General features: G+C 42.9%; 2 protein-coding genes across 11 annotated transcripts; one reads left to right on the forward strand and one right to left on the reverse strand.

Annotated features, from left to right (window-relative positions):
- Positions 1-3,284: 3,284 nt before the first annotated feature.
- METTL21A (methyltransferase 21A, HSPA lysine) lies at positions 3,285-12,930 on the reverse strand. 7 transcript variants are annotated; one of them, XM_081578160.1, is made up of 4 exons: positions 12,882-12,930; positions 11,856-12,035; positions 10,291-10,402; positions 3,285-4,988 (listed from the first exon to the last, which is right to left on the reverse strand). In XM_081578160.1, exons 2-4 carry the CDS (start codon positions 12,000-12,002, stop codon positions 4,591-4,593), a joined length of 657 nt encoding a protein of 218 aa, XP_081434286.1. In that variant the 5' UTR covers positions 12,003-12,035; positions 12,882-12,930; the 3' UTR covers positions 3,285-4,590. The 7 variants fall into 7 exon arrangements, with proteins under 7 accessions (XP_081434286.1, XP_081434285.1, XP_081434288.1 ...); XM_081578159.1 differs by having other exon boundaries at positions 12,872-12,930; XM_081578162.1 differs by having other exon boundaries at positions 12,867-12,893.
- LOC145541502 (protein bicaudal D homolog 1-like) lies at positions 12,925-56,199 on the forward strand. 4 transcript variants are annotated; one of them, XR_014079071.1, is made up of 3 exons: positions 26,796-26,940; positions 51,681-51,962; positions 55,900-56,199. XR_014079071.1 is itself a non-coding variant. In XM_081578167.1 (2 exons), the coding sequence occupies exons 1-2, from the start codon at positions 13,327-13,329 to the stop codon at positions 55,960-55,962; spliced, it is 405 nt and encodes a 134-aa protein (XP_081434293.1). In that variant the 5' UTR covers positions 12,925-13,326; the 3' UTR covers positions 55,963-56,199. The 4 variants fall into 4 exon arrangements, 2 of the variants coding, with proteins under 2 accessions (XP_081434293.1, XP_081434291.1); XM_081578167.1 differs by lacking the exons at positions 26,796-26,940; positions 51,681-51,962 and adding an exon at positions 12,925-13,668; XM_081578165.1 differs by lacking the exons at positions 26,796-26,940; positions 51,681-51,962; positions 55,900-56,199 and adding exons at positions 13,044-13,668; positions 14,529-14,651.
- Positions 56,200-56,551: the final 352 nt, after the last annotated feature.

Raw genomic sequence — 56,551 nt, forward strand, 5'->3', positions numbered from 1 at the left:
TAATGTCCTCATTCTAATTTTTTAACTTAGTTTTTTAAAGTAATATGTATATTTGGAAAAAAACAGTACAAATGGGTGAGTTTGTATATCCTTTTAGTGACAGTCACTAAATGTACACACAAATGTAAATGTCTTTTCTCTCCTTGTCCCTTTTGTATATAAATGGTGCTCTATTCCTCTGAATGTGTCTTGGCAATAGTTGTATTTAACTATATGTCTATCTACCTCAGTCTTAACAGGTGTGAAGTATCCCATTGTATAGATACAGCACAGTTTATTTAACTAGTACTCTCTTTTTGGACCATGTAGTTTGTTTGAAACTGCTGACTGTTAAGATATACACAAGTTAGTATAGATGTATGTACAAGTTAGTGTATCTCCAGGATAGATACCAAAAAGTGGAAACTTATTAAGTATAGTTTTCTTCATATTTGGAGTTTGTTTGCTAAGCAGTATTAAGAAACTGCTAAGTTTTTAAAATGTCATATTCATTAGAATTTTTTATGTCAAACTGCAGTCTCTCTTTTCATAAATATTCAAAGAAAAATTTGAAGTAGCAGACTAGCCTAAGGTTAGTAGTCCTTCCTCTTCTCATTTCTGTTATACTGTTTTCCCTTCTAATCTTCCTGAGCAACAGTTGTCCTCAGCTAGGAAGCATTCAGCGATGCCATCTTTTTTAGTGTTAAATTTTAACCCTTCTCTGGTTGTAGGAAGAAAAGCATAATGTGATTTTAAAGCAGAAACTTCTGAGCTAACAAGTCCTCGATTTTTGAAGTGACAAAAAGAGCCCTGAGGACTGCCCTACTTTTCCTGGCAGCTCACGTCAGTGGTGAGAGAACCCAAGTCTCCAGTTTCCAACGACACAGAAATATACTCACTATAGCGTCTCACCTCATTCTTGTAAAGCACTTGAAAATGCTGCTTCTGTCTCAGCAGAGGTTGTGGGAGCCGAAACATGACTTTTTCTCACACTAAATCACATGTCTATTTCACCAACTATATCTAGGACCTCGTACCAGTTCAGTTAAGTCAGTCATGTCTGACTCTCTGCGACCCAATGGACTGCAGCACGCCAGGCTTCCCTGTCCATCACCAACTCCTGGAGCTTGCTCAAACTCATGTCCATCGAGTTGGTGATGCCATCCAACCATCTCATCCTCTGTCATCCCCTTCTCCTCCTGCCTTCAATCTTTCCCAGCATCAGAGTCTTTTCAGATGAGTCAGTTCTTCGCGTCAGGTGGCCAAACTATTGGGAGTTTCAGCTTCAGCATCAGTCCTTCCAATGAATATTCAGGACTGATTTCCTTTAGGATAGACTGGTTGGATCTCCTTGAAGTCCAAGGGACTCTTACAAATAGTAGTGCATTAAAAGTGATTTTTAAAAGAATCTTAATAAATTGTTTCAATTCCCTGGCAAGTCCAGTGGTTAAGATTCTGCCCATTCATTGTCAAAGGTGTGGGTTCAATACCTGGTCAGGGAACTAAGATCCCACAAGCTACATAGTGCAGTCAAACAAATAAGAAATTTAAAAAATTAAAGTGCTTGAATTTTAAGAACAGTATCTTAAATTGATATTTTTGTTTCTTGATTTTAAAAATGACTGAAAATGCTTCCATCAACCACCATAAACTAAAAGCATAGATTAAACAGAAATGATGCTGGAACTGAATCTTTTATGTAAGTTCATAACAATTTTGTTACTGAGAATATGCTTTACATTTTGGTATCCCTGAGAACAGGCAATTTAATAAGGTAACTGATATGTAAAGGAATATGTATTTTTCATGAGTATATATTTATTGAACAACTTTTATGAAGAGGACACTTAACACTTGAAATATAAAATGAGGTACAGTCCTTGCCTTGCTGGAGCATAAACTGTACTTGGAAAGATGATGAAACGTTTCAGACAATGTTACTCTGCCCTCAGTTTTCAATCTAGTGTTCAGTTCATTTACATAAAGTTTTTTGATCAATTATAATTCTGACCCTTGAGTACGAAGAATAAATGTACTGTTAGAAACTGTTGGAAACCATGGCTTCAGATGGTTCTGTCATGAACTAAAGCAAGATACCCTTAAGAGGGATCTTAGAAACAAGTGTACTTTAGAGTTTTAGTTCTAAAAATCTCATGTATATTTTAACTCAGCATCTTGGCATTTGATTTTAACTGGGAAAAAAAAGTTACTGATACCCACTGGCTGTTAACCACAGAACAGTTAAGAAACTGAGCAATGTGAGAATCAAGGCTTAGTACAGTAGGTCTAGAGGAAACTAGATTTCCATCTTTGAAGACAAAATAAGCACACTTAAAATGCATATTTATGGGATAAATTAATCCTTTTCTCAGAAATAAAAAAAAGTCACAACTTTGTTGACATTTATAGTGGACCAGATATATTCTTACACCCCCTCCCTCTGTACACACCCCTGAAGCACTCATTTCCCAGCTTCTGGTAACATCAGTGGCTGATGGCGCTCAGCTGAGTCTCTCAGGAATTGTCTCTACCCCACGGTTAAGCCCCTTGGATCCAATGACTGACTACACAAGGATTATGTCCCACCCCCTTGCCTCAACACCCATTTTCTGGCCACCCCAGCTCTGAATTCTGCTGAGGGCTTTCCCACCTGCATCCCAACCCAATTTCTCCCTCTTCCCCAATCCTGCTAATTTTACTCCCCAGAGGTGTTGGTCTTAAAAGCATTCTCATTTAAACTTTCTGAACCTTAACCTTCAACCCTGAGTCTATTTCCCTGGGGAACTGGACCTGTGACATTTTGAACCCAAAGCCAAAAAAAAAAAAAAAAAATCACTTGATTTTCACTTAGACAGCTGAGCTATTCCTGGTGAATTTTTCTCACCTTTTCTTCTATTTGTAGGACAAGGGGAAAAAATTACCTTCCACCATTTCTGATTCTTAGTGTTTTACAGAAATGTAAAAGAACCCAATCAGCTTACTTCACTTGGCAGTGCATGCAAGCACTCTACTGCCCCCCCCCCCACCCCATCCACACCCACAGACACTCTCATAGCTCTCTCCAAAGTCAGGGATGTTCAAGCAAAGGAGCTGAACTCCAATTAATATATTCATTTCTAGTAACATACCTAGATGGGATTGGCCTTTCATTATAGTGTTGTTAATATTACAGGGCTTTTATTTTACTTGTTCTTAAAGATGTTCCAGGTACAGTACTGGCATTTTATGGATTCGGTTATCTGTGGATATTTCCATTTCATGTGCATTTATCAGAATTGTGTTGAACTGGTACATCACAATGCTCAGAACTTTAAATTCACCTTTATTAAAGTAAAACCTCTATCTAACCCTCTGTTTAAAATATGACACATCCAAAATAGTCATTAAAAGGTTAAGAGGGAGGAGGTCTTGTTTCTAATGTTTTACAAAGAAATCTATCTCTAGTATGAAACATCATACTGAGATTATAATATTCTTGTGGTCTAAATGTTTCAGCTGTTGTTTAAGCTTTTACATTGTGGGGGAAAAAAACAAAAGGGCAGGGTATGTGTGTGACTTCATAAAGTCTATCCAAGGTAATCATAAAACAATGTTGCATCAATCAATCCAAAAATCAATACCCTCTAACTGTAATGTGTCTTTTCCATTCAACAAATATTTGGTTATGATATACTAGATACTGGGGAGACCATAATGAAAGAGGCAGAAGCATTCCTGGCCCAAGAACTGTACAATCTTCTGGGGCACACAAACATTGAATAAACAATTACAAGTACAATGTGGAAGGAGCTGAGACTTAGGGAGTTAACCTCCCATGGAGGGATAAGGTCTAAAACTTTTTCTTTTACTGTTATCCTGTGCATCATGAGGAGGCAGGGAAAGCCTACAAAACAACATTTGAGAAATACAAAAACATTCGAGCAAGGGTAAAGCTGAAGGGAGATACTACAGCTTTTGATTTGAAGAAGATAACCTGTTCCCAGCACACAGAGGTCCAAGATTTTAGGAGCTTACCAAAAAGTAACTAAAATTTTATTTTTATTTACTCTTTTGTTTATATTCCTAAATCTGAAATTACACCAAAAAAGCATATGAGACCTCAGAAAACTCAACATCCTAATCTGTAGTAACCAAAAGTACTTGAGGCCTAAATATATCAGACAAAAGATTTCAATAGTATTAACAGCTCAGGTAATGTACATTAAACTTGTCTTATACTCAGAAAATTAGAAAACTGGGATAAACACATGTCTTACAATGCGTTTTTAATTGCTGCATGACCTAGCCTCACCACAACAAGTTCTTTATACCAACCCTTCATCACAGCATCGGTGGAAATTATTTATTGAGAGGGAGCATACAGGATACAGAAACAACACAAACCATAATCTCACATTTTCCTTTAATGTTAATTGAATTTCCGAGTTAGTAAAATATAACTAAAGAATGGGACAAAGTGCTGCTTTGTTTTAAAACTGCACATTTGCTTTGTCTTTTGAGAACCTTGGGTTAAACTTGTACAGCGGGCTACTTTATTACATATGATTATATTCCCCACGTAAGACCTTAATTGATACACTCAGTGACAACATGCTTATAAATCAGAACCAATTATAAGTCCTCTCTCAGGCATCTCCTCTGTGCTTTGTAAATATGTACGTCTTTTTCAGAATCATAGTGAACCTTACTCACAGTAAATTGCCTCTCCAGCATTGCTAAGAAGTTGTAATCCCGTTCATAGCGAATTCGGCAAGCTAAAAGAACCACAGAGTGGTTGCTACAGAGATGCTCCAATGTTTGAAGAAGATCTGTGAATGTTTCTTCTAAATATACGATATCAGCTCCAAGTATCAGGTCAAATTCTCCAGGTGAAAAACTCCCCAAATTTTGTCCCCAAGTCAGCTCCTTAACAACAGCTTTGGGCTGGATATGGGGTGGTAAATTGGCTTGAACGTTTGATTTAAGAAACTCTAATGCTATTTTTCGATCCGTGATAGTCACGTGAGCACCTAGAATGTGGGACAGAAAGTAATGCGCACATCAGTACAATTAATAAGTAGAGGGGTCAAGTTAAACATCAGGGTGAGCGTCTCTACACATTTCACCTGATACATCAGAACAATGGCCAGAAGCTCCTCCTCTATTGCCTGCGGGTAAACATGAACCTTCGGTCTGCCTCTGTGACTTCTTACTGTTTGCAGAAGTTATGCCTATTAAATACAAAGTCCCCAAGTGATAAGCTAGCTGATGCTTCTGAATTCTGCAGGCAGAAGTGGCCCACCCTCCATAGATGTCTACCATTATACTTCATTCATTAGGTTACCATCTTCAAGTCAGTAGGCTTCAGGGCAAAATGGAAGCCAAAGATGCATAATCTGGGCGCAAACGATTATGAAGACAGCAAGATACTATAAACACAGAGAGGCTCCTTTCTGGGGCTAAAGCTTTAAAAAGAAGCATGGAAAAAATTAACTGGCTACTAAGAAATTTCAATCTACCTCTACTTATGCTGTCAGGAAGCAGCCAATCTATATGTAATCATGCAATTTATATATAATTATGGAAAAATGGTAAAGTTAAAAATCACAAGATTGTATTACAGTCCTGTAGGTGAAATAATGTTCTCTATGTGCTAAGTTTCTACAAGCAGTGTGTAAAATTAAGGAGGCAGTATTGTATTAATCTGTTTCTTGTGGGTTGTTTACAATGAACTAAGAGATTCAACTTTTTGAACCACTATGGCAGAGAGAAGTCTGAACTGGTAGTTACCCTTCAGGTGAAGCAACTACGTAACGTCAGCCCTGAAACACCTCATCTACTTTGCATTAACACTATCATACACATAATCCCGCTTGGTTTTAACCCTGTAAATTCTAAAACATAAACACTACATTTCCCTCTTTCATAAATTATTTCTCATCTGCATCCTTCAGTCTGCAATCTTCATGCGTAATCCCCCAGAGGATCCCAGAACAGCTGTTGGCAGCACCATTTCAGTACAACTTATACTGAAGGTTTCTTATCTTGACATAACATATTAGCATATATAATTCAGTTGGACATGTGACTCAATCCTGAGTGTGATACTGTGAAAATGTGCAAGTTGACAAGATGCATGCACCTATCACTGTTGCTAGACAGAATGCTGCCTGGTGAGTAGAATTCAGTGATATTTTCCATCTCTCCCAGTAACAAGCCTTTTCCTGCTTTGACCTAGAACTTTACCTCTGGACTTCCTAACGGTCTACAGAGCACTCTGCTGTCAGCACTGGAGTGATGTGGTTTTCCATATGTCACCTCAGTGTTCACGTTAATAGCTCTTAGATGTAGACCTCCTCGAATGCCTGCCTCAGAGGTTTCTGAGGCTACTTCTGACCTGCCAAGTGTGCCACAAGTTTCAGTAGACTCTTATTGTCAGTTGACCATTCCCCAAAACGTCCACCAATTCCATAAATATCCAAGTGGCTGCCATCAGCCATGAGACAAAGACCCCTGCCGTCACAGAATCTACATTTAAGTGAGGGGAGAGGCAGCAAGGGGCATTTTTAAAAGTCGGATATCCAGTGTGTTAGTTGGAGGTACACACTAAGGAAAAAAAAAAAGCAGGAAAGAGAGATATAAGACATCAGGAAGTAAGACAGTTGGTTTGAAAGGGAAGGCCTCACTGAGAAGGTAACTTAAGTGGGGGAATAACCAAATGCATAGGCACATGTATGCAATCACAATTATAACTATGATTAAAATATGGATGGAGATTCCTTTAAAAAACTAATAATAAAACTACTATGTGACCCAGCAATTCCACTACTGGGCATATACCCTGAGGCAACCACAACTGAAAAAGACACATGTGCCCCAATGTTCATAGTAGCACTGTTTACAATAGCTAGGACATAGAAGCAACCTAGATATCCGTCCACAGACAAATGGGTAAAGAAGCTGTGGTACAAAAATACAATGGGATATTACTCAGCCACAAAAAGGAGTGAATCTGAGTCAGTTCTAGTAAGGCAGATGAATCTAGAGCCTGTTACAAGAGGGAAGTAAGTCAGAGGAAAAAAAAATATCGTATATTAACAAATAAATGGAATCTAGAAAAATGGTACTGATGAACCTATTTGCAGGGCAGGAATAGAGACACAGACATACAGAACAGACTTGTGGTCATAGATGGGGAAGGACAGGGTGGGATAAGTAGGAGAGTAGTCCTGAAACATATACGTTACCATATGTAAAACAGATAGCCAGTGGGAAGCTGCTGTAAAACATAGGGAGCTCAACCCAGTGCTGTATTTCAACCTAGAAGGGTGGGATGGAGTGGGCAGTGGGAGAGAGGTTCAAGAAGGAGGGGACACATCTATATTTATGGCTGATTCACATTGCTGTACGCCAGAAACCAACACATTATAAAGTAATTACTCTTCAATTAAAAATAAATTTAAAAAAATATGGGTGGAGAAAAGGAAAAGAAGGAAACACACCAAAATGCTAATGGTAATTATGTTGTCAAGTCATGAACAACCAGAATCTTTGGTGGGCTTTTCTTTTTTTTTTTAGACTGCTTCTAGGGCTATTTTTGTAATAGTTATATCATTTTTATAACAGTAATTTTCCTGATTTTCTAGTTCATCTTTCATTCCAAAGCTATTTGGGCATCTACTGTGTGCCAGCTGCTGTATTAGCGCCAAGGACACAGAATGAGACACTGTCCCCTTCCTCAGGAGCCTCAGCCTGCCAGGAGAGACAGAGACATGGAACAACTGCCTAGAGTCAGACGTGACAGAGCTGGGGGGCAGAGGGGACTCCGAGCACCGGGGCAGCAGAGAAACGAGGCAGCAGTCACTTCCAGGGCAACCACAGGCACACCGTCTGCCATTCTGTATTCTCGTCCCTCCCAGAGGCCCCATCTTTTGTGGCAACAACTAACCAGTCCCTCGCTCCAGGATGGTCTTTGAAGAACCTTATCCTGGCTTTCCCAAGCCCACAAATTCAGATTTCCAGATCGGAAACAAACATGCAGAGGGGCTATGAACACTTGCTGAGCATTTACTTTGTGCCAGTCAATGACCTACAGATGTCTACGCATGATCTCATTTGATCCTCGCTGGGCAGTGAATACGGTCATTATCACCATTTTATTGGGAAACTGAGGTTTAGAGACTCAGCAACTTGCCCAAGGTAACACAGCTAGTAAGAGTTAAAAGAAGTCAGAGGCAGTGGAGTGCTTACTTGTGGCTGGGGGGTGGTGAGGGAGTGGGCAGGAGGGAGTATTGGGAGTTTAGGATCAGCAGGTGCAAACTATTATATGTGGGATGGATGGCAGCAAAGTCCTACTGTGTAGCACAGGGAACTGTATTCGGTATGCTGTGACGGAGCATAATGGAAAATGTGTATATATGTCTGGGTCGCTTTGGTGTGCAGCAGAAGTTGTCATGACATTGGGAATCAATTATGCTTCAATAAAATTAAATTGAAAAAAAAAGAGGTCAGCTCCTAGTGGGCCTCTAACCCTGTGCACATCACCACACTCTGTCTTGACAGCAGTGAGGAGGCCCTCGTTCTCAGGAAGAGACAGAAGAAACCTCATCTCTCCATCCAGTTAACTCCTCTCAAGTCACCAAGACAAGGGTTAGTGTTGCAGAAAGAACTCAGGCTGCTGTATCCGACAAGCCTGGTTTGAGTCTCAGCTCGACACTGATCGGGACTTCAGAAAGCTGGTTAATTTCCCGGAACTTCCAGCTTCACTGGCAAAATGAAAATTTTAAAACATACCTAACATATAAAGGGATGATATAAGGTTAATGTGAGGAGAACAAAAGGGGGTAAAAGTGAGGGCCTCCCCGATGACTGAAAGTGCTGTGACATCAGACACACTTGTGTGCCAAGTCGCTTCAGTTGTGTCCAGCTCTTTGCCATCCCATGGAACTGTAGCCCACAAGGCTTCTCTGTCCATGGGATTCTCCAGGCAAGAATACTGGAGTGGGTTGCCATTCCCTTCTCCAAGGGATCTTCCCAACCAAGGGATGAAACCCACCTCTCTTATGTCTCCTGCATTGGCAGGTGGGTTCTTTACCACTAGTGCCACCTGGGATGTCAGACAGATGGACCTAAATCAGCTTTTAGGTACATACTTCCACCCACCACCCCTGCCTATGCTCCCCATCGGAAGGCAAAATCTAAACAGAGAAAGGAATACTGAAAAAGATATGTTACCAGAAAAAGAACAGGACAAAAGTGGGGCTTTAGTGAGTCCTCAAGTACTTGTACGCACATGATGGAATTCTAGATCCTGACCACCCCAGTGTGGTCTGAGGACCAGCAGTTTGGGCATCACTGTCATCACTTGGGAGCTCATGAGAAATGCAGGCTCTTGGGCCCCACTCCAGACCCAGGGAAGCAGAAACAAGAGCCCCAGTTGACAATACTGAAGTGAGGAATAGTATATATTGTATCTTAGAGGCAGGTCTACCCAATTATCGAATAGCTTGAACTGCACAAGCCAGAAGTTGTAGAAAAGAATCAAAAACTTTGTCAACAGTCAACTCTTGGTCAACAAAGAGTCAATGAATTATGAAATGGAAATGAAGCTTAAAAATGCTCTAGGCCTAAATTAACGTCTGTATGCAAAAAAACAACAACCCACAAACCTTGACATCAAGTCAGAACTACGTACTGTTTAATAGAAGATGTCAGTTCAAACTGCAGGGGGCCCAGCCCTTCCTAAAAGGAACAAACCACCAAAGATTCCTCAGCAACAAAGGTAAAAGATTTTCTGCTTTCCTTAGTTCCTTGGGGTAAATCTGAACATAGAGACAGGGATAGTGGTTTAGTTGCTAAGTCATGTCTAGCTCTTGAGACCCCATGGACTGTAGCCCGCCAGGCGCTCCTCTGTCTATGGGATTTCCCAAGCAAGAATACTGGAGTGGGTTGCCATTTCCTTCTCCAGGGGAACTTCCCAACCCAGAGATCAAACCTGCGTCCCCTGCACTGCAGGAAGTCAGTACCTAAAACTGTAAAAAAAAAAAAACTACATACATGAATAACAATTCTCTTTGAACACAGTCTCCTTAAGATCATCACAGAATTGAACAGGGCAAAGCAGTCTCCAGTGAGAATATAAATAACGGGATGAGAAAGAGAGAGAAGGAATAAGCCGTCCTGGAGTTGTGAGCATAGCCGTTGTGGCCCGTGACGCATAATAAGTACAAGGAGAAGGACAGTAACCCAGTAAGAGGGAAACTAACAACAGGTTTGTGTCATGAAAAGGCGACCCCTCCACTCACACAGGAGGGAGCCCTGCGTCACACTCACCCAGCAGGGCAGCCACTATGCCCACCAGCCCTGTGCCAGCACCCAGCTCCACAGCAGAGCAGCCCCTGAGCTCCACAGTGCCCATCTCCAGATACGTGGCAAGAACGACAGCCTGAGTCAAAACACAGTATGACAGTTAAGGTCAACGAGTGCTTTAGGATTTCCAGCAGGCTCCGTGCTCCAGGAAGTTACCACACACACCCCCCTCCCCCCCACCGCAAGGCTCAACTCCCAGCTTAACAGCACCCACGGGAACCCAGCTGCTGCTGGCAGGGTCACCTAGAGCAAGCATGGATACTGAGTCCCACAGCTCAGCTTCCCCTCAGCCCCACCGGAGGCCCTTAGGGGGACAGCAGCAGTCAGTGATTCTGTCCACCCAAGACCGGGTCCTGCTGAATCTGGGAAGGTTAACTTCTGTGTCACAGCACTCTGACATTCGAGATTTACAAACCCATTCTGGCAGAGCTGACATGAACAGTCTCTGTGATTTGGCTTAAGGAATGTCCAGTTCCTAAACCGAGTTCAACTCAGCAAGGCCACAACCAAAGGGGACAAGCAGAGCCCTACTAAGGCTCTCGGAGCTGCATCCCTCTCTCCCGCTTTCCTGAGCCCCTAACACTCATCACCCCACAGCGACCGGACATCAAGGGGTAAGTTTAAGATGAAAGGTTGGACTTGATAAGTGAGTTAGCATTTGCAAACAACTCTAAAAATCAATGTATGCTCTTAACATCATTTTAATTTTTCATGGCCACATACTATTAGTATACCGAGCAATTCCTCTTCTTGGTGAGACTGAAGGAGATTCACTCATTCTTCACTATTCTGTATATTTATTACAATTTCTGAGAAAACTTTTCTTGTAGTTACCTTGGACTAGATTCCTAGAAGTAGTACTACTGGGTTACAGATATATCAATATTTTGAATCCCTGAATGTTTCTGACACCCCTAATACAATGTTAAGATTGTAAAACTGTTTCTATGCCAATCATTTATCCAGCATTCACTGAATCCTGAGTTCCCACTGAATCCCAGGTGTGGCTAGAGGCTGAGGGCAAGAGTCTGCCACAAGCAGCTGAAAGAACAGGGCTGGGGAGAGGAAAAAGCAATTACAGTGTCGTTTTTTGATCATGACAACTATGGAAAACTTAAAGAAAACACATGATCCTCCTTTGGGGCTTTGTCAGTTACATTTTCTTTGTGCAATGTTAAACTTAACTGAAAAACTAAGTGTCCAAAGCAGCTAAGGGCTCCGGTGGCAAGTCATTTAATTTCTCTCAGCTTTCTTTACTCACCCTTAAAATGCAATCTATTTTGTGGGGCAGGGGTCAGGAAAATGATTCTAATGGGTAGAGGTTTTCTGGGGATGGGGTGTGGTGATGCAGTGTTTTAAAACTGAGCATAGTGGTACTTGCAGCACTCTGTGAATTTACTTTAAAAAAGAAAACTGAGTGAAAAGTACAGTATATGAATTACAAGCCAACAAAGCTGTTACTTTTCAAAAATAAGAGCAGTCTTATCATCAATTGCTGATGTTTTCAGAGGCCTCCGGGGCTCACTTACCGCGTCCCAAACCACCGCTGCGACTCCCAGTTGCTTCCAGTCCTGCCGGATCTTGATCGTGTGGTTTGCAAAGAAGAAGGTGGCCAGAGGCTTGTGGAATCTCTGCAGCCCCATCTCCGCGGTCTCCGCATAGGGCACCAGGGCCATCTCGCTCCCGCCCAGTTCTCCGCTCCCTCCAAGCTATGGGGCAAAAGAATCCTGAGTGAGGCTCTAGCCAGAAAATGCATAAGCTCTTTAGTAGCTCCAAATGCTCAAAGCCAGTTGTTACAAGTTCAAAAGAAGAAAGAGTTGGGGGCAAGTCTCTAATTCCTTTTGCACGGCCCTCCTGGGAAGTGAGATTTCGTTCTGAATTCATGCCAAAGGTGCTGGCTGCCCTATACACTCAGCTGTAACCACTCAGTGAATTCGCAGCGCGTTAAGAGTGAGCGAAGTGGAGGTGACAGCTCAGGGCGCAGAGAAAGTAGCGCTTTCTAAACCGCCTGGGCCCGCGTGGACTGCGGCTCGCAACCCGCCGCGGTCGGCGGGGCATCTATTGTTTTGTATTGGTCTCTCCTCGCTCCCTCTCCCTCGGTGCGTTCAATGGCGACCACCACTTCAACCTGGGGTTAACGTTGTGATTATCCTGCTTTATGATACCAGCTGGATATACACGGTCTACGCAGATGCATTTCCTGGAGACTGAAAGTGAAAGACACTGGGGGATTCTGAATCACTCGCGGGGAGCGGGACCCTGGGTCCGGCATGGAGTCGCCCCCCCCACCCCGCGGCTGGGAGCCGTCCCCGGAGTCGCCCGACCCCCCAACCCCAAACAGGGGCGGTGGACAGGGACGCACATCTTTCCCCCGGGCCCCGGGGCTACGGGAAGCGTTGGGGTAGAGGCGGGAGCCTGGACAGGGGCCACCCGCTCGGCCCGGCCTCACCCCGCCCCGGGAGCGCCGGAACCTCCCCGCCGAGGGCGCGGCCAGCACCCCGGGGGCCCGGCGGGCCACACACTGGGGCCGGCGGCACGACCTTGCCTCTACTTACGGCTCCGGAGACGGCCTCGCGTGGCGCGCGCGTCGCTTTCCCCGCCCCCAAGGTCGGCGGCGGAAATGACCGGCTTTAAAGGGCCAGAAAGCGGGTAGACCGACCGGCCTGGCGGGGGCGGGCGGCCGGCGCCGGGCCACCCGTTTCCGGTCCCCTGCCTTCCCAGAACGAGCAATCCCTGAGCGCCGGCGACGCGGAGCGGCTGGTGCCGTGTGGGGACCCAGAGCGGGGATGGCTGGGCGGAGGCGGGGGCGGGGCGGGGTTCCCGCTGCGTGAGTGCACAAGGTATCCGCGCCCCCAAGTCAGTTTCTCTGGCTGCAGAGGGTAGAGCTCGTGGGGGACCCACGCTGTCTAAATCGGTGCATTCTATAGCGACCACCGCAGACACGATCCTGAACTTAACCTGGGCGGACTCGATACTGAACTTAAACTGAGCATTAACGGTATGATTATCCCGCTTTACGATACCCTCTGGATATTCACTATACCCTCTGTTATTACTGCCCCACCGTCATCGCCAGTATTAGATACAAGTGACATTCGCAAAGAGCCAGTGAATATCTACAACCTTAATGCCATAATCCGGGACCAAATCAAACAGTTGCAGAAAGCCGTGGACCGGTCCTTGCAACTGTCTCGTCAAAGAGCTGCAGCACGGGAGCTGGCCCCCGTGATCGCTAAAGACAAGGAAGCCCTAATGGAAGAGATCTTCAAGCTCAAGTCCCTACTGAGCACCAAACGGGAGCGGATCGCCACACTGAGGGCGGTGCTGAAAGCCAACACACAGGTGATCTCATTCTACTGGTGAGCTAGGCTAGCCAACACCAGTTTATGCCTAAGTGTTTTCAGTGTCCACTACCATCAGGATGGGGGGAGGAAATGGCAACCCACTCCAGTATTCTTGCCTGGAGAATTCCATGGACAGAGGAGCCTGGCGGGCTACAGTCCATGGGGTCACAAAGAGTCGCACACGACTAAGTGACTAACACTACTACACTACTGGATATACACCGCTGGAGATGCGGGGGCGCGGACGGCGTGGGTGCCACCGCGGCCGGGGATGGCGAAGCCACCCTCCTGGCGCTGGACAGGCGGTGAGTCCACCTGCCAGTCTATGTGCGAGTTCTCGCGCTCGCTTTTGTGTGTGTACGGTTTTAAAATTTGTGCGCTTGCTGGTTTTTAGTTTCAAGGGTGGTCAGTTAGCGGGTGTAGGAGAAAATTAGCCCCTAAGAATACGTGGTCACCCATCCGTCCTCGTCTCACCAACGTGAAGTCCGAACTGGTGAATTCGCGCGCTCGGTGGCTGCCGAGTGGGAAACGCGAGAAAGCCCTTCGCGGAGCCCGCACGTGGCTCCCCGGCCGGGGCTGTTGCTAGTGGCGGGACGCGCGGTCAGCCGGCATCCGGTTTCCTTCCTCCCGTGGCCAGAAGGTCAGCGCACCCGCATTGGGGGGTACCCGTTCTTGAGGCGAAAGTTGCTCAGAGTGTGGCATCTGGCCGCAGGCCCCTGGGAGGGGCGCGGTTGGAGTGAGCATCCAGGAATGTGACTGCGCTGGGGGTTGGAGGGAGGGGGGCGAAAATGGCCAGATGAGGGCTACCCTCCTTCTCCCTGGAAGGTTTCTTTTTTCCTCTTGGATCTTGACCCCCAGACCCCGCAACCCACCCGCCGCCGCTCTCTCGCAGCGAGTCTCAGCTCGACCTGCACATTGGAATAAACTGGAGCGCTTTTCAACCCTGCAGTGCTGGATGCTGCCACTGCAAAGTCTTAGCTGGTAAGCGGTGGGGCCAGAGCAATCCTTTTTTTCAGAGTTTCCCGGGTGATTCGGGCCCGCAGCCTGGACCACCATCCCTCACCCCGCACCCCCACCCCCTGCCCCGCTTCCTATTCCTCTCGCATCCGGCAGGGGGCGTGCTCTGCTCTCTGTCCAGACTTCCTTAGAAAGCTGGGACCCTGGGCTGCAAAAGTGACTTGAAGAACTTTCAAGGTCCCCAGTGAAAATCTTTTCCTTTTTTCTTTCCTTTCTTTGCTTTGCTCAGTTATTCCTCACTAACTTTTTTATATTAGTAGCATAAAACTGGCTGCCAAAACTGGCAAGAAAGTGCAAGGATTCCCCAAACACTCCCTGCCCCCAAACACTCCCTGCCCTGTGCCTAGCCTCCCCCGTTATATCATCTCCCACCAGAATGGTACATTTATTACAACTGATGAACCTACTAACACATCATTATCACCCCAAGACCAGAGTTTACACATTAGACTTAACTGTTGTTGTTGTCAGTTCAGTTCAGTTCTGTTGCTCAGTCATATCTGACTCTTTGCGACCCCATGGACTGCAACACGCCAGGCCTCCCGGTTCATCACCAACTCCTGGAGTTTACTCAAACTCATGTCCATCCAGTCAGTGATGTCATCCAACCATCTCATCCTCTGTCATCCCCTTCTCTTCCTGCCTTCAATCTTTCCCAGCATAAGGGTCTTTTCAAATGAGTCAGCTCTTCTCATTAGGTGGCCAAAGTATTGGAGTTTCAGCTTCAGCATCAGTCCTTCCAATGAATATTAAGGATTGATTTCCTTTAGGATGGACTGGTGGGATCTTCTTGTAGTTCAAGGGACTCGCAAGAGTCTTCTCCAACACCACAGTTCAAAAGCATCAATTCCTCGGCGCTCAGCTTTCTTCACCGTCCAACTCTCACATCCATACATGACTACTGGGAAAACCATAGCCTTGACTAAATGGACCTCTGTTGGCAAAGTAATGTCTCTGCTTTTTAATATGCTGTCTAGGTTGGTCATAAATTTCCACCAAGGAGCAAACGTCTTCTAATTTCATGGCTGCAATCACCATCTGCAGTGATTTTGGAGCCCAGAAAAACAAAGTCAGCCACTACTTCCACTGTTTCCCCATCTATTTGCCATGAAGTGATGGGACCAGATGCCACAATCTTAGTTTTCTGAATGTTGAGCTTTAAGCCAACCTTTTCACTCTCCTCTTTCACTTTCATCAAGAGGCTCTTTAGTTCTTCTTCACTTTCTGCCATAAGGTTGGTGTCATCTGCATATCTGAGGTTACTGATATTTCTCCCAGCCATCTTGATTCCAGCTTGTGCTTCCTCCAGCCCAGCATTTCTCATGATGTACTCTGTATATAAGTTAAATAAGCAGGGTGACAATGTACAGCCTTGACGTACTCCTTTTCCTATTTGGAACCAGTCTGTTGTTCCATGTAGAGTTCTAACTGTTGCTTCCTGACCTGCATACAGGATTCTCAAGAGGCAGGTCAGGTGGTCTGGTATTCCCATCTCTTGAAGAATTTTCCACAGTTCATTGTGATCCACACAGTCAAGGCTTTGGCAGAGTCAATAAAGCAGAAATAGATGTTTTTTCTGGAACTCTCTTGCTTTTTCAATGATCCAGCGGATGTTGGCAATTTGATCTCTGGTTCCTCTGCCTTTTCTAAAACCAGCTTGAACATTTGGTAGTTTAAGGTTCACGTATTGTTGAAGCCCAGCTTGGAGAATTTTGAGCATTGCTTTACTAGCGTGTGAGATGAGTGCAATTGTGCGGTAGTTTGAGCATTCTTTGGCGTTGCCTTTCTCTGGGGTTGGAATGAAAACCAACCTTTTCCAGTCCTGTGGCCACTGCTTAGTTTTCCAGTTTTGCTGGCATATTGTGTGCAGCACTTTCACAGCATATCTTTTAGGATTTGAAATAGCTCAACTGGAATTCCAGCACCTCCACTAGCTTTGTTTGTAGTGATGCTTCCTAAGGCCCACTTGACTTCACATTCCAGGATATCTGGCTCTAGGTGAGTGATCACACCATTGTGATTATCTGGGTCGTGAAGATCTTTTTTGTATAGTTCTTCTGTGTATTCTTGTCAGCTCTTCTTAATATCTTCTGTTTCTGTTAAGTCCATACTATTTCTGTCCTTTATTGAGCTCATCTTTGCATGATATGTTACCTTGGTATCTCTAATTTTCTTGAAGAGATCTCTAGTCTTTCCCATTCTATTGTTTTCCTCTTTTTCTTTGCACTGATCACTGAGGAAGGCTTTCTTATCTCTCCTTGCTATTCTTTAGAACTCTGCATTCAAATGGATATATCTTTCCTTTTCTCCTTTGCTTTCTGCTTCTCTTCATTTCACAGCTATTTGTAAGGCCTCCTCAGACAGCCATTTTGCTTTTTTGCATTTGTTTTTCTTAGGGATGGTCTTGCTCCCTGTCTCCTGTACAATGTCATGAACCTCCATCCATAGTTCATCAGGCACTCTATCAGATCTAGTCCCTTAAATCTATTTCTCACTTCCACTGTATAATCGTAAGGGATTTGATTTAGGTCATACTTGAGTGGTCTAGTGGTTTTCCCTACTTTCTTCAACTTAAGTCTGAATTTGGCAATAAGGAGTTCATGATCTGAGCCACAGTCAGCTCCTGGTCTTATTTTTGCTGACTGTATAGAGCTTCTTCATCTTTGGCTGCAAAGAATATAATCAGTCTGATTTTGGTGTTGACCATCTGGTGATGTCCATGTGTAGAGTCTTCTCTTGTATTGTTGGAAGAGGGTGTTTGCTATGACCAGTGCGTTCTCTTGGCAAAACTCTATTAGCCTTTGCCCTGCTTCATTCTGTACTCCAAGGCCAAACTTGCCTGTTACGCCAGGTGTTCTTTGACTTCCTACTTTTGCATTCCAGTCCCCTATAATGAAAAGGACATCTTTTTTGGGTGTTAGTTCTAAAAGGTCTTATAGGTCTTCATAGAACCTTTCAACTTCAGCTTCTTCAACATTACTGATCAGGGCATAGACTTGGATTACCGTGATATTGAATGGTTTGCCTTGGAAACGAACAGAGATCATTCTGTCGTTTTTGAGATTGCATCCAAGTACTGCATTTCGGACTCTTTTGCTGACCATGATGGCTACTCCATTTCTTCTAAGGGATTCTTGCCCACAGTAGTAGATATAATGGTCATCTGAGTTAAATTCACCCATTCCAGTCCATTTTAGTTCGCTGATTCCTAAAATGTCAACGTTCACTCTTACCATCTCGTTTGACCACTTTCAATTTGCCTTGATTCATGGACTTAGCATTCCAGATTCATGTGCAGTATTGCTCTTTACAGCATCAGACTTTGTTTCCATCACCAGTCACATCCACAACTGGGTGTTGTTTTTGCTTTGGCTCCATCTCTTCATTCTTTTCGGAGTTATTTCTCCACTGATCTCCATAGCATGTTGGTGTTGTACGTTTTATGAACTTGGATAAATGAAGATACTTACCCACCATTATAGTATCACACAGAGTAGTTGCACTTCCTAAAAATCCTCTGTCTTCTACATATCCATCCATAATCTTTGGCAGCCGCTGATTTTTTTTTTTTAACTCTCCTTTTTTTTTTAAACTCCAAAAAGTTTTGCATTTTCCAGGACATCATATAGTTAGAATCGTACAGTATGTAGCCTTTTGCTTAGTGTGCATTTAAGGTTCCTTCATGTCTTTTCATTGTTTGGTAGTTTATTTCTTTTAAGTGCTGAATGACACACATTCCATTGTATGGATGTAGTACAGTTTGTCCATTTACCCACTAAAGGACAGCCTGGTTGCTTCCAGGTTTTGGCAGTTATGAATAAAGCTGCTATAAACATTCCTGTACAGGCTTCTCTATGGTCATAAGTTTCCACTTCCTTTGGGTAGGGAACAAGGAGCATCACTGCTGAGTCACATGGTAAGAGTATGTTTTGTTTTATAAGAAACTGTCAAAGTGTTTTCCAAAGTGACTGTACGATTTTGCAATCCCACCAGAAATGAATGAGCGTTCCTCTTGCTTCACATCCTTACCAGCATTTGGTGTTGTCAGTGTTTGGATGTTGGCCATTCCAATGGGCTTATAGTGGCTTCTCATTGCTGTTTTAATTTGCAATTCCCTAATGACATGTGACATGGAGCATCTTTTTTCCCCCAGTTTTATTGAGATATAATTGACATATAACTTTGTATTAGTTTACAGTATACAACATAATGACATATATTTACATATTTAATATTGCAAAATGATTATCACAGTAAGTAATCTCACATGTTACAATTTTTTTCCTTGTGATGAGAACTTAAGATCTGCTATCTTAAGTTGCTTCAGTCATGTCCGATTCTTTGTGACCCCATGGACTGTAGCCCTCCAGGCTCCTCTGTCCATGGAATTTCTCAGGCAAGAATACTGGAGTGGGTTGCTGTGCCCTCCTCCAGGGGATGTTCCCGACCCAGGGATCGAACCCTCGTCTCTTATGTGTCCTGCATTGGCAGGCAGGTTCTTTACCACTAGCACCACCTGGGAACCCTCTAGGTGGATTTTATGGTAATTCTGTTCTATTTTTAATTTTTTGAGGAACCTCTATACTGTTTCCCATAGTGAGTGTAGCAATTTACATTCCTACCCACAGTGCACAAGAATTTTCTTCTCTCCACATTCTCACCGACACTTGTTATCTCTTACCTTTTTGATAATAGATATTCAACCAATAGCTCATTGTGGCTTTGATTTGCATTTCTGTGGTGATTAGTGATGCTGAGCACCTTTTCACATACCTATTTGGACCTTTTTAAAATCTGATTGTTTTCTTATAGTTAGATTTTAAGAGTTCTTTGTATATTTTGGATAATACTCCTTTATTAGGTGTGTCTTTTGGAAGTATTCTTCCAGTCTGTGGCTTGTCTTTTTATTTTCTTGAGTGTCGTTTGCAGAACAGAAATGTTTAATTTTAATGCCAGTTAGGCTTATCAGTTATTTCTTCATGGATCATGCCTTTGGTATTATACCTAAAACATCATCACTATGCTCAAGGTCTTCTAGGCTTTCTCTTATTTTATCTTCTAGGAGTTTTATAGTTTTGTATTTTAATTTAAGTCTGTGATCCATATCAAGTTAATTCTTGTGAAAGGTGTAAGTCTGTATCTAGAATTATTTTTTCCATGTGGATGGCTAGTTGTTCCAGCACCATTTGTTGAAAAGACAGTTTTATTTCTCCCTTGTATTGCCTTTGCTCCACCACCTGGGGATGGGGTTAGGGACCGCCTCTATCTGGAGCCCTGTCACTGCTCCTTTTCCCTTTGCTAAAGACCTGCAGACCCCAGATGAGGGTGCTTCCTAACCCCATTCCCCGGTGGAGCAGAGCCCCAGCCAACCTGTGTAATACGTGAACCACAAGTGAGAAATAAACCTTTATTGAGCTCACCATTGAGACTGGGGGTTGTTATTACAGTATAATGCAGCATAATGTTATATTACAGTAATGTAGCAGAAGATGCCAGAACACAAGTGTGAAACAGATGGAAATTTCAAAACAGGGAGAAGTTTATAGTGTGGGTGGGTCAATTTCAGTAAAGGTGATCCTTTTTGGGAGCTCTGCATGGGGCTTCCCAGGTGGCACAATAGTAAAGAACCCACCTGCCCATTCAGGAGACCTGGGTTCAATCTCCTGGAGGAGGAAATGGCAACCCACACCAGTGTTCTTGCCTGGGAAATTCCATGGACAGAGAAGCCTGGTGGGCTACAGTCCATGGGGTCACAAAGAGTCGGACACGACTGAGCACTCACACACCTCCCACTCTCCCTTATTAGCATCAGCATCAACTGAGACTACTGACTGCCTTTATCCAACTGTGATTCTAATGCTTGAAGACCATTTTCCTACTTGGGACAGTATTGTGGGAGATGTGCAAAAAGGTAGATTCCCTTTCTGGATCATTTATAATTCCAAAGTGCAGCTCATTCATAATATAACAGTCTCTAGATCTGTGTGATTTTGCTTATAGCAAGGTGGCTGGGCTTCATTCCCTGGTCATCTCCTGGACCCAAACAAATAAAAGGGACCATGCTTGGTCATCTCCTCCAGGTCCATGGTTCCCCATGTACCTTTAGTCTATTGGACCCTCATACCCACTCACCCCTTGTAGAGAGCAGAATTTAGGGTAAGGTAGAATATAAATAAGTATACCCAGGGCCTTTTAATTTATAGCTTTTTATTTTTATTCCTGTGACTAAAACTGCCTTTCCCCAATCTTATGACTCCTCACTAGAGAATAATGGTAGAAGGGAGCTTATTCTTTTATCCCTCCTGTTTTCTGGAACTGGTCCATATACAAGGTCACAGCAGATGCAGCCACCCTGGTACAGTGTGATCCTGCCCTGGACCAAGGTGCATACCCAGCTTGGGTTGGGCAGATAATTCCCTCTGCAGATCGAGAATTCAGGGTGGCTACTGATCATCTCTTGTTATTATCCTTATTAGTTCAATATTTATTTCTTGTTTTGTTGGTAGCAGTCCCCTTTTGCTAATGGTCAAGAGCCCACCTTCTGGGGCCCGAGAATCTGGGTCATATCCCAGCTCTGCAACTTAGTTTCAATTAGTTGTGAGACCTTAGCTAAGATGTGTTCACCTGTGGCTCAATTTCCCCAGCTATAAAGAGGGGATAACGTGCTGATTCAATTAGTAAACAAGGGCTTCCCAGGTGGTGCGAGTGGTAAAGAACCTGCCTGTCAATGCAGGAGACATAAAAGACGCAGGTTCAATCCCTGCGAAGGCAAGATCCCCTGGAGGAGGGCACGGCAACCCACTCAGTACTTTTGCCTGGAAAATCCCCATGGACAGAGGAGCCTGGCGAGCTACAGTGCACAGGGTCACAAAGAGTTGGACTTGACTGAAACTATTTAGGACGCAAGGTAAGGTTAAAATGAGTTGTCTAAAGTACTTAAAACCGTGCCCAGCAAACAGTGAACTTCATGTAGCATTTGCTCTTACTCTTCTATGTTTGGGGTGGGACTGATGTCAGCCTTGACTCCAGGACCAGGCGCGTGGCCCCAGCCTGACCAAAGAGTATTTCCTTCCATCTGGTGGGTCAGAAGTAGGCATGTGACCAAAGCTGGGCTTTCCTGTGGCCAATCCTGATACTTGCTGGGACTCTCGGAGAACCAGAGGAGGACAAGAAATCCGAGTCCTGTGAGTCGTCTGGTCCCAAGAGGGCTGAACCAGGCGGGACTGGAGCTCTCGCAGGGGCCAGTGGAAGAAGAAGCACCTCTTGTGGTGCCGAGTGACCACCTGGATCCAGTGGGCCAGAAATGTTTGGTTATTTGAGCCGTTAAATTCCCTAATTAGCTTAAACGAGTTTGAGCTGCTTTTTCCCTTTCGTGTCCCCTGCAGAACGAAAACTGGAGAAGGCAATGGCTCCCCACTCCAGTGTTCTTGCCTGGAGAATCCCAGGGATGGGGGAGCCTGGTGGGTTGCCGTCTATGGGGTCGCACAGAGTTGGACATGACTGAAGCGACTTAGCAGCAGCAGCAGCAGCAGAACTAAAACAATCCTGATACATTCAGTCTGGGCTGGTTCCTTGAACAAAGGAGAAAAAGCCATGCCCGTCAGGGCCATCCAGGGTGCTGGGTATGGAGAAGCCAGGCCTCCAGATGGTCCTCCAGGTCCTGCTGCACCTGGGCTCCCAGGGTCTACAGGACGCCAGTGTAACCTAATAGTAAAGCTCCCTTTTTCGCTTTAGTTATTGTATTTTCTGATGTGTTTTTTTAGGAAGTAAAGTAAACAGAAAATAAACATTCTATAAGGTCCTCGTATATATAATAGGGCTTCCCTTGTGGCTCAGCTGGTAAAGAACCCACCTGCAATGCAGGAGACCTGGGTTCGATCCCTGGGTTGGGAAGATCCCCTGGAGAAGGGAACAGCTACCCACTCAGGTATTCTGGCCTAGAGAATTCCATAGACTGTATAGTCCATGGGGTCACAACGAGTCAGACACTACTGAGCAACTTTCACATGTATAATAACTTGCTATCGTATTTCCAAACAACAAATATGATCCTAATAGATGGACTTGTGTTTGAAAGACAAAAAGTCTCCTCTCTACGCTCACTGTCGGCAGATGACTGGAGTCCACACATGTGTGCTAAGTCGCTTCAGTCATGTCCAATTCTTTGTGACCTGGACTGTAGTCCACCAGGCTCTATCCATGGGATTCTCCAGGCAGGAATACTGGAGTGGGTTGCCATGCCCTTCTCCAGGGGTTTTCCCAACCCAGGGGTCGAACCTATGTCTCTTACATCTCCTACACTGGCATGCAGGTTCTTTACCACTAGCACCACCCAGGAAGCCTCCCCTCCCACCTTGATAAATATGTTGGCGAAACGGAAGTGTGATCTCTGGTTGCATCTTTCTTGTCCACTCTAGGATGAAAAGCCCACCCAGCCCTAGGACTTCTGTCTCCTCTCCAGAACTGGGGAGGATTGCTCTCCAACTTTTTCCACCAATGGCTGCTCCTTTTTGCCTTCAAACAAGTCCAAGAATCCCCTGTTATCTAAAAATTCAGGATTTTAAGAGTGCTGCAGGCTTGCCTCTGCCTGTAACCTGCCTACTGTTCTCGGCGCCCAGCTGACATGTTCTGTTCTCTCAGAGTGCCTCTGGCCAGCGCCAGGTCTTGGCTCTGTCCTGGCACCAGCCTTCTCTGGACATTGGACTTAAAGACGTCCTTTCCTCTAGGACATCAGGGCACCAGTCTCTGGTGTCGCCCTTCTGCCACCAGGGTCTTCCAGGCTGCTGCAGCTTCTCAGAATGCTGGCCTTTCTTCCTACGCTCTTGCCTACTTAGCCTCTCTACTGCAATTTCAGGGTTCAGTGTATTCAAAATCACCACTTCCGCACAAGCAGTGCTCTGCTTAGCAGCTCGGCTGGGCAGTGGAAGAGTGGGGGGCTGGGACTGCAGGATGTGGACTCCCGCTTCCACTGGTCCTGAATCTCACGACCTTGGGCAAGTTACTACCATGCCTTGAGCTGCAGTTTCCTCATCTGTAGATGGGGTTGATGATAATACCCACCTCACAGGATTGCTGCAGGCACCAAGAGGGATGCTGTATGGAAGATCTCACTGAACACTTTAATGCATGGTATTGAGTATCTAGGGTGAAAAATTAAGAAAACAGGCTTAGAGTCAAAGGCCTGGACTTTACTGCTGGCCATGTCCTTTCCTAACTGTAGGACCTTGACTTGTGAATTAGCATTTTGTGAATTTTCCTCATCTGCAAAAGGGACGTCTTATCATGACCCTGCCAGCTTAATGGGAAGAGGAAGGTGGTAACCAGACGCTCAGTGCTTTGACCAGTACCTTGCACACAGGAAGTGTTTACTAAACATCTGCTGTTACTTGTTTCATCACCCTTATCTGCTACCCCAGCCTTTTCCTAGTTCACAGGATCTGTAACCTTCCTTCCTTTCAGTGCCCATGTCCTGCAGTCTGTTTCATCGGTGCTCATGTGATCTCAGGTGGCTTCGGAGACCAAGGTGTGTTCAAGGCACTGGCTTGGTGGTGCACATCCAGGAAAGAAGCCTGTGGTTTCTGTCTCCCCCGTCTCATCCTGACATCCTCTTCCGCCTAGGCTGCTTGCGTGGCGTCTGCCTCTGACCTGAGGACACTGTGAAGTCTTTACATGATTTGTCTGAACTTGATGTGTAACTGGCTCTTATTGTTTCTTCCTAAACACTTTCCTTCTTAAGACAAACCCCTTTGTCTGTAGACTGGCCTCCTGGTCTCCTGTCTGCCACCAACATCAGAACACACTGGGCAGCCCTGCTGGTGATTGAAACATTCCAGTACTGGCTGCAAGTATGTATGTGTCAACCCCAATCTCCCAGTTCATCCCGTTTTGCCCTTGTTTCCTTTGTATCCATGTCTATTCTGTACCTCTGTGTCTCTAGTTCTGCTTTGTAAAATAAGATTGTCTATACCACATTTCAGTTTTTTATAAGCCACCCAGTTGGTGTACTTTGTTATGGCAGCTCTAGGAAATGGTTACACTGACTTCATGGGCTGGAGCCTTGGCTGAACCTAAGCTGCTGAGAGTGAGCTGCCTGAGCTGGCTTCTTGAGAGTGGTCTCCTGGCTGGCTGACCTGCTGCCGTGCCCATGGGTCAGTGTCCTGCCAGGTTGTCACCCTACCACCCTCCCATTCTCAAGGTGAAGTGTTAGTCGCTCAGTCATATTCAACTCTTTGTGACCCCATGGACTGTAGCCTGCCAGTGTCCTCTGTCCACAAGATTCTCCAGGCAAGAATACTGAAGTGGATTGTTATTCCCTTACTCAAGGGAATCTTCACAACCTAGGGATCGAACCCAGGTCTCCTGCATTGCAGCCACCAGGGAAGCCCCAGTATTCTTGCCTGGGAATTTCCATGGACAGAGGAGTCTGGTGGACTACAGTCTGTGGAGTCACAAAGAGTTGGACACAACTGAGCAACTAATACTTTCACTTTTCTGGTCCCCTTCTCAAAGCCCACTTCTAAAGAGACCACTCTGCCTGCACACGATCTTTCTAGCCATGCATTTCAGTAGCTCCCTATTGCCTATCAATTCATTGCATCAAATTCAAGAACCTAAGTTTTTTTTTATCCTCCTTGGTTCCAAAAGATATTTAGGATAGTATCTTATTTACTTTTTTGAGATTCTTAGTGATCTCACTACACAACTAGACCTTCAGAACAGTCTCAGAATCCAAACCGAATTATTAGCTTAATTTGTTCAGATCATCCATTCACTTGCTGACGTTGTCTCCGGAGGCATCTACTCTGTGCCTGGCACAGCAGTGCATCAGTAGTCAAGGCCTCGCTGTCAGGAGCGTGAGTTCATCTGGGGCTGCAGCCCATGGAGTCAGTGTATTCATTTCCTGGAGCAGCCATAATAAAGCACAAAAACGGGTAGCTTATAAAAACAGAAATGTATTGATGCTTCCTGACAGAGCTGGAGGCTGGGAGTCCGAAATCAAGGTGTAGGCAGGCAGGGCTCTACTCCCTCCAAAGGTTCCAGGGAAGTCTCCTTCCCTGCTTCTTGCGGTTTCTGGTGGCCCTCAGCGTTCCCTGGTCTGTGACAATGCAACCCCAATTTCTGCCTCCATCTTCACATGGCAGTCTTCTCCCCGTATGTCCAGATCTCCTGCTCTTTATAAGGACACCAGTCATTGGACTTAGGGCCCATTCTAACCTAGCATGTCTTCTTAATGACATCTTAGCAAAGACCCGCTTTCCAAATAAGGTCACATTCTCAGGTGCCAGGTGTTCGAGCTTAACATCTCTTTTATGGGGACACAACTCAATCCACAACAAAGCAGCAAGGACAACAAATGAGAACAAAATTTTAATGAAAAATAGATTTTTTAAAAACTCCAAATTTGCTTAAAATTCCCAATTTTATAGTAGACACCAGTATGGACAGTGGTTGAGAGCATGGCCCACTGAATCATAGCATCTGAATTTAAATCCTAAAAAGATAAACTTCTTCCCTTTTTCAGAAATAGATTAATAATAGTGAGATGGTTGGATGGCATCACAGACTCAATGGACATGAACTTGAGCAAACTCCAGGAGATAGTGAGGGACAGGGAGGCCTGGGGTGCTGCAGTCCATGGGATCACAAAGAGTTGGACATGACTTAGCGACTGAATAACAACAAAAATAGTAATGCCTATGTCATTGAACTGTTGGGAGGTGGTGAGCATGTCAATTTAACACGCTAAACATGACATGATAAACATGTCAATTATCACGTATAACATCTGACTCAATAGTAGTATTTAACCACTTGTTCTGATTTACTGCTTTTTAATTTATCATTTAGAATCTTAAGTTTTCAAAAAGCTAGGACATCTTAAAGGATTTGTTATTGCACCTTAAATCAAGCATTATTTGCACTTGTGCCATTCTTAGCTGTCGTTTTGTAAATGGGCTACTCTATGCTCATACAGTTCACCTTCTATTAAGTAACAGAGATTATAAATATCAAGTTATTCAGACACTGTACTACATTGCAGTGAACATTCCGCTCACATGGCCCACTCTCTATGGGAAGGTAAATCAGATTATAAAATTGAGCCATTGTGACATCATATAGCAACTACAGTGAACTGGAAGACAGTGCCTACTTGATTTTATTTAAACTGAAATTTCCCATAATGACAGCAGCATGGAACAACATAACAACCCATCAGCCAAGTTCAAGAGCTATCTGTTTACACAGCACATAGGTAAAATGGGTTTTGCTACTATGAATTTTACCTGTGGTGACTTTTCATTAATATGGGCCAAGGTAAATTGATTAGACTATCAGTCTCTGGAAAGTAGAAGCCTCACTGATTGAATATTTTGGTCAGAGCAAATTGGCCACATTTCCCCACTATTCTTGAAAGGAATGGACGTGAGAGAAAAAGATACAGAAAATATGGGAAGTTTCTTTGAATTTATTATTAAATAGTAATATTCCTCTCTTAGTTTTTTAGAATGCTCAATTCTAATCCAAGCTACTGTGGTTAATGTTTTAAATTACTCTTTTATTCAGTGTTGTAATACAGATTATTAGTACTGAATTATGGTTGTAATATATTATGTGCTATGCTTAGTCACTCAGTCGTGCCTGACTCTTTGCAACCCCATAGACTATACAGTCCGTGGAATTCTCCAGGCAAAAACACTGAAGTGGGTTGCCATGCTCTCCTCCAGGGGATCTTCCCAACTCAGGGATCACACCCAGGTCTCCCACATTTCAGGCGAATTCTTAACCATCTGAGCCACCAGGGAAGCCTGTAATATATTATAGTTGTACCATAACCTCTTTTTAAAGATATAGAAATTGAGATGTGTGGGCATCTTTTCCCCCTTTTGGCCATGCCTTGCAGCATGCAGGCTCTTAGTTCCCCCACCAGGGATTGAACCCAAGACTCCTGCAGTGGAAGCACAGAGTCTTAGCCACTGGACCACCAGGGAACACCCAAGATGTGGGCATTTTTAAAAGGTGTTTTTTAAACTGAGACTCTTAATTGCTGTACACTAGCGTTTAAACTGTGACTAGAAAACACATTGCCCTGAACTTCTAACCCAGCAGCAGTTCTCAAACTTTTTGGTCTCAAGATCCTTTACACTTTCTGAAATTACTGAAGATGCCCCCAAAGAATTTTTGTGTGGGTTGAAAGTGAAAATGTTAGTTGTTCAGTCATGTCCGACTCTATGCAACCGCATGGATTATAGCCCACCAGGCTCCTCTATCCATGGGATTCTCCAGGCAGGAATACTGGAGTGGGTAGCCATTGCCTTCTCCAGGGGATCTTCCTGACCCAGAGATCAAACCTGGGTTTCCTGCCTTGCAGGCATGGCATATTCTTTACCGTCTGAGCCACTGGGGAAGCCTTTTGTATGGGTTAGATCTATTAATATTATATTAGAAAGGATACGTTTTAAGAAAGTAAACTATTTGTTAACTCATTTTAAAGTTACAGCCACATCGCCATTATATGTCACTGTTACAGCAATGATATTATCATATGTAGAAAAAGAAAGAAAGTGAAGTGGCTCAGTCGTGTCTGACTCTTTGCCATGCCATGCACTGTTGCCTATCATGCTCCTCCGTCTGTGGGATTTTCCAGGCAAGAGTTCTGGAGTGGGTTGCCATTTCTTCTCCAGAAGATCTTCATGACCCAGGGATCGAACCTGGATCTCCCGCATTGTAGGCAGACGCTTTACTGTCTGAGCCACCAGGGAAGTACAATCATATGTAGAGAGCCTCTGGAAAGCCCCATAATCTATTCACGAGAGAATGAGAGTGAAAAAGGTGAATAACATCTCAGTATTACTGTGAAAATAGTTTTGATGTTGTGGGTCCCCTTGAAAGGTCTCCAGGTTTCCCAGACCCTGCAGGTCTCACTTTGAGAACCATTTATCCAAACTGTTCCTTGTCCCTCGTGGTAAAACCATCTTTATTATCTAAACTACTGTTTATTCAGGGAAGGAGTAGCAAGAATTCTTATAAAACTCTGGGTTTCTAACATCAAATACAAATATATAATTTATAGGTTATCAATTTTCTTGTTATCTTTAACAGTGAAGCAACATAGGCAATACAGAGTTTGGGTTTTGAGCAGACTCAGGAGGTTGATGCCCTGGGTTCGAATCCTGACTCCACCACTTAGCTGCATGGCCTTGGGTCAGGGGTGAGGGGTCACTTAGCCTCTCTCAGCCTCAGTGTCCTACCTGGAAAATGAGCAAGCTATTCCCATTTACCTCAGAGGCTTGCTGTGGGGTTTAACTGAAATAATGCCTATAAAGGAAGACTGCTTTCCCAGCCAACTTTCAGGTAAGGTGGGGCCGAGTGCTGGGTCTGGCCATGAGGGTGAGGGCCGTAGCATCCCTGCCTGAAAACTTTTTCTCCCCTATCCTCACGCCCTCAAAGGCAGACAGACTGGAGGAGCTGGAGCCCTGAGCTGCTGGATTGTGACAGGAACACGAAATAAATCTTCATCTTATTAAGCCACAGAGATTTGGAGCTTATTCACAAATGCAGAATAACCTGGCCCATCTTCACTAATATGTAAGGGAACTCACTGGAAGGAAAGGACTCTAAGGGGGTGATACTTAAATGGAAATTTTTAAAGATTAAAAAGAAACCACTACTTAAAGAGGCTGGGAGGCTTTCCAAGCAAGGGAGTAGAAAATGCAAAAGCCCGCAGAGGGAAGCAAGACCAGCTGTGAGCCAGAGAGGGGCAGCAGGAGATGAGCCTCTGGGGGGCGGCAGGAGATGAGCCTGAGGGGGCAGTAGGAGATGAGCCTGAGGGGGGCGGCAGCAGATGAGCCTGAAGAGCAGTCAGACCTGGCACTGAACCACTGAAGGACCCGACTCCCTGGCTTTCACCCCACAGGAGAGGTGGTTCTGGGGCACCGCCACCCAGCTCCTCTGGGTGAGTCACAGAGCTCTGGGTGGCTCCGGGGTGAGGCTGAATGCCCTGGATGACGTGAACACAGCCAGAGAGAGAGAGTCTCGAGGATATTCGAGAAGCCTAAGGAACAAAGCTCACATTGGTGCCACAGAAAGTTAACCACGTTCAGAGCCCTGGCATGACCATGTTCATTACCATCTTCCTGAAGTTATCCTGTAGCTTCTGAATGTCAAAGTTTCCATCGGACCTCACCGAGAGAGAAAAGAAGGACTACCAGGAGCTCTACCCCAACGGGATGGGCAGCATCAGTAGCCGCATTCAGACGTTTCATGTTGCCGGTGAGGTCGCCCTGGTTCATAGCTGCATAGCAGCTGCAGCTGAGCCTGACGTTCCTGTTCAACAGCACAAGAGGCAGCTTCAGGAGAAGTTTCCAGGTTTGTGTTCTGGTGCCATCACAGCTGTGGTTTTTAGAGAACTGCTGAGTAAACACAGCTTCCCAGGTGGTGCAGTGGTAATGAATCCAACCTGCTGAGGCAGGAGATGCAAGAGACTCAGGTTCAATCCCTGGGTCAGGAAGGTCACCTGGAGAAGGAAATGGCAACCCACTCCAATATTCTTGCCTAGGAAATCCCATGGACAGAGGAGCCCAGTGGGCTACAGTCCTTGGGTTCACGAAGAGTCAGACACAACTGAGCACGCACACGCATGCATACACCAAGTAAATATTTCCTGAATCAATGTTATGATTCAGAACCATCACACAAAATTATTGCCCACTTCACTGCAAGAGTTTTTAAATTCAAATTCCACTTATTAGGCAACTTCGAGTCAATGATGCTGAAGAGTTAGCAGTGTTTTATCAACCTGATTCCAAGAAAAGGGATGGAGCCATTTGCTTTTCATACTGGGCATGTTAATTGATATACAACTAGTATAAAAGTGGACACATTTTAAGTAAGTCAGATCAAAAGGAGAACCAAATGTTATCAAATGAAAACTATTAGCTTGCAGTTCCAAAAGAACTCATTCACTTACAGCAATGCCCCTCTTCAGGTGTCACATGACATTTGGAGTTCAAGTTTTGCTGATGGGCTGTAAGGAAGTTTTCCAGATGGAATGATGGAAGTGGAATTACATGCAAATGTGAGCAGGGAGGATGTGGTGCTGAGGGTCCAGGACAGGATTTGGGCAGCTGTCCCTGACTTACAGATAGGTTTTGTTCATTCCACCCCAACTTGGCTCTCATGGTTTTAGTTTTAGTTTTGTTGTCAACATTTTGAAGTGGGGAGATAGAGACATCCCTGGCAGTCCAGTGGTTAAGTCTCTGGGCTTCCAATGCAGGAGACATGGGTTTGATCCCTGGTCAGGGCGCTAAGAGTCAGGCACGACTGAGCGACTTCACTTTCACTTATCCCTTTCATGCACTGGAGAAGGAAATGGCAACCCACTCCAGTATTCTTGCCTGGAGAATCCCAGGGACGGCGGAGCCTGGTGGGCCGCCGTCTATGGGGTCGCACAGAGTCGGTCACGACTGAAGCAACTTAGCAGCAGCAGCAGGGAACTAAAATCCCACATGTGGCCAAAAAAACGTTTTTGATTTAAAAATTAAATTATAAAAAAAAAATGAGGAAATGTCAGGTAAAAATCAAGGTCTCTGGCTTTCTTTGAAATTTTTTAAAGTATCTGGCTAAAATGAGCCTAAAAGCCCAGAAGACAGCAATGAGTTAGAGCTGGTTTGGCACTCTCCTCTCTGGACGGTACACTCTCTCTCCAGTTTGCCACAGTCCCCTCCATTCCTTAGTGCCTTCTCCTTAGCCAGTTTCATGCATTGCCAACACCATGGGAGTCTTTGAGGGGACCTCAATAAATAGCATCTCTCTTTTTCTTCTTTGGGTTCTAAAGAAGCTGGAGAAAGGAAACAGTGGATAAGGCTGAAAACAAAAATATCCTTTTTACTTACAGAGAGAGAAGAGGCTGGAGGGCGTGGATTATATTTGCAGGCCAAACCAAGCTGATTTACATGGCCAGGTCACAGGTGACACTGGTTGAGGGCAGGACATACAGGTGACTCTCACAGCACAGGGAGCATGGGCTCTGTGCACAGACCTGCTTCCAGGAGGAAAAAGGGTGGAACTGAGCCATGTCTTAGAAGTTTATGCTTCCCTAAATGTGTCAAAAGGCAGACAGGCCTGGAGTGATGGTCTTGAAGATCCCAGGAAGGAGAAGGAGCCCTGCTTGCTGGCCTGGCCCCAAGGAGCACTGGGCTGAGGACGGCTGGGGAAAGGATTCCAGAATGTGCCAGGCTGGTAAAAACCATCTCCTTCCATGGTGGTGGTGAGTTCTTCAAGTGGCTTTTAGCTCAAGGTAAATAAATATGGTAACATTCAGCAACAGTGAAAACGAAGAGTCTAGAAGGAAAGAAGCCGAACACACTGACCACTGGGATCAACTGGAATGAATCAACAGGATCAAGCTGGCATCCATTTGAGTAGAATGAAAAGCACGGAAAATGAAGGCCAAAGAATAAAGATGAAGAGCTGAAAGGGAGTCCAAGATGTGCTGAGGACATGGGGGCTAATTTCAGGAAAATAAGGGCGAGAGAGACAGAGAGGGAAGAACAGACCAGCAACCAGCAGAGATGGAGGGGGAGCAGCTGAGGGAGTATCATCATATTTATTGAGGGCAGCAGGTGCCGAGCACATTCACGACCCTACAAAGCCCAGGCGTGCCTCGCCCTACTGCTCCCCACTTTACTGCACTTCACGGATAATTGTGTTTTTTACAGATTGATGGTTTGTGGCAGTCCTGCTTCGAGCAAGTCTATAGGCACCATTTTTCTGACAGCATTTGCTCACTTTGTGTTTCTGTGTCACTTTTTGGTAATTCTTTCAATATTTCATGGTTTTCCATTATTATTGTATTTGTTAGGGTGATCTGTGATGTTACTATCATAACTGTTCTGGGGCACCATGAACCTTGATCAAACAAGACAGTGAACTTAATTCATGAGTATTGTGTCACTGCTCTTCTGACCAGTTGTTCCCCCGTCTCTCTGCCTTTCCTGGGGCCTCCTTATTCCCTGAGACACAACAATATTGAAATTAAGCCAGTTAAAAATCCTACAATGGCCTCTAAGTGTTCAAATGAAAGAAGAGTCACCATCTGTCACCTTAAATCAAAAGCTAGAAGCCATCAAGCTTGGTGAGAAAAGCATGTCGAAGGCCGAGAGAGGCCAGAAAGCTAGGCACCTCGCACCAGTTAGCCAAGTTACAAAGGGAAAGTTCTTGAAGGAAATGGAAAGGGCTACTTCAGTGAGCGTGTGGGTGGTAAGAAAGGGAAACAGCCTCATTGCTGATGCAGAGAGAGTTTGAGTGATCTGGATAGAGGATCAAACCAGCCACAGCGTTCCCTTAAGCCAAAGCCTGATCCAGAGCAAGACCCTAACTGGCCTTCAATTCTATGAAGGCTGAGAGAAGTGAGGAAGCTGCAGAAGAGAAGTATGAAGCTAGCAGAGGCTGGCTCATGAGGTTTAAGAAAGAATCCATCGCCGGAACATGAAAGTGGAAGGTGAAGCAGCAGGTGCCGGTGTCAAAGTTATCCAGAAAGACCTAGCTTAGATAATTAATGAAAGTGGCTATGCTACACAACATTTTCGGTGTATATGAAACAGCCTTATATTGGGAGAAGACACCATCTAGATGTTTCATTTCTAGAGAGAAGTCAATATTTGGCTTCAGAGCTTTGAACGATAGGCTAACACTCATTTATTTTTTGGGCTCCAAAATCACTGCGGATGGTGACTATAGCCACAAAATTAAAGGATGCTTGCTCCTTGGAAGAAAAGCTATGATAAACCTAGTTCAGTTCAGTTCAGTCGCTCAATCGTGTCCGACTCTTTGCAACCCCATGAACTGCAGCACACCAGGCCTCCCTGTCCATCACCAACTCCTAGAGTCCACCCAAACCCATGTCCATTGTGTCGGTATGCCATCCAACCATCATCCTCTGTGGTCCCCTTCTCCTCCTGCCTTCAATCTTTCCCAGCATTAGGGTCTTTTCAAATGAGTCAGCTCTCCGCATCAGGTGGCCAAAGTATTGGAGTTTCAGCTTCAACATCAGTCCCTCCAATGAACACCCAGGACTGATCTCCTTTAGGATGGACTAGTTGGATCTCCTTGCAGTCCAAGGGACTCTCAAGAGTCTTCTCCAACACCACAGTTCAAAAGCATCAATTCTTCTGCACTCAGCTTTCTTTATAGTCCAACTCTCACATGACTACTGGAAAACCATAGCCTTGACTAGATGGACCTTTGTTGGCAAAGTAATGTCTCTGCTTTTTAATATGCTGTCTAGGTTGGTCATAACTTTCCTTCCAAGGAGCAAGCGTCTTTTAATTTCATGGCTGCAGTCACCATCTGCAGTGATTTTGGAGCCTAGAAAAATAAAGTCAGCCACTGTTTCCGCTGTTTCCCCATCTATCTGCCGTGAAGTGATGAGACCAGATGCCATGATCTTAGTTTTCTGAATGTTGAGCTTTAAGCCAACTTTTTCACTCTCCTCTTTGACTTTCAGCAAGAGGCTCTTTAGTTCTTCACTTTCTGCCATAAGGGTGGTGTCATCTGCATATCTGAGGTTACTGATATTTCTCCCGGCAATCTTGATTCCAGCTTGTGCTTCCTCCAGCCCAGCGTTTCTCGTGATGTACTCTGCATATAAGTTAAATAAGCAGGGTGACAATATACAGCCTTGATGTACTCTGTTTCCTATTTGGAACCAGTCTGTTGTTCCGTGTCCAGTTCTGTTGCTTCCTGACCTGCATACAGATTTCTCAAGAGGCAGGTCAGGTGGTCTGGTATTCCCATCTCTTGAAGAATTTTCCACAGTTTATTGTGATCCACACAGTCAAAGGCTTTAGCATAGTTAATAAAGCAGAAATAGATGTTTTTCTGGAACTCCCTTGCTTTTTCAATGATCCAGCGGATGTTGGCAGTTTGATCTCTGGTTCCTCTGCCTTTTCTAAAACCAGCTTGAACATCTGGAAGTTCACGGTTCATGTATTGCTGAAGCCTGGCTTGGAGAATTTTGAGCATTAGTTTATGAGCATGTGAGATGACTAGACAGCATATAGAGACAACACTTTGCTGACAGATGTTGGTAGAGTCAAAGCTAGGGTTTTTCCAGTGGTCACCTACAGATATGAGAGTTGGACCATAAAGAAGGCTGAGCACTGAAGAACTGATGCTTTTGAACTGTGGTACTGGAGAAGACTCTTGAGAGTCCCTTGGACAGCAAGGATATCAACAAGTCAATCCTAAAGGAAATCAACTCTGAATATTCAGTGAAAGGACTGATGCTGAAGCTAAAGCTCCAATACTTTGGCCACCTGGTGGGAGGATCCAACTCATTAAAGACCCTGATGCTGAGAAAATCAAAGGCAGGGGGAGAAGGGAATGACAGAGGATGAGATGGTTTGATGGTATCATTGACACAGTAGACATGAGTTTGAGCAAACTCTGGGTGTAGTGAAGGACAGGGAAGCCTGGCATGCTACTGTTCGTGGGGTCACAAAGAGCCAGACACAACTTAACAACTCGACAACAACACTCTATTAGGGACTAATGCAGCTGATGACTTGAAGTTGAAGCCAATGCTCATTTGCCATTTCTAAAATCCTAGGGTCCATAAGAATGATGCTAAATCTACTCTGCCTCTGCTCTGTAAATGAAACAATAAAGCCTGTATGACAGCACATCTGTTTACAATATGGTTTACTAAATATTTTAAGACCACTGTTGAGGTCTATTGTTCAGAAAAAAAGATTCCTTTCAAAATATTACTGGCATTGACTATGTACCTGGTCACCCAAGAGCTCTGATGGGGATGTTCAGTGGGATTACTGATGTTTTCATGCTAGCTAACACAGCATTCATTCCACAGCCCATGGATCTAGGAGTAATTTCAACTTTCAAGTCTTATTTAAGAAATACATTTCATATGACTGTAGCTGCCAGAGATAATGATTCCTCTGAAGGATCATACCAAACTCAGTTGAAAACCTTCTGAAAGGATTCACCATTCTGGATGCCATGAAGAACATTAGTGATTCATAGGAAGCAGTCAAGATATCAACATGAACATGAGTTTGGAAGAAGTTGACTCCAGCCCTCCTGGATGACTTTGAGGGGTTCAAGACTTCAGTGGAGGAAGTAGCTGCAGATATGGTAGAAATAGCAAGAGAAGTAGAATTAAAAGTGGAGCCTGAGGATGAGACTGAATTGCTGGAATCTCATTGTAATGGTCTAGTCGCTACGTCATGTCCAACTCTTTGCAACCCCATGGACTGTAGCCTGCCAGGCTCCTCTGTCCATGGGATTTTCCAGACAAGAATGCTGGAGTGGGTTGCCATTTCCTTCTTCAGGGGATCTTCCCCACCCAGGGATTGAACCTGGGTCTCCTGCATTGCAGGTGGATTCTTTACCAACTGGGCTACCAGGAAGACCCAATAAAATCTCATGATAAGACTTTAATGGATGAGGCATTGCTTCTGATAGAAGAGCAAAGAAAGTGATTTCGTGAGATGGAGTCAACTCTTTGTGAAGATGCTGTGAAGAGAGTTGAAATGGCAACAGCAAAAGAAATAGAATATTACATGAACCTGGTTGATAAAGCAGTGGTAGGACTTGAGAGGGTTGATTCAAATTTTGGACGAAGTTCTACTGTGGGTAAAATGCCATCAAACAGCACTGCAGGCTACAGAGAAATTGTTCCTGAAAGGATGGGTCAATCAATGAGGCAGCTGTCATCACTGTTTTATTTTAAGAAATTGCCACAGCCACCCCAGCCTTCAGCAACCACCACTCTGACCAGTCAGCAGCCATCAGTATGAGGCAAGACCTTCCACAGGCAAAATATTATAATGTGCTGAAGACCGATCATGATTATCATTTTTAGCAATAAAGTATTTTAAAATTAAGGTATGTATTCTTTTAGACATGATGTTAATGCACATTAATAGACTCCAGTGTCATGTAAACATAACTTTTATATGCACTAGAAAACCAAAAAATTCATGTAAGTTGCTTTATTGCAGTACCCGCATACCTCAGAGATATCATAGGTTCAGTTCCAGACCAACGCAGTAAAGCAGATATGAGTAATGCACTATATAGTCTTTAGAGATGAGGAAACCAAGGCCCAGAGTGATTTTAAAGGGCCAGTGGAGGGACTCAAAGGCTAGTCTCACTGGCTTCAAAACCCTTTCTCTCTCCCTTCCTGTCCTTCAGGCCAAGCATAAGCAGTTGCTCTGAAAGCCGGGGGCCAGGGTCAGCTCTGTCAGAGAATCACCATCAGGAGTCAGGGACCTGGCTGGGTTGGGAAGCCCCCACCTGACCTGACCCTGGGCAGGTAGGCATGCTGGCCTCTCCCTGTCAGGAGATTGTTTGCTCTTGTCTATGGTGCTGGGACCACACCTTTCACATCTTCTGCCCACTCCCCCTCCCCATGAAGTGAAAAACATGGGCAAAGAGAGGTGACTTTGACTCCCCACCCCCCACCAACCCCGCACACACCATGTTTAACCCTCTCTCGTCATCAGCAGTAAGTGTTCTGGGAAAACGGGAGAGCTGCAGGCCAGACCTTTCCCTGAGGGGCTTCCTTGACTACAGTTTGATCAGGATGCCCACAGCAGACAAACCTCAGTCACACCTACTCCGGGTCACATTCACTCAGTATTTCTCCAAGAGATCAGCTGTTGAAACGTCCTTAATAGGAAATGTTTTTAGAAGGAGCATATGGAGAATCAAAAGGGAGCTAAATATAAACCTGAATTTGCAGAACTGAAGAAGGAGCAAAGAGAAGCTGAGCAGAACGAGCTGGATGGAGAAGCTCTTTGCTAAAATAGGTTTTTTTCAGTGGATGTGGGTGTGTGTTTTGCTGTATATGTGAATTTCTAGAGCATTAGAGTTACCTATAATTAAGAAAAGAAAAAAAAAACCGTTTGAGGCCAAAAATAATTCTGATGCCAGTCACATTATGGAAGTAGCTGAGGGCAGATGCACTAACTTCCATCAGAATAAATCCATGTGTCTGCATTTTACAGACTTAGAAGTGGTCAAATAGAACAGAGATTTTTTTTAAATAGAAGTTTCAAATTAAAGATTTTTTTTTTAAGTTCTTGAAGCAGCTCTAGGAAAATTGTTCTACATCATTAATGCTGAAATAAAAAAAGAGGCAAACGTTGAAGTTAGGGCATAAGCAGGCATGAAAGAAATTCCCATGGTCTAAAAAAGGTGAGAGGAAAGAATAAACAAGGACTCCCCTGGTGGACTTCCCTGGCAGTCCAGTGGTTAAGACTGGGCTTCCACTGCAGGGGGTGTGGTTTCAATCCCTAGTTGGGGAACTAAGATCCCTCACGCTGCAGGATGCAGCCAAAAAAAAAAAAAGAAAGAAATTTGAAACTTTAATAAATGGAAAGACATCCCATGTTTGTGGCTCACAAGACAATATTATTATTTTTATTAATTTTTATTGAAGTATAGTTGCTTTACAAACTGTGTCAGAAACTGTTGTGTCAGTTTCTATTGTACAGCAAAATGAATCAGCCATACATATACATATACATATGCCCCCTCCCTTTTGACTTTTTTCCTATTTAGGTCACCACCCAGAGCATTAAGCAGAGTTCCCTGTGCTATACAATATGTTCTCATTAGTCATCTATTTTATACTTAGTATCAGTATTGTGTATGTGTCTGATCCCAATCTCCCAATTCCTCCCACCCCCTCCTTCCCCCTTGCTATCCATACATTTGTTCTTTGCATCTGTGTCTCTACTTCTCCTTTGCAAACAAGATCATCTATACTATTTTCTGCCTTGCAGGCAAATTCTTTACCTCTGAGCTACTAGGGAAGTCCCTAAATTCCACACATAGGCATTAAAATACAATGCTTGTTTTTCTTTCTAACTTCACTCTGTATGACCTAGATGGACCTAGAAAATATTATTAAAATCACAGTAGTCCTCAAACTAATCTACAGATTCAATGCAATACTTATCAAAAATCCCAGCTGGACTTTTTGGAGAAATTGGCAAGTTGATTCTAAACTTCAAATGGAAATGGAAGATACCTATAATAGATGAAACAGCCTTGAAAAAGAACAGTTTTGGAGCACTCACAGTCCTCAATATCAAAACTTACAACAAAGCTAAAGTAATCAAGACTGTGGTACTGACATGAAGAGAGACATATAGACCAATGGAATAGAACTGAAATTCCAGAAATGAACACTTGTAATTATGGTAAGCATACTGTTGGCAAACATGCCAACATAATTTGATGGCCAAATTAATGGTTCTGGCATCTTTCAACAAAGGGTGCCAGAACCATTGGATGTTCACATGCAAAAGAATGTATCTTTATCATACAGCATATACAAAAATTAGCTCAAAGTAGATCCTAGACCAAAATTTAGGAGTTAAAACTATAAAAATTTTAGAACAAAACATAGGGATACATGTTTTTAAACTTGGGTTAGACAGTGGCTTTTTAGATACAGCATCAAAAGCACAAGTAATAAAATAAAAAATAGAAAATTGGACTTTATCAAAATTAAAAATGTTTGCACTAATGACACCATCGAGAAGTGAAAAGACAATCATAGGAGAAAATATTTGCAAATCACTTGTGACGATAAAATTGTATTCAAAGTATATCAAGAGCACTTATAATTTAGCAATGAAAAAGATACCCCAGTTAAAAATATGCAAAGTCTTTAAATAAAGGTTTATTCAAAGAATTACAAATGGCCAATAAGTAGAAGAAACTATGCTCAATATAACTGGTCATTAGAGAATTGCAAATCGAAACCATAATATGATACCACTTTATACCCACTGCTGCTGCTGCTGCTGCTAAGTCGCTTCAGTTGTGTCCGACTCTGTGCGACCCCATAGACGGCAGCCCACCAGGCTCCCCCGTCCCTGGGATTCTCCAGGCAAGAAGACTGGAGTGGGTTGCCATTTCCTTCTCCAATGCATGAAAAGTGAAAGTGAAGCTGCTCAGTCATGTCTGACTCTTAGCGACTAGGATGGCTATAATAAAAATACACACAATAACAAGTGTTGGAGAGGATGTGGAAAAACTGGAATCCTCATAAGTTACTGTAGGAATGTAAAATGGTGCGGGACTTTGGAAAACAGTTTGATGGTTCCTAAAATATTAAATATAGTGTTTCTATATGGCTTATCATTCCACTCCTAGGTATATGCTCAAGAAAAATGAAAACATATAATATCTACACAAAAATTTGTATACAAATATTTGTAGTAGCATTATCAATAATGGCCAAAAGGTAGAAACAATTCAAGTGTCCATCAGCTGATAAATAAAGTAAATGTGTATATCCTATACTGGAATATTATTCACCCATAAAAAGGAATGCAATATTTATACATGTTATGACATGGATGAGCCTTGAAAACATGCTTGGTGAAAGAAGCCAAACATGAAGACAGTAAGAATTTGTGTATATGTGACTACATGTATTATATGATACTATTTACAGTTGACTTTTGAACAAGAGGGAGTTAAACTGTGTGGGTCCACTTATACATGAATTTTTTTTTTGATAAATCCATACTACAGTAATACATAATTAGCAGTTGATTGAATTCAAGATTGAAGAAACTTGGATATAGGGAGGGCTGACTGTGAAGTTATATACATTTTCTACTGCAAGGAACATAGGTGCCTCCAACCCCCACATTGTTCAAGAGTCAATTGTATATGAAATGACCAGAATGGGAAAATCTGTAGAGACAGAAAATAAAATAGAGCCTTATTAGAGCTGGGGAGGTGGGGAACTGGGAGTCATTGCTATGGGTGTGGGCCTTCTTTGGGTGAAGATGAAAATATTCTAAAATTAGTTCATAGTAATGATTGCACAATTCTTTGAATGTACTAAAAACTACTGGGTTATACACTTTAACTGAATGAATTTTATAGTATGTGAATTATATCTCAATGAAGCTGTTTTTAAAAAGTGAGTTAGCCTTTAAAGCTAGTAATTAAGCAAATTAATGTTTTAGTATAATTTTAAGACAAGGTGATAATTTTCCTATAAATTTTATGGATGTTTTAGGAAATAAGCCTCAAAGTTTTTCCTTGTAAAAAGACTTGCTGAAGTTTGTATTCTATTTCTTCATTGAGGAATTTTCTCTTTCATTGTTACCTTAAGGAACAATACTAATTATTAAAATCTTGATCTTTCCCCTTTTCCCTCCACCCTAACAAGCCCCAATAATAGGTAGCTAACTTATTAAGGTAATAATAACCAGAAACATATCTGCTAGATCAGTGGGTTTCAGACTTTTATACTTCAGCTCACAATGAGAAATATTTTCTTTTGCCTCCTACAACATGCCAACATATGCATGCTTGCTAAACTCACTTCAGTCGTGTCCAATTCTTTGCGACCCCATGGACTGTAGCCTGCGAGGCACCTCTGTCCATGGGATTCTCCAGGCAAGAATACTGGAGTGGGTTGTCAAGCCCTCCTCTAGGAGATCTTCCTGACCTAGGGATCAAATCCAAATTTCTTACATCTCCTGCATTGGCAGGCTGGTTCTTTACCACTAGTCCCACCTGGGACGCCCATACTAATATATAAGCAAATTAAATAGAATTTTCATGAATCAATATTCCCCAAAGAATAGCAAGGAGAAATAAGAAAGCCTTCCTCAGTGATCAGTGCAAAGAAATAGAAGATAACAATAGAATAGGAAAGACTAGAGATCTCTTCAAGAAAATTAGAGATACCAAGGGGACATTTCATGCAAAGATGGGCTCAATAAAGGACAGAAATGGTATGGACCTAACAGAAGCATAAGATATTAAGAAGAACTGGCAAGAATACTCAGAAGAACTGTACAAAAAAGATCTTTACAACCCAGATAATCACGATGGTGTGATCAGTCACCTAGAGCCAGACATTCTGGAATGTGAAGTCAAGTGGGCCTTAGGAAGCATCACTACAAACAAAGCTAGTGGAGGTGATGGAATTCCAGTTGAGCTATTTCAAATCCTAAAAGATATGCTGTGAAAGTGCTGCACTCAGTATGCCAGCAAATTTGGAAAACTCAGCAGTGGCCACAGGACTGGAAAAGGTCAGTTTTCATTCCAATCCCAAAGAAAGGCAATGCCAAAAAATGCTCAAACTACCGCACAATTGCACTCATCTCACACGCTGGTAAAGTAATGCTCAAAATTCTCCAAGCCAGGCTTCAGCAATATGTGAGCCGTGAACTTCCAGATGTTCAAGCTGGTTTTAGAAAAGGCAGAGGAACCAGAGATCAAATTGCCAACACCAGGTGGATCATCGAAAAAGCAAGAGAGTTCCAGAAAAACATCTATTTCTGCTTTACTGACTATGCCAAAGCCTTTAACTGTGTGGATCACAATAAACTGTGGAAAATTCTGAAATAGCTGGGAATACCAGACCACCTGACCTGCCTCTTGAGAAACCTGTATGCAGGTCAGGAAGCAACAGTTAGAACTGGACATGGAACAACAGACTGGTTCCAAATAGGAAAAGGAGTACATCAAGGCTGTATATTGTCACCCTGCTTATTTAACTTACATGCAGAGTAGTACATCATGAGAAACGCTGGGCTGGATGAAGCACAAACTGCAATCAAGATTGCCGGGAGAAATATCAGTAACCTCAGATATGCAGATGACACCACCCTTATGGCAGAAAGTGAAGAAGAACTGAAGAGCCTCTTGATGAAAGTGAAAGAGGAGAGTGAAAAAGTTGGCTTAAAGCTCAACATTCAGAAAACTAAGATCATGGCATCTGGTCCCATCACTTCATGGCAAATAGTTGGGGAAACAGTGGAAACAGTGGCTGACTTTATTTTTCTGGGCTCCAAAATCACTGCAGATGGTGACTGCAGCCATGAAATTAAAAGACGTTTATTCCTTGGAAGGAAAGTTATGACCAACCTAGACAGCATATTAAAAAGCAAAGAGATTACTTTCCCAACAAAGATCCGTCTAGTCAAGGCTATGGTTTTTCCAGTAGTCATGTATGGATGTGAGAGTTGGACTATAAAGAAAGCTGAGTGCAGAAGAATTGATGCTTTTGAACTGTGGTGTTGGAGAAGACTCTTGAGAGTCCCTTGGACTGCAAGGAGATCCAACTAGTCCATCCTAAAGGAGATCAGTCCTGAATATTCATTGGAAGGACTGATGTTGAAGCTGAAACTCCAATACTTTGGCCACCTGATGCGAAGAGCTGACTCATTTGAAAAGTCCCTGATGCTGGGAAAGATTGAAGGTAGGAGGAGAAGAGGACAACAGAGCATGAGATGGTTGGATGGCATCACCAACTTGATGGACATGAGTTTGGGTAAACTCCGGGAGTTGGTGATGGACAGGATGGCCTGGGGTGCTGCAGTCCATGGGGTAGCAAAGAGTGGGACATGACTGAGCGAGTGAACTGAATTGAATTGAACTGGTGTATAATACCCTCTAATATTTTTCCTGTTCTATTTTTTTTCATTTTTGGCAATGCCGGTTGTGTAAATTTATTTTTATGAACCACAAATGGGTTCCCTGGAGTAGGAAATGGCAACCCACTCCAGTATTTTTGCCTGTAGAATCTGTGGACAGAGGAACCTGGCAGGCTACAGACCAAGGGTCACAAAGAGTTGGACACAACTGAACACAATGGGTCCCCAAAAGTGGGTCTGAATCATTTAGTCCACTTGCTATCAGAAAGTATGGATTCAGCTTTTTGTTTTAGGAAAAAACAAAAAAAATTTGGAAAAAAATTATCAAAAACAAATGTATACATGTTCGTGAATGTTTTCATGGAAAATAATCTGATGATACAATAGGCCAGCCAGGCAAATTAAATGATCTAGGAATATAGATGCATGCCAAGTCACTTCAGTCATGTCCAACTCTTTGCAACCCTACGGGGTTCTACAGGCAAGAATACTAGAATGGGTTGCCATGCCCTCCTCCAGGGGATCTTTCCGACCCAGGGATCAAACCTATATCCCCTGCCTCTCCTGCATTGCAGGTGGATTCTTTACTGCTGAGCCATCAGGGATGCCCAGGAATACAGATAGATCTTAAGAAAATGTATCTGAACACAGAAGCAGGATTAGGGCTCCATGTGGATGCTTGTTTATTGAGATAGATAAGAAATAAAATGGGTGGAAAATGTAAAAGTGAAAGTGTTAGTCGCTCAGATCCCATGGACTATAGCCGCCAGGCTCCTTTGTCCGTAGGTTTCTCCAAGCAAGAATACTGGAGTGGGTTGCCATATACTTCTCCAAGGGATCTTCCCAACCCAAGGATCGAACCCGCATTGCAGGCAGATTCTTTACTATCTGAGCCCCCAGGGAAGCCAAAAATGGGTGAAGGAGGTTTAAAAAGGAAGAAGCACATTGAGGAGTCATCCCTGGTGGCCCAGTGGTTAAGACTCCAAGGTTCCATTGCAGGGGGTATAAGTTTGGTTCCTGGATCCCTGGTCTGGGAAATCACATCCCACAAGCCACACAGCCAGGTGCCAGGCAGGGGTTGGGTTGGGGGGAAAGCACACTGAGAAGAGGTTAAAGAGTAATTCCAGGAAGAGCTTATAGCCATATGCCAGTTTCTCATTCTCTATGCCAAGTTTCTGATTCCCTTATCACATTCCTCTTACTCTTCAAACTTTATATGCTGATGTTCTAATGCAATAATTCAATCATACTGCTTTAGCCTGAAGCTTGATTTGGAGGACTGATAACCCAATCTTGTTTTGATGACATTTTGAACTTGGAGCTAATAGAGATCTCTGTTTTGTCTAACTTAGCTCAGCCTAAAAAATTATACTAGCAATAATAACAGTATCATTTTACAATGAAAGTTGAATTGGAATGTGAATGAAAGTGCTACTGGCCAAGGGCCCTTTTCCACTAATTATGCCTTATTTGAAAATCTGACCCAAGTATCTGACAATCAAAGAGGATAGCTTTCATCTTGCCATTTTTGTTCACAGTTATTCCATCTGGTTCTTATAACCAGAAGAAAACTTGGCACTTTCATCCAATGAGAGTGACTGTCAGTTCTCAAAACATCTTATTTTCTCTTTGCTGAGAATAAGTGACAACTGATCTCAAAGTATGAGTACTTATCATGTAAAACAAGAGACTTGGGGTGAGGGGTTTTATTTTTTCTTCAGAAAATAGGGCTGGAAGAGCATTTTGGTGTCAACAGATATCTCATACTATCTTCTAACAGTATAATCTAATTATATCTCTTTGTGTTTGTGTCTGAATTTTCAGTTCAACTTAACAAATACTTTTTGAGCACCTGCTATATGGAATGAAATGAGCCAAGCACAAACGAATATAGCAAGTTGTATTAGTCAGGGAAATGGCTGTAGCTCTGTAAGAAAGAAAACACTGGGTTTCAGTGGCTTAACCCCCTGAAAGTTAATGTCACCCTCACTTAATAACTCAGTGATGGTATTCCAGGCAGCTTTCTTTCAGCTGATGATCCAAGGGTTTGGGCTCTACCTCTTGAGTTCTTGCCATGCTTTAGGGTTCCAGAATTTTTGGCTTCAAACTGCCTAAGAGGAGGAAGAGTGAGGAAGGCAGGCACACTTCTTTCTTTTTTTTTTTCTTTAATTCTTAAAAAAAAAATTATTTTCCACTGGGACTTCTCTTGTGGTCCAGTGGTTAAGAGTCCGCCTGCCAATGCAGGAGACATGGGTTCCATACCCAGTCTGGGAAGATCCCACATGCCTCAGTGCAACCAAGCCCAGTGAACAACTCAACTACTGAAGCCTGCGTGCTCTGCGACAAGAGAAGCCACCACAGTGAGAGGCCCGTGCACTGCAACTAGAGAGTAGTCCCAGCGCCACGCAGCTAGAGAAAGTCTGCCCACATACAGCAACAAAGACCCAGCACAGCTATAAATAAATAATTCTTTCTCATTATGGTTTATTATAGGATATTGAATACAGTTCTCTGTGCTATACAGCAGGACTTTGTTGTTCATCCATTACAGATATATATATATATAAAAGCTTACATCTGCTAACCCCAACCTCTCGGCAACCACCAATCTGTTCTCTGTCCCATGATCCTGTTTCTGTTTCATAGATAGGTTCATTTATGTGGTATTTTAGATTCCACATGTAAGTGATATCAGACAGTATTTGTCTTTCTCTTTCTGACTTACTTCTATCATACTTGCTAGTATGATCATCTCTAGTTGCATCCATGTTGCTGCAAATGGCATTATTTTGTACTTTTAATGGCTGAGTAGTATTTCATTGTATGTACGTACCACATTTTCTTTATCCATTCATCTGTGAGAGGAACAGTTTTATTTCATGGGTGTTTAGGTTGTTTCCTTGTCTTGACTATTGTGAATAGTGCTGCTATGAACACAGGGCTGCATGTATCATTTTGAATTATAGTTTTGTCCATACATATCCCCAAGAGTGGGATTGCTGAATCACCTGGTGGCTCCATTTTTAATTTTCCTAGGCCCCTCCCACCATGTTGTTTTCCATAGTGATTGCACCAGCTTACATTCCCACCAACAGTATAGGGAGGTTCCCTTTCCTCCACACTCTCTCTAGCATTTGTCATTTGTAGATTTTTTAACGATGGCCATTCTGACTAGTGTGAGGTGATAGGTTTGTAGCTTTGATTTGCATTTCTCTAATAATTAGCGATGTTGAGCATCTTTTCATGCAGACATATTTCTGCAAACACCCAGCCCAGAAGTGACACCTGTCCCTTCCACTTAAATTCAACTATTAAGAACAAGTCATTCAGGCACACCTGGCTGTACAATACTGACCAATGTAGTCACTGGTTGAGTAGCCACTTCCTGCAACAAGTTCATACTCAGGAAGGAAGAGAACAAACTAAAGGTCTCTAGAACCTTCCTCAGAGTAGAGAGAGAGGTCAACAAGGGAGCTATTGTGGAGGTGACTTTGAGAAGATGATTCTTGATTAACAAACAGAACTGCCAGACAGTGCTGGTAAGAGGGGTGTTCCAGATGGAGTGACTGGCATTAACACAGCGTGGAGGTGGGGAGAGAATGTTGAGAAACTAGTTTTCCTGGAACAAGGCTTTGCATAGGAGAGAGCTCAAGATTAAAAGGTTGTTTAGGTCAACATTAATGCCTTGAATGTTGGGAGTTTGAATCCTGTGCTTCCATTATCACGATTATCATGCATTTTTAACACAAGGGCCCCAGAACAATGAGAGCACTAATCCGTGATGAATAACAGTCACAGAGCAGACAATACATTCTGTATGAAGGGATTTCATCTCTTCAGATGGTAATACTGAGGACAGCATCGTATTGCATTCACAGGCTGTAATAGAGTCCAACATTTTGCCTTTGTTCCCATGCGTCTTGGTGTTTACGAAGTACAATCCAAACATTTACACCTCACTCTTGCTCCTTCTCTCAGGATTATCTCACACAGTTATCTAGAGATGCAGGGAGTAGCCTTACACACGGACAGCACATGGCAGCCGTGCCTTCTCTCAGGTACCGCAGAGGACCTTCCTGGGGCTGTGAACTCTAAATGCCAACACCAAACACTGCACATTCCGAAAATATGATTTCCCTTCCCCTTCAACCAATGACGCAGTCACAATATTAAGGTCAGCGATGGCGTGTAATTTATTGTGGCTGTTGTTGTGGAAGTCATATCTGACTCTGCAACTCCATGGACTGTAGCTTGCCAGGCTCCTCTGTCCATGGGATTTCCCAGGCAAGAATACTGGAGTGGATTGCCATTTCCTTCTCCAGGGGATCTTCCTGACCCAGGAATCTATTGAACATTTAATGGGCAGGAATATTTGTTTTTAAAATTCAGGGGCAAAGAGACAAGAGGGGCACATACGACAGCACTGGGGAGCCTTAGGAAGTGGACTAGAAATTAAACTTCTTCTGAAAGTATTTAGGTTTCTGACTCTAGTGTTCTGTGAATTGTGACTTTGATGTACAGCCCTTCAAATACAACAGTGACTTTAAAATATATCCAAGAAGAACATTTTAAAAATTCTGATTGCAGGTAGAATCTGATTGTTTGAATTGTGCTGTGTATATCAATGTACTGGTTGTCTACCCTTTTGGGAATAGGGTAGGAAAGAAAGAGACAAACAGATTACAGAGAGATGCTGCCTTTGTCTCTTCCACAGAAGTCTTATTTGAGGCTGTTTTACCTGCCTTGCCAGGTACTTTCTTATTCTTTCATTCTCATTTAATATAATGCAGTTTTCAAAACAGTTTAAAAGCCAATGTGATCTTGGTTTAAAACAGTCTAAATAGGTATGATAGAAACTAGAGTTTGGTTGTACAGAGCTCTCAAGTATGTTTAGTTGTACATACTTAATCTGTTTTGTGTCATAAAATGAGACAATTATGAGCAATTATTTTCATAACCATCAGTATTTTTAAAGTTCACATTCATAACCATTTTTCCCCACCATAAAATTAACCCCAAAATTTAAAAGATAATATTTGAAGTTGGAAAAGATACTGTGAGATGAACAGTTTCATTCATCGATGCTGTTCATTTTAATAAAAACAAATTTTCTGGAAAGTAATTTGGCAAAAATATATCAAGGATTGAAAATGTCTATTCCATTTGTTTCTGTTAAATACGCATTCATAAACAGCAAAAAGATACTCTCCTCTCAAAAAAAAAAACAACCCAAAGTCTTAATGGAGGTTTTCTCTTGGTGATAATAGGTAGTTTTACTTTGGAGTTACATATTTTTAAAAAATGTTTCCCCAGTGAAAAAGTATTATTTTTATGATTATGGTGAAAATCCTTTCCATATTAAAGAATATTTATAAATATTTTTAATGAAATAAGTTATTCAAAGTATTCAGCAAGAATACCATATTTTATAAAGAATATAATATAAACTAATTCTATACGTACTTGTGTGCTTATGTACAAATATACAACCATTCACTGAATAAATTCATCTGTCTTCTAAGGCCTAAAATGGGGTACAAATAAACTAAGTCTAAAACCATGTTTATCAACATGAATTATGGATTATTTTTAATTTTATTTAATTTTTAATTTTCCTGAGCTTGTATTGATTTCATATTAAAAAATAAAAAACTTAAAATCAAATGGAAAAAAAAATCTTTACAGAGCATGATTATATCATCCCAGGTGGCTCAGTAGTAAAGAATCCACCTGCCAATGCAGGAGATGCAGGATACAAAGGAGATGCAAATTTGATCCCCAGGTCAGGAAGATCCCCTGGAAAAGGAAATGGCAACCCATTCCAGTATTCTCACCTGAAAAATTCCATGGATAGAGGAGCCTGGCTGGCTACAGTCCATGGGGTCACAGAGTCAGAGATGACTTAGCGACTAAACAGCAACATTCACTGTATGGTTTTAAATCATGTCAAGTTGTCAGCTTCCTCATTTGTAAATTAAGGGGATTAGGCTAGATGTTCTCTAAGGTATTTACTAGGCCTAAAAGACTCTCAGTCTATGAACTTTATAGCCCCAGTACCTAATAAATATGAAAGAAATGGACCGAATCTATTGTAAATCTAAAAGGACTCCAACCTTGGGTGTCATGATACAATAATCAGAACACAGCCTTAAAGAAACTTAATAAGAATCCTGGCTGGATCTCAAAAGTGGGGATAATACCAAAGTTCCCAAAGGATTGAAAAAGAATTGAAATGTGTGAAATGTGATAACAAATCTGAAGGTCTTCAAATATTGGCTGACACGGAGTAAATGATTGTTTTCTCAACAATCCAAGACTTGATCAGTATATTTGCCAGATTGCCCAAGACTGTCATTTCCAGTCCCTGGATCTAAACTCCCATCTTGAACCCTGCAGAAAGTGGGGATAATACCAAAGTTCCCAAAGGATTGAAAAAGAATTGAAATGTGTGAAATGTGATAACAAATCTGAAGGTCTTCGAATATTGGCTGACACGGAGTAAATGATTGTTTTCTCAACAATCCAAGACTTGATCAGTATATTTGCCAGATTGCCCAAGACTGTCATTTCCAGTCCCTGGATCTAAACTCCCATCTTGAACCCTGCAGCTGGATGGGGAGAGTGACCCTTGTGAGGACTAAGCCATTTCAACTTGGTGAAGTTGAGACATGGGTACGGGTGGGACCCTAGTGACCAGGTCTTCAGGGTTCTCTAGTCCTGGGTGAGGAGAACCAGGTGGCACAGAGAAGAAGCCTGGCTATGTATTTCCCTTTGCTCCTGCTTGCTCACCTGCCCACCAGTCTTTCTTCCTTCTCCCCTCCCTTCCTTCAGAAAGAAAAAATTAACAATATAGATCCCATAGCAGTCTCCATGCTTGGCATCAGAGTCTGAATATTAAGTAAGATTGGCGCTGACCTTAAGGAGCTTATCATCTCATAGGAGAGTCAGATACGCATAAAAATCACAGGCCCATGTGATCAGCCCTGAACATAGAGTCAATCTATGGTCCAGAAGAGGGTGAACTTGGTTCTCTTTGCAACAAATAGTGGATGGGCTACAGGACATGGTGGGAGAAGGCCTCTCAGAGGTAATCCCCCCGAGGTAATTGTTCTTTATAACAGAAGTAGAATTTTTCTCCAGCGGTCAAGATGTTTTTGGAGTAGAGAGGGGAGCACCCTGGCAGGAGCTACACTTGGAGACATCAATAGCCCAGCTCCTCTCGTAGAGCACTTCTAAGAACTGAGCCTGCCAAAGAGAAATGTGTGAGCTAAGGAGAGGACGGAAATGAGGCTGATGTCCAAATCAGATCAGGAAGGGTGTAGACCATGCTTAAGAATTAAGAACAGCAACTCAACAATAGAAAAACAAAACAAAACAACAACAACAACAAGACCCTAGATTAAAAAAAAAAAAAAAAAAGGACTTCACTAGACATGTCTCCAAAAGAGAAAAAAGATGTACAAATGGCCAACAAACATGAAAAGATGTTCCATTTCACTAATCACAAGGGACTGACCACTGTAAAATAAGAACAATATAGTAGTCTCTCCAGCATCACTACCTTTGCATTTTGGGACCATTATTAAGTAAAATAAGGGTTACTTGAACACAAGCACTGAGATATCATGACAGTTGAGCTGATAATCAAGACGGCTGCTAAGTGACTACAGGGTGGATTCACTGGACAAGGGAATGATTCACGTCCTGTGTGGGTTGGAGTAGGGTGGCTCGCAATTTCATCATGCTACTCAGAATGGCCCACAGTTTAAAACTTATGAATTGTTTCTTTCTGGAATTTTTCCATGTAATATTTTTGAACCATGGCTAACTGAAACCATGGAAAGTGAAACCACAGATAAGAGGGGACTAATGTAATAAGTACTGGTGAAGATATGGAAAAATTAGAACCCTTGTGCACTGTTGATGGGAATGTAAAATAGTGTAGCCACTATGGAAAATGGTATGAAAGTTCCTCAAAAAATAGAATTATCATGTGATCCAATAATCCCATTTCCTTGGTATGTATCCAAAAGGATTGAAAGCAGGATTTTGAAGAGAGAGGTGTTTGTCCACTTTTGCTCAAAGTAGCATTATTCACAATAGCCAAGAGATGGCAACAACCCAAGTGTCCATCAGTGGATGAATCGCTGAATAAAATGTGGTGATCTCCATGTAGAGTGGAATATTAATATTATTCAGTCTTAAAAAGGAAGTCTTGTTGCCTGCCACAGTGTGGATGAACCTTGAGGATATTATGCTAAGTAAAATAAGCCAGTCACAAGAGGACAGATGCTCTATGATTCCACTTACATGAAGTATCTAAAGTTCTTAAACTCAGAGAGACAGGAAGCAGAATAGTGATTATCAAGAACTAGGAGAGGGGAAATGGGGAATTATTCAGTGGATACAGAGTTTCAGCCTCTGCAAGATGAAGAAGTTCAAGAGATCTCTTCAGCACAACAATGTGCTTATAGTTAATTAACACAAATGTATGGTATACTTAAAAATGGTTACAGTAGTAAACTTCATGTTTTTGTTTTTTTTTTACCAGAATAAGAAAGAAAGAATTGGGAAGTCTCTTGAAGGCAATGGGCCATTCCCTGAAGTATTTTAAAGCTGGGAGGGACAAGGCTACACTTGCATTTCAGACAGCAACCTCTTGGGAATGTGTCTGATGGATTGACTATGAAATGGGCTGGAGCCTGGAGGGACTGACTGGAGGGCTTGCCATGGACCAATTATGCTACTGTGCCTTGTGCTCAGTTGTGTCTGACTCTTTTTCAACTCCATGGACTATAGCCCACCAGGATCCTCCATCCATGGAATTTCCCAGGTGAGAATGCTGGAGAGGGTTGCCATTTCCTCCTCCAGGGGATCTTCCTGATCCAGGGATGGAACCGGAGTCTTGATTGGCAGGTGGATTCTTTACCCCTAGCACCGCCTGGGAAGCCCATCGTCCAGATGTAGGTTCATGATAGTGTGACCAGCTCAGAGAGAAACAGGAAGGAGATGTAACAGCATGCAGGAATGCAGGTGTGGCTGGGAACCGCTGTTGTCGTTCCTGAGGTATATAACCTTGGGACTTGTCCAGCTGGGCGTGCTGTTAATACTGCCAGGAGAGATAATTTAATTCAAGAGTTCTCCTTGTTAGAAATCACATTAACTGCTTGTGATTCTTGTTCTGTATGATGGGGACAAGGATCTTTAGTGTGTATGTATGTGTATTTTTCTTTTTTTCTTTTTCCTTTTTTTTATCAGTGATTGTTAAAAATTGATCCCTTGTATTAATTGATTCCCTTGTATACTGTCATTCAAAGTTGCAATTTTTCTAAAGCCAGTTAGAGTCCTGATTCAGCTAATATCTCTAGAAATTCAGCAAATTTCCACTGATCTTTCCATTATCACCATTCTATAGAATTTCCCAGCGATGGTATCATTCTCCAGAAATATATACTGAGTAAAACCTTTCTGAATCCCCACATTTGAGAAAAACTATTGCAGTGAATGTTTTCCTTTGTACAAATATTAATATATTAACATGTGGCTTCTGGAGAGAAGTATGTCACAATAACCTGGTAAAAAGAACAAGGCCTCCTTGAAATTCAGGTGCTGGGAGGTCATATAGGATGCTTTCACATGAGGGATTCTGTCAGGCATACCATGGTCTCAGCATAATTCAAATTTTGACTCAAAATAACATGGTTCTCTATGTCACTGGCTTTGGGGATTGCTTGTGAAATGTGACCATCGCTGAATGCCAAAAGCCAAGAATAATTTCTTCTAAATTAATCATGAATGATCTTTGGTAAAATAATGTTGTGTGTTAAAATCATCTTTAATGTTACAATTTACAAAACATCACATCTCTTGTTTTTGTCCTTTGATATTTCATTTACTGTTTCTGAGCTTGGATAAGTTATAATTCTTCTAAAGATGTCATAACTGCTTGTTTCTGCTTTCCACTACTTTGCTGTGACTTGATTTATATGTTTAATTGTTAAATCTATCTAAGGATTTTTTTGTATAATGTGAATTAAATTGTTTTTCAATATTGCTGGCATCAAGAAATAAATCCTGGAGGGGTTTTACTTCTCCATAAAGCAGACAATTTGCATCTTTTGTAAAGTGCGTAGCACAGTACAAAAATGAGGTAATTTAAGCCAGAGGAAACAATTTTTTTTTTCACTCCATCTCTCCCTTGGAAAATATTTGAAGTACAGTAGTCACATATCTAATTTTCCTTGAAGGTACTTTTGGAGAGAATCCAGGAAAACCACCCTTTGTGAAACTGATGAATGTTGCATCTTTAAACTTGGTCCCACTCAAAAAAAAAATTAACTACCAAGCATGTTTAAATGTCTATGTTAGTTACTGTGGTACAAATTATATTCACTAGAAGTTTCCTGCTGAGAAAAACGATGAAGTATGTAAGATGAATGCCTTCACTGTGATTATTCTCTTTGGGAGCTAGAAAATAACTACTTAGAAAGATTATGCATGAGGGTAATTGCTGTTTAATGGAGAAAAACTGAGGAAAATAATTATATGAGAGAAGGAGATATTTCCTAACTATCTGTCATTTAAAAATAAGAAACAAAAAAGAAAACATAGTATGTTTTTCAGAAAGACTTGGAAGGGATGCCAAAAGGTGACACTCTAATGGGACACACACAAAAGAACTTTCCATGAAGAAATCTGAGATTACCATGTGTAAAAGTCCTTGTAGAGCCATCACCAATGTGTGTTTTACTATGACAGTCAATCACCTTTATTTGACATCTCTCCATAGCTGCAGTGGAGGACACACCCAAGTGAGATGTCAGCCATTGGAAGCAGGAGGCGCCATTAGAAAGATACATCATTCCAGGGGGGTGGGGGGGGAAGGGGAAGGGGTGGGGGGAGTGGAGAGGGCAAGGTAAGGTGGCCTTTAATCTCCTCTTAATCTCCTATTTAGTGCATTGAAGAAATATGAGGAAGCTAATGCTGCTGCTAAGTCGCTTCAGTCGTGTCCGACTCTGTGCGACCCCATAGACGGCAGCCCACCAGGCTCCGCCGTCCCTGGGATTCTCCAGGCAAGAACACTGGAGTGGGGTGCCATTGCCTTCTCCCAATGGAGAGAGTAGCATGGAAACAAATACACTACAATATGCAAAACAGCCAGCAGGACATTGCTGTATGGCTCACAAAGCTCAAACTGGTGCTCTGTGACAACAACCTAGAGGGGTGGGATGGGGTGGGAGGTGGGAGGGAGGTTCAAGAGACAGGGGACATATGTATACCTATGGCTGATTCCTGTTGATGTATAGCAGAACCAACACAATTCTGTAATTCAATTATCCTTTAATTAAAAATAAACTGTAAAAAATGTCTGTATAAACATAAGAATATATCCACATATGTGCACATGTATATATACACACATATGCATACTTAAGACATATATATATAGTTAAAACACATGCATTTTTTATAAAACAGGTAACATTCATGCTATTAATACTCATTTTAATCAGGTAAATTAAAAGTAATTAGTTTAGTAACTGAGTTTACATTAAAACTCAAAAGGACACATTTTCAAACTTCTTAAAAGAGCACAGTTATAGAATAGGAAAAAAACTACCTGCTAACTATATCATAAATAGTTAAGCAAACTATATCATAAATAAATAAGCCATACTCACCCCTAATTGCTTTTGCGATGATAAAGGATGCACCATGTTTCCGGCTGCATCTAGGCTGTACTTAAGCTAATAAAGGCCTATATTTATGAGCATATATTGCATATTCAGATAGCATCTTGTTGATGTTCTCTTCTGTTGGAGCGGCATTCTTCAGTCTATAGACATGAGCCCCTGCAATATGCCTGTCAGAATTCTCCAGCCCTGCCTCAGAGGAGCTGATGGTCTGGAGGCAGAAGAAGGAGCGGCCCTGTGAACTATTCAGTGTGACTGGTTTGCCGTTGTTCAACAACACGGGAATCAGTAACCAGACAAGACAATTAGGATGCAGCTGGGGGAAATCTCCCTTTCCTTTAAACTTCCAGAGCACTTTGTCTGTGCTTCTTATGGCACCTCCTCTTTCCTCTCTGATGTTACTGTTGTTCCTGAGTTTTCCCCCTACTCAAGAGTGAATGACTGGTGGGCAAGCTCCAGTGCAGATTCTTCTTTGATCCCCCACACAGAGCCTAGCCTAGCCCTGCCTAGCATTGCCACTGGTGAATATTTGTTATTTGAATAAAATGAGGGACACAGACAGTGTTTGTGTGTGAAGGGCATGGAAGGAGGGGCAAGGGTTTATGTGAAGATTCTCATGTTGATCAAAAATAGATTTAAATCAAATAATAAATGTCTGAAGCAGGATTGCTTTTTACCTCTATAGCATCCATTCATCTTTTTTTTTCGTAGCGAGGACTACATGATTTTCCTTTGGGGAACTGCAACTCCCCTGTTGCATGTCCCCTTGGCCTAGATAATCTCACTGTCATGGAGACGGAACTCAGGCAAAACCAGGACAAAAATTGGCAGTGATTCCCCCTGGTGATAGCCTGTCAACTGGCATGATGGAGATTATCCATTTGGTCGGCCATCCTTCGGCAGATGAAAGATGGCTATCCATTCTCGGTCACTTCTCCCACTAAGAGGTGGAGCCTATGACCCGTCCCTTCAGTCTGGGTAGGTTCTGTGACTGCTCTGACCAAGAATAAGTGAAAGTGACTGCCACTTTCAGTGCCTAGCTCTCATAGACCTCTTCCACTTTTTGTCCCTTGGCAGGTTTGCTCTTGGAGGCCCGAGGCACCATTTAAGTTCAATTACCCTGACGCCACCATGCTGTAAGGAAGCCAAAGCTAGCCACATTGAGAGGTCCTGTGAAGAAAGCCATGCCCAGGCAGCACCCAGTGGTTCCAGCCATCCTGGCCCAAGTGCGTAACGTCTGAATGAAGAAGCCTTCATGTGACCCCAGCCTCAGAAGCCATCTGACTACAGCTGCATGAGTGGCCCCAATAAGAACTGCCCAGATGAACCCATCAACCCCCAAACCATGAGAAATGACAGTAAATTATTGTTTTGATCTGATAAGTTTTGAGGTGATTTGTTATACAGCAAGATAACTAGAACACATCTAGACTCCCAGCTCTTCAGAAGACTGTTGTGCAACTTTTCCTTCCAGTTTCAAAAGAGTCTCCTTATTCCACCATTATAATTTTTTTTGAAAATTTATTTTGCTGCACTGGGCCTTAGTTGGAGCACTCAGAATCTTTGATCGTCATTTTGGCATGCAGAATCTAGTTTCCCGACCAGGGCTAGGATCCACACCTCTGCACTGGGAGCATGGAGTCTTAGACACTGTATGACCAGAAAAGTCCCATCCTTCATTAATAATTGTAATACTGCCTTGTGTTCTGGTAGCACATGAAGTGTTACT

The sequence above is a fragment of the Giraffa tippelskirchi genome, chromosome 3 (assembly GCF_054371585.1).
Source record: "Giraffa tippelskirchi isolate mGirTip1 chromosome 3, T2T-mGirTip1v1.2.pri, whole genome shotgun sequence".
NCBI classification, from domain to species: domain Eukaryota; kingdom Metazoa; phylum Chordata; class Mammalia; order Artiodactyla; family Giraffidae; genus Giraffa; species Giraffa tippelskirchi.

Excerpts from the sequence above, each read along its gene's own strand:
- METTL21A (XM_081578158.1), bottom strand. The coding sequence starts at position 12,210 with ATGAATTCAGAACGAAATCTCACTTCCCAGGAGGGCCGTGCAAAAGGA. Across the intron at positions 4,989-11,855 it reads CAGCGGTGGTTTGGGACGCG|GTGCTCACGTGACTATCACG; the intron begins GTAAGTGAGCCC and ends CCCACATTCTAG.
- LOC145541502 (XM_081578165.1), top strand. The coding sequence starts at position 13,327 with ATGATTATCCCGCTTTACGATACCCTCTGGATATTCACTATACCCTCT. Across the intron at positions 13,669-14,528 it reads TGCTGAAAGCCAACACACAG|ACCCCGCAACCCACCCGCCG; the intron begins GTGATCTCATTC and ends CTTGACCCCCAG.